Source organism: Silurus meridionalis, chromosome 14, assembly GCF_014805685.1.
Source record: "Silurus meridionalis isolate SWU-2019-XX chromosome 14, ASM1480568v1, whole genome shotgun sequence".
Classification (NCBI taxonomy): Eukaryota; Metazoa; Chordata; class Actinopteri; order Siluriformes; family Siluridae; genus Silurus; species Silurus meridionalis.
In genome coordinates, this window is record NC_060897.1 from 4,487,437 (window position 1) to 4,559,525 (window position 72,089).

Here is a 72,089-nt window from a genome sequence, read left to right on the forward strand (position 1 = left end):
GAATCTAAAGAAACCTCAAGGGCGAAAATCTATATTGGATAGCCGTGATCTTCAGGCCCCGATGTGTTTAAAACAGTCATGGTTCTGTACCAAGGATCACTGCATTGGCTCATTAACACTTCCATATATCTTTGTTTGTTTAAACAGTTTACCGTTTTATCCACAAATGAAAGTTAAATCTTAAAGAAGAAGGCAAGAATGAAAATGATCCAGAAACAATCATTTACAAAGGCAAATTGGAAAACTGATATATATATATATATATATATATATATATATATATATATATATATATATATATATATACAGTACAGACCAAAAGTTTGGACACACCTTCTCATTCAAAGAGTTTTCTTTATTTTCATGACTATGAACATTGTAGAGTCACACTGAAGGTATCAAGGGCTATTTGACCAAGAAGGAGAGTGATGGGGTGCTGCACCAGATGACCTGGCCTCCACAGTCACCGGACCTGAACCCAATCGAGATGGTTTAGGGGTGAGCTGGACCACAGAGTGAAGGCAAAAGGGCCAACAAGTGCTAAGCATCTGTCGGGGAACTCCTTTAAGACTGTTGGAAGACCATTTCAGGTGACTACCTCTTGAAGCTCATCAAGAGAACGCCAAGAGTGTGCAAAGCAGTAATCAAAGCAAAAGGTGGCTACTTTGAAGAACCTAGAATATGACATTTTTCAGTTGTTTCACACTTTTTTGTTATGTATATAATTCCATATATAATTCCACATGTGTTAATTCATAGTTTTGATGCCTTCAGTGTGAATCTACAATTTTCATAGTCATGAAAATAAAGAAAACTCTTTGAATGAGAAGGTGTGTCCAAACTTTTGGTCTGTACTGTATATAAATAAAGTTTATATATATATATATATATATATATATATATATATATATATATATATATATATATATATATATATATATATATATACACACACACACACACACACACACACACACACACACACACACACACACACACACACACACACACACACACACACACACACATATATACATATACACGTATATTACTCCACACCATTAGGGGGCGGTGTGGTTTTCCGTGAAACATTAAAGAAGTAGAAGGAACGTACGCGAACGTAAGACGTAGATTACGCCTGTTTCCGTTGACGTGTTTCTGTCGGTTCTGCATTTCGTTTTGTGACTGAAACGAAAGGAAACAAGAGGAAGTTTCCTTCCTTTAAATTTATCGTTTATTCTCAGTTATTATTTATTTTTTTATTCTCACGGATCGAGTTTGGGTCAGAAAATGGAGACTCTTTACCACCAAACTAACAAGTGAGTGCACGCGCACTTTCCGGTTCCGACAGGAGCGCGCTCATAAACACTTATTTATTTATTTTATTTATTTGTGTATTTTAATGTGTCACAATAATGACTATCTTTCTTGTTTTAATAAAAAAATAAGAAGAAATGTACCAGTAACATACTGTACAGTGTTGTGTGTTATGACAGTACAGTATAAGTTATTAGTTGTTATTATTATGATTATTTTGTTTGATAATTATTAGATTGGGAATTAGTATTGTTATTATTATTGTGTTATTATTCAATGGAGATTCAATTTTGTATCAGGTTTGGCGTAAACATCATTCATATCATGTAAAAATCAGTTTCAGTGTGTTAGGATCTGATTATCCGTATAGCAGACATTTTATTGTGACGTGTCACTGTGTGTCAGTTTCACATGATGAATCATCGATGAGTCGAGTTTGTTTCCCTCCCCATCATTAATTATATGATTTCATTACTTCAACCTGTTGTTATCCTGTGACCAGCTGTGAATGAATGATCAGTCATGATCTTTAACTTTCCTTCTGTCTTTCATTATCAGACAAATCCAGGAGATCCAGTCCAATATGGGGCGACTGGAGACAACCGAGCGACAGTCTGTTCACCGTGAGTGATTGTTCACCCTCATTCCTTTTTCTCTCAAGATCACATTGTAGGAACTGATGAAAACTAACCTTAGGACTTTGTACGGGACATTTTATTCAAATCATCTGTCCAATAATGATTTTTTTTGGTTAAACGATAAATATATTATTAGTGCGAAGACAAAGACGATACAGGACAGTGCAAAGACAAAGACAATACAGGACAGTGCAAAGACAAAGACAATAGAGGACAGTGCAAAGACAAAGACAATAGAGGACAGTGCAAAGACAATAGAGGACAGTGCAAAGACAATAGAGGACAGTGCAAAGACAATAGAGGACAGTGCAAAGGCAAAGACAATACAGGACAGTGCAAAGACGAGGACAACGCAGGACAGTGCAAAGACGAGGACAACGCAGGACAGTGCAAAGACGAGGACAACGCAGGACAGTGCAAAGAGAACGCAGGACAGTGCAAGACAATGCAGGACAGTGCAAGACAATGCAGGACAGTGCAAAGAGAACGCAGGACAAGACAACACAGAACAGTGATGATGATCTCAGCTGTCCTCACTATCCTTTGTAGGGACTTGCGATCCGAGACGGTGCAGTTCCCAAACCAGGCAGTGATGCAGATCCTGTTATATTATTCTGTTTTCTGTTTAAATTAAACTGAGGTGGCGTGTTGAGGTGGGGCTGACCCGAGAGCAGCGAGTCAGTCTGGTGCCCGAGCAGGAAGGACAGGGAGGAGTGGGTGAATAAAGGGCTTGGGATAAGTGGTGTCCAAAGTTTGGGTTTGATACACATCTCTGGGTCTCAGAAAAGCGTCTCAGCCAAGCAGTCGCCCGCATGGGTGCCGATGACATCACGCGATTGTGTGTACGAGTGTGAAGAGTGTCTCAGTGGGTGTGGAGCTGGACAGTTTTAGTGTTTGTGTGCATCATTAAGCCAACCCCCCCAACGTTTCGATAATGTTTCCCACCAGCTCCAGAGCCTCTCCCAGGAAACGGCAAACATCCTGGATCTCAATCAGCCTTGGGTTCACAGAGAAAGGAGGAACGGTTAATGATATCTCGGCCAGTAGCTCTGGGCCTAATGTGTTTTTAGATAGGCAAACCATAGAGAAGTGTTTAGTATGTGAGGGAAAAGGGACATTTGTTTAAATAGATCTCACATTCGTAACAATATGACCTGAAAACTTTTACCTATAGAATCTTGGAATGGACATGAAGAACCTGAGATCACACTTCCTGTTTATCTGGGGCAAGTGCATGAGTTACTAACCAACAGTTAACCATCCAGCCTGCTTAGAAATTTAGGAGCACACGGTGCCTGCCCCGGTCTGGAGCATGTTATGACGTGTGTGTGTCTGTGTGTGTTTTCCAGTGGTTGAAAATGAACTGCAGGCCAGAATTGAGCACGTCTTCACTCATCTGGAACGTCTCGAGATCTTGGCTGGGAAAGAACCACCGAACCGCCGTCAGAACGCCAAACTGTGAGTTTTTCCGACCTCTCTGACAAATTTAGGAGACTCGGAAGTGAGCACCGGGATGAGGCAGCAGTCTCAAGCCAGGCCGCTCATCTTCCCCTAATGAGAAAATGAACACTCCTCATCCTAGTGTGTGCTGGCGTTTAATTCATTTCAAGGATGTTTAAAACAGCACCTGCTTTTGTATGGCGTGTAGCATGTGTAATGCTATTATATTAAGTTATATTGAATAAATTGAGTAGTTTATTAGATTAGCACAAATTAAATTGATTAAATAAAATGATTAATGCTCTCTCCCTTAATCTCAGCTTACTTTAACAAATGTTTGTATTTAAGAAACACAGACAATGGTTATTTATTTATTCAATTTATATATAAATGAATTCCTTCCATCCATTTATTTACTCATCGAAACATAAACTCATTTCGCACATGCGCAGTACAAATCGATACGCCACAGCGGTCTCAGATCAGAAGTGGGCGGGGCTTATACAGTCTATATAAGAAGTTGCGCTACGTTAACAGAATCGGTAACAGAATTCCCGATCGGATGTTTGGAAAAAATATTCCATCAATTGCATGATGTACAAAAAAATCTAAGCAGCACGGCTGATATTATGGCAGCGTGTATAGCTCATAGCTAATGTTTGCGATGACTGTTGACAATCCGTCCTGTCATACGGAACGAGTCATTCTGTTTTTGCTGTCGGTCCGCCCGCAGGCGCGTGGAGCAGCTGAAGTACGACATGCAGCATTTACAGTCAGCCCTGAGAAACTTTCAACAGAGACGATACACACGTGAGGCTCAGGAGAGGGAAAGGGACGAGCTGATGAGTCGCACGTTCACCACCAACGTCGGTACACACACCACACACACACTCACACACCGTATTTTAGACATTAGCGTCCTAATTTCTGTTCACCGTTTCTTTTTGTGTAGGACATGGACACGTCCATCCCCATAGACGACACTCTTCAGTTTAATTCTAACCTGCAGAGTGCACACAGGGGCATGGACGACCTTCTCGGCTCCGGAGCGAGCATTCTCAACGGCCTCCGCGACCAGAGAAGCACGCTGAAGGTGAATTTGAAACCCTGCCAAGCATTTTTTTATTATTATTATTCCCAAAGTTTTCTCATTGTATGGGATCTACAGGTTCTCTTGGTCGCTTTGGAGCATTTCTCGAATCGTCCTGAATATTCGCAAACAGAATATAAACAGAACCACATATTGGGTTGCACTTTTCTCAAAATCCTCAGTTCATCTCTCAGGTTTTCATGTCAATGAACATCTCATTGCCACCAGAATAACAGGTTCTTCTGTCACTGTTCACGTTATCAGTATGACGGCACAGGATTCACACTTTTACTGTACTTGAGTGAGATGTTGAGGTTTTCGTTGGGAGCAGAGGAGGGACATGGGGTATATCAGTAGGAGAATGCTGAGAATGGAACCACCAGGAAGGAGAAAAAGAGGAAGATGAAGAAGGAGGTTTATGTATGAGGTGAGGGAAGACATTCAGGTAGTTGGTTTGAAAGAGGCAGAAGTAGAGGACAGAGGGGTATGGAGACGGATGATCCGCTGTGGCGCCCCCTAATGGCCGAAAGAAGAAGACTGTACTGTACTAGTGTTCGTATGTTTCCTGGTTGTTGATCCGATGCCGTTCACTCGCCTTCATTAGTGACATTCCAGATTCATCTGCACAATTCATCAAGACAGATTTATTAAAAAATGAAAAGCAGTATCATTTGATATCAACATGACGTCAATAACTGATAACGTAGGATACAGCAGCCAATTCGACACAATTATTAAAATAATGTACAAAAAGCATTGGTGATTAATTGTTTTTCTCGATTCGCTTTTATGATGTGCGCTACGCCGTGGAGGTTCATATCGGCAGTTTTGAGAATTTCATTTCCGAGAAAAGCTCCAAAGCAACCAGGAAAAACTGTAGTCTTGATGGTCGACCCAAGAACACGCGCTTAACCAAAACGTTCTCTCTCGCCGCGGATGACAGGGTACCCATAAGAAGATGCTCGACGTGGCCAACATGTTGGGGTTGTCCAACACGGTGATGCGTCTGATCGAGAAACGAGCCACTCAGGATAAATTCATCATGGTAGGAGGAATGCTAATCACCTGCGTCGTCATGTTCCTGGTTTTTAAATACCTGAGCTGAATTTTTCTTGCCTCAAATGGACTAATAACTGGAAAGAAAAAAGCCTGAATGTAGAATGGATCTTCGGATCCTTTGGTCTCAGAACAGACTAATTTTTTTTTTCCATGGGATTAAATCCACAAGATGATCTTTGAGATTCTGGTCTCTATGAAGGTTTTCTACTACATCCAGATCTGGTGACTAGGAAGACCACAGAACTTATTATGATTGAGATATCTTGGGTGCATTATTTTCCTGGAATTAAAGGCCATCGAAGGACCAGGACATTGGTGGCCATGAAGGAATGCAGCAATACTCATTCCACACCATTATACCATCACTGGCCTGGATGGTTGGCACCAGAATTCTGAATGTGCCTCAGCAGAAAATTGAGATTGATCAGATCAACACTCTTCAACTGTCCAGTTTTGGTGAACTCGTGCCAATGGGAGCCTCCTAGCATTTTGTTTTTTTTGTCTTCTGCTGCACAATCATTCCGATTTTTTTCCTCTATACTGATAGAACATCATAATCTCTCAACGATCTAATAAATAACTGCATGAACGAGTAGTTGTTCTTCAGAAATGGTTTACTATATGTATAAAATCTGTCCACTTACTCAATGCTGCCCCCTTGTGGTGTCTTGCACAATCACTCATGTCCAGAAATTCTTTAATCTTCTGCTCTGATATAAAAGATTGAAATAATAATCGGAGATTCCTGGTTTCTAGCAAAATATAAAATGAAAATCCATAAGATTTTATTCACAGCTGCAGTTCTAATAGTAGGAGAACAAGATGGACACCAGACCTCGATGCACCCGAGAGATCAGAACATATTTGGAGTTAGAAAGGTAAAGAATTTTCTTTTTTCTGGGTAATTAGCTTCCTCTTATGCGTACCTTCATGTCAAACCACCAAACACGTGACACTGCAGTTACTTTCTCCTTTTTCCAAGTTCAATCCTCTGAGTTTACAGTAATAGCAAACACCCTCCTTTATCACCAAAGCTAACGCACTCTTAGAAGGTATTTTCTTTGCTTGCTTACTTTGCCATGAAAAGTGCAACCAGTGCCACCTAGTGGCTCAATCCAGTACTGCTAGTTCATTGTTTCTGAAAGAAATTACCTCCATCACAAATTTTTAATACGCCTTAAATATACAGACCAACTAGACTAATTCCTTATGGTTTCTTGAGGACGTAAGAGAAGATCTTCATACAAACATTGCGTTGTTTACAACAGTAGACGCCTTTTCCGATGTGAATGCAATGATTCAGAGATCATTGAATATCTGGAGGAAAGTGTGTGTCGGGGGGGATTCCAGAAAGCATACCTGAGTAAGTTTAAGGGTAAGTAAGCAGATATTCTCAGCTTTTGGTTCCAAGAACTCCCATGGTATGTAAGTATCTATAGCAACTTATGCTCAGTTTGAGGACTAGTTTTTTTCAGAGAGGTGACAGAGCACATTTCAAGATGATCCAGTGGATGTGGAAGCACAGATGGTTTGGAAATTTAGGGCAGTTTGTACAGTTTGCCTTGGATTTAAACGGTTCCTACACACTTTTGTGCAGTTCCCTGACTATAAACCTCTAAGAGTCATATAGAGTGGCAGGTTTGTCCTTTCTATGAGAGACTTTAGGATTGTAGTCTCCTAGCACTTCTTAATCTATTCATATATTCATACTGTATACAGCCACAAATGTTTATAATTATATTACTTTCAATTTCAAGGTTCCCAAATGTGTTCGGGGGCATGGATGGAACCCACATTGCTATTAAAGCTTCTTCTGTCAGTGAAGGAGACGATGTTCATAGGAAGTCAATCCATACCATCAATGTGCCGGTAACAATAAAATACTGGGTGGTAAATCTTTTGGTGTTTAAACCATTCAATTACCCGTCATTACTGGTCCTCACTAAATAGGTAATAGGTGCTGCCACCCACCTCATCACTCATATTGATACAAGCCAGATGGCCATGCACATGATGGCAGAATGTTTAAAACGATTTGCCAAAAAAAGCACTTTAAATAATATCAGTTAACAGTCAAGGGCTGTTTATTATTTCTTTATTTGCTGGAATGATAAAAGACATTTGTATTTATTGCTTTTTATTTAACAACAAATGACATTAATGTTCACATACTGTTTCCCACCTTAAGCTGGTGTTCCAGCCATTCAATTCCAAGTTCTCCATTTGAAGCTGTATAAAGTCCATCTCCATGTCACTTTTTCTAATATGTCTTTGAAGATGGACCTTAAGACAGCAGTCCACTAGAAAGACAAAATATAATTCTATATACAATCATAAATCTAATGTTTAAATGAGAAAGGACGCCTTCAGGGCGGAGGTACATGGACCCTCATCTACATATACATCCCCAGCCATATTCTGTAATCAATTTCTGTCACAGCAGAAGTGTGGACTCTTCATTCTAATGTGCAAATAAGTACAAGGATTCTTTGTCTACCAAACAAAAACGAAAAAAAGGACCACAACTACTTCTACAGTATAAAGAAATTTACGGAGCCCAAAAAGTAAACGCTTGTCCATTTTTGCAACATCGCCAAACTATTTTTGCATCACAATGAAAAGGGAACGTGATGAATATATCTAGTTTTATAAAATTTTTGTAGATGCAGCAATATTTTTGATTTTGTGGTTACAATGGGATTCTTCGTAAACCACCATTAAAATAATTGTCTTCGGGAACTTGTACCTCGTGCACTGGCATCAACTCTGGGTTACCAAGAGGAGGTAAAGCCTCACTCATAACAGGTGTTTTGGAACCGGTATACCCAGATTAAGCAAGTTTGGGGTTAATCAATCGAGAATGCAGGGTATATGTGACATTAAATTATTCATGCTTTCTGGAATATGAGACGTACGGTACAGGATTTACTCCTACAGTAAAGAGATCAAGAAACAGACTGGCTTGGAGCTTTTTTTTTTTTTTTTACTGGCTTGGTTTGACTCCACTTGTCTCCTTCAAAGAATCATATGATCATATTGACTAGTGCGTTAGTTCTCAGTGTGGGGCACTCCCCTCTAGTGGGGAAAAAGGGCATGACAGGTGGATCACAATGAACGGGATTTATCAATTTCATGCTCTTATGTTCTCTATTAAAAATAAAGTTCATACACTCAAAGAAACCACAATTAGATTATCAACCAAACAATTTCTACTTTTAAACTTGATGCTATTTGATGTTATTGACTTGACATTTCAATAAATGTGACTTTAAAAAAAAAAAAGTTTCATTACCATTTTTGCTGAGAAACACGAAGAAACTTTGAGAGGAGCCACTCAAAAGGGAAATGCATCATCATTAGGGTGATACTCTTCCACAGACAATACTAGAATGCCAAATGGTACGGTATAGAAATACAGTACAGTTTACGATTGACCTTCAGTCCTTTCCATGCAGGAAAATTTCTTTTGGATGACAGAAGCATGTTCTGATGGACAACAGGATGAGGTCCTCGAGCCATCAGTACATTGCAAATCTTTACAAAAACATACCAGTTGGAGGACCTGATATTCAAAACCACACACATTTGTAGGTGAACATAACTTTTAAATGGAAAACCGGTATGAACACATTTCATACAAAACATACTGGAAATAAAACCCACAGAAACAGGTCTCAAACTGCTTTATTTTCCATCACATCAATAAAGAATAAAAAAGTGAATATATTTGCTTCCACTTACGCAATGTATAACGTAACATCGCCCCAAACCCCAAAACGAATCCCTGTGCATCAGACCTGCCCCATGACCACACCAGTTACAGCAGGTTTTTTCAGCTCTATTGTACCAACCCTGATCAAATCTTTTCCTGCCCTCTGTTTATTTTTCTTTGTCCATTCATTCTTTTTTTTGTACTAATTTTAAACAGTTACAAAGTTGTCTTATTTTACAATACTTTATGATATCTATTTACAAAGAATTAATTACACAAGGAAAAGCTCAGAAAAAAAACAAACAAAAAAAAAAAACAAACCTGGAAAATAATTTAAAATCAAATAAAAAATAAAATTATTGCAGAGTACTACAATCATACAGTTCTTACATGATGCGAAAGCAGCATCTCGATGTCCATTTTTCAGTGCAACTTAGGTCCATCAGAGCATAAGGGGACACCCAAGACAGTGTAACAGAACGAACGTCAACATCTTCCGACATCGAGGTTTTGTTAAGCGCCTCAGTTGTGTTCGGTTTTCTTCATTTTCCTCATGGATTTTTTTTTTTTGTATTTCATTTATTTTAAATCTTTTTAATCACAAACCTTTTACAGTTGCATTAGGTATGAAATATGGCTTTTAATCCCTCTCATAATTCCTGTTCTGGTTTTGGTGCTTCACTTGGAGGAGAAAATCTGTTTAACAATAAATCCTGATTATATGCCTGCAACTTGACTGTCCACAGTAAGTCTCTTTGGCTGCAGGGTTGAAAATAAGACCATGAAGAATATTTTTTTTAATTCTATAAATCAAAAAAAAAAATCCAGTGGTGGGTTTTATAGCTGCAAAAATCTCAATTTGTAAGAAATCCTCAAATTCATAATCGTCGGGAAAACTATCGGGTATTTCAGAGCATGTGTCACGTTTTTTTCTAAATCGTAGGTTGTTTTTTTATTTTTATTTATTTATTTATTTTTTTACTGTTGATTGTCCAACGAATATTATATTTGAGAGGTTACCACTGATGGAAAGACGGCTAATAAAAAGAAGCAAGGCTACCAAATAAAGGTAGGTAATCTCAGGAACCATGATTAGGAGGGTGCTGAAGGTCTTGCCCTGAAAAAATGGGGTGAAGGAGAGGGTGGAGCTGCAGAGCTGCTGCTGCAGCTGCAGCTGATGGCCGTGGTGCGAAAAGAGTGGGATAAAGGGCATGGGGGACATGATGTAAAGCTAATGGGGCATGGTGGAGTGCAGATGCTGGGATTATGTGGATTGGCTGGCCAGGGAGAAAGGCAGAATGGTGGGCTGAAATCAGACCAGTGGGCCCTATTGAGTGGCTTAAAGTATGACCTAATGTGTGGCCCAAAGGTGACAAAGAAATAGGGGTGAGGTGGTGTTGGGGTATATGGTGCACTTGGGCAAGCTGGGCGTGAGCATGGTGAGCATGGTGTGGATTATGATGGTGGAGTCCCATCGCTGTGGCAGCTGCATGATGCTGCAGGATGGCGTGTTGCACCGTTGTAATAGACGTGGCTGAACTCGCAGACACAGCAGGCTGCTGAATGTGGATCGGTTGCAGAGCAGCAGGCGGTGGAGGAGGTGCAGGCATAAGGCTGGCGGCAGCAGCCAGGTTAGCTGCTGCTGCAGCGGCCGCGGCCGACGGGAAAGTTTTCACCTGTTTCGCTAGAAGCTGCTGCTGGATGTGTTGCTGGGCAGCTTGTTGAAGCTTACTGTATTTCTCCATCTCCTCTGGGGTAAATGTGATCGGCTGGCTCTCCAGCGGTGCCAAGCCGTCCTCTTCGGCTTCCATGCCCATATCCTCCTCCTCCATAGTGGGGACCGTGTAGCCTGGATAGGCATGCATGGCTGTTTGCTGGCCCATGTCAGGTCCCAGAATACACCCGTCCATCATTGGGTTGTTGGGGTCTTGGCCAGGCTCAACTTGGTATGCAGGCATCACTTCAGCTGATTCCTGCCCGAAAATTGACCGTTGATCATGAAGTACTTGGGGTTCTGAGACTTGGTCTCTGGTCTCATCGGAGACCACGGTATTTGAGATCGTCTCCTCCACCTGTTGTTGCTGCTGTTGCTGGACCGGTGGAGGAGGGGGTGGGGGTGGAGGTGGAAACTCGCGGATTGGCTCGACAAGGATCACCTCGTTACTTGTATCGGAGCCCTTTCCAAGTCCTGACTTTTCCCCATCGTCCGTTCGCATTACAGAAAGTAATGGAGGTTTCTTCCCTGCTTGCAGTTTACCGAATAGGGGCAACATGTTTTTGGTTCCAAGAACAGGGGGGAGCTTGGGCCCAAAGTAGCCCTGTGGGGGGTCCTTAATTTTGTTGCCTGGTTTGGTTCCTGACTCTTCGCCGCCCTTGCGAGACTGTACTTTTTCGAGAAGCTGTCGCGCAGTGAGTGTGTTCCGATGCTCTGAAGCACCTCCTCCTCCGCCGCTTCCTTTAGTTGCTTGAGTCGAATGGCTGGTTTGTGGCTGTGCACGGGATGAGGAAGACCTCAGAGACTGCGACTGGTAGATGCGAGAGCGGTTAAAGTTGCGCCGCCGCGAAGAGCTGTCAGCTCGTCGGTTGTGACTGTGTCGGTGCGGTGAGCCTTTAGTGGAGCTGGACGAGCGACTGGCAGAGCTCCGACTCCGGCTGTAGCTGCCGCGTCTGTACGAGCGAGCGCTGCTGCTCCTGCTGCTCCGACTGTAACTGCGGCTGCTGCTGCGATGATGTCGTCTGTGGTGCTTCCTGCGACTGTGCGAGCGTGACCGAGAACGAGAGTCTTCCTCTGAGGACGAGGAGGAGTAATGCCGTCTATGTGACCGCCCACCCCCTCTCCTGTCGTATTCAGAGTCTGAAGACCGTCTTTTTGTCCTGCGGTGATGTTCTCCATTGCTGTAGTCACTGTAGCTATCAGAGTAGCTGTGGCTGCGGCGACTGTAAGCGCTGCTTCCTGCCGAGGAACGTTCCGAACTGCTTGAATACGACCAACTGCGAGACGCTTGACCTCTGTTGCGCCGATGATTACGATCTCCTCTGTGAGTGGAACGGCTTCGTGAGCGACCCGACTGTCCGGAGTCCTCGCTGTGGTGCCGATGTTCACGTGGAGGGGTAGCGTGACGGTGAGGACGGCGTGAGCGCTGAGACGCAGAGCCTCCTTCTTCGTCGCTTTCACTTGTTGGGGGGCGACCACCCGCAGTGCTCTTCTGGGCAGAAGCAGAGCAGGACGCACCTGATGTGCTCGGGTCAGGTTTGGGACGTTTTGTAGCACTGTGCTCTTCTAAAGAGTTGGACTTTGCTGTGCTGCCCTCTTGAGGACCTGCCCTTTGCGACAGTTCTTTATGGGGCCGTTTTCTTTTTCCTCCATCTGAAGTCAAATTTCCTCCTGTAGGCTGTGCAGAGGAATTGGTTCCACCTTTTTCATCTGTGTCTTTCTGGTCTTTATTTTCTCCTGCTTTCACGTCGTCCTCTGCCCGTGCTTTGTTTTTCTTCCGTTTGTGTTTCTTTTTCTTTTTGCTCTTCTCCCCTGGTGTCTCAGTCTCCATCTCACCCTCTACTTTCTCTTTAGCCTTTTGTTTGGCTTTCTTGCTTGACTTCTTGTGTTTCTTCTTTTTTTTCTTTTTCTTAGACCCTCCTACTGCATCTTCAGAGTTTTCTAGCTTCTTGTCTTTGCTCTCATGATCTGTCGTCCTTTCTTTCAAGGAAGAATCGTCTTTTTTGTCAGCGTTGACACCCGGTGGTGCTGCGATAGTTTCTCTACTTGTGGCTACAGTGGAAATGCTATCTTCTGGCTTAGATGCCTCTCCACCATCAGCATTAGCTGGTTTACCAGCTTTGTTTGCCTTACCACCTCTGTTGCCTTTATTCCTGGACAGCTTAAAATCAAAATACAGAGGGTTGCAACTGTAGGACAGTGAAGGCTGAGCCTTAGTGAATTCCAGGAGTTCAGAAGGCCATTGTAATGTAGTGCTCTCGTCTTTACTCAGAACAAGAAAAAAAGGGTCTGTTGGCATGCGAGGGCCAGTGTCTTGAGATTCAGATAACACTTGCTTAGCCTCAACTAATTGGGAACCAGTGCTCGAGGAATCCGCATTGCTCGCTGGGGTGTTATCAGATACCACTTCAGTATCTACTTTGGGCAACGAAGTCAAATTTGTATCTGGCTCTTTTACAGGCTCACTCACAGAGTCCTCTGATTTGCAATCGCTGTTTTTAGACTCTTTCTGTTCGACCTCTGCTTCCGATTGTCCTGCTTCCTGCTCTTCCTCCCCATCCTCTTCTTCCTCTCGACTACTGCACTGGTCAGAGGATTTCATGAAGAGCAAAAACTGGAAATGAGGCTTTACCCGACAGTGCGCAGGAGGCATATAGTGATAATATTCCGGCTCCTGCCCAGAGTAACCTTCCTCTTTCTTCATCATCATATTTAACTTGTTAAGAGTGGACGCCAGAGTCCCTCCATCGTCAGACTGGGGCTGTTCATCTGCTCCACCCGTGCCACCAGATCCACTCTGTGGGCTGTCGGTGCTGGATGCTGTACCTCCTTCCTCCCCTGTTGTTTTCTCAACTGCTTCTTCCTGGCACTCTTCTCCTTCTATTGCTTCCTCTCCATGGTCTGCAAACACAGCTGCAGCTGTCTCTAGTTTGACAGGTGCCTTTTTAGCAAAGGAGAAGGACACGCTGACTTTGGGAGCGTTGGATCCAACGCTTGGTGTCGGCGAAGACGTGTTCTTGCGAAGGGAGAAACTGATGGTTGGTCCCGGTTTTGGGGAGCTTTGACCAAAACCGCCAGAGTTTCCCTTATCCTCTCCTGAAGATTCCTCTGTCGCACTATCTAGGGTCATAGGAACACCATCGATGCTTGAGAAGCCACCTTCTTCTCCGTCAACTGCCACTGTGGTTTGCTTGAACATTGGTCCGCTACCAGGAACGCTGCAGAAAAAGGATGGCAAAAACATTCCGGAATGAGACTAAAATCAATCATTAATAAACCAGTTATTATTGAAAAATTCACTTTATCTGTATACAGGAGGCTGAATTGAATTCCAAAAATGTTGTACATCATCTTATAGTCAGAAGAGACAGCGGTGGCCATTGCGCTCACCATTCCTGCTGCTTCCTCTGCTCCGCCAGCTCGTGTAAACGTCGCAGCATCTTCTCCTGCTTTTTTCCAACTTTGCGGGAACGCGAAGACACGTTCCTGGCAAATTCCCTCTGCTTCAGCTCTTTAAGCCTCTGAGAGGAGGAAACAAAAACCCCACAAGGAACAGAAAAACAGATTAGACGAATGCAATCTCACATCACACCTGAAAATGTGAATAATCGGAGGGGGAAAAAAGTCAAGAAATTACACTGTGTCATTGTCAGATCGAGAAATTCTAAATTAAACCATTCTAACTCTGTGACTGCCTGGATACAAGTTGGCCATAAAAATCATCCTGAAGAGCGAATAGCATTTTTATCCTACCTGTTTGTGTGCATGGTCATAAGAGTTGATGTGATTGTCAAACTCCTGGTGTTTCTGATACTGCTTATCACATAGTTCACAGTAAAAATTCGCTCTCAGGTCTTCCAACGCCTTGGCAATGGCTTTCTCTTTCTCGGCGTAATCCTGTAAAAAAAAAAAAAAAAAAAAAACAAAGCTAGCTCAGGAAGACCTAAATGGAAATATTTAGGTAGATAGAGAATGATGTAATTTCCCCCTCCCCCTATAGAGGGAGTTAATAGCACAAGCTAAGTTGTCTAGCCACTTAAGTGTCACCTTGTATTTTTGCCGCAACTCCTCTGTGTCCTCTTTCTCCACCTCCAATGCTCGCCGCTTCTCTGTTGCGTCTTCAGCGTAGTCCAGCTGTCACCAAGATACAAAGAGGTCAAGGAGGTTACACAAACACGGGGGAGGAGATGTTGAGGAAAAATGGAAAAAGAAAAAAGGAAAGCTGTTCACAAAGTCAAAGTCGATGCGCAAATTCCCCTCACCTCCATTTCCATGCGTCCCATCCCCATGACATCATATTTGACGATGATGGGTACAGGGTCGGTGCGTCCTGCGAGTTGAGGAAGGAGAAATACATAGGGAGAGAGAAAGGAAAGAGAGAGGGCATATGTTAGATTCCGAACAGGGCCTTAAACAAAGCGAGAGTGGGACAGCCTGCTTAGAGCACAGGGTGCTGGGTTAGAAAGACTGCCTTCAAGTGCAAGAGATCAGAAAGCTACAGTGAACCAAATGCTAGCCATTCTCACAGCTTTATGTGCGGCGTTCTGCGTTCAATATTGCCGCCGTGTGAATTGCACTGTCTGGGACAGGATACTATCGTATGCACCGTTTCACACTTAACGGAGTGTGACTTTAGAAATAGCCCCAGCAAATGAAAGGAGATTTTAAAAGCACACCACGGCTAAAGCTATGAGCGGGATGGAGGGGGAGACGAGAGCGAGGAGGAACGAGGCCGATATTGACTGGATTAGATTTGTCGCAGTGTCCCTACAGTGTCCTCGGCTTTGAGGGTGATCAATCTCGCCCATGCGTACTTCCACTGCACTCATTTGTATGAGTCCAGGGATCGTCTAAATGGCAGCGTAGCAACCCTGCGATGTGACTTACAGACCGCCGAAACTCCAAACTGGATTAATGTGGAGTTCCACCATGGGAACAATTGTAAGCATCTATCGTGGAGGGTGGGGAATAAATAAAAATAAACATCACACGCTGGAAGATTTCTAATGTGGGATGTGGTCCCCCCACATCCCACATTAGAAATCTTCCAGCATGTGATGTTTATTTTGCAATGATCAATTTTCCAAGTGTAATATGAGTTTATATTGACTGGATTATCTCCTATTTTAAAATCTTCAAACTGTGGGCAGTTTTCTTTTTTTCTTTTCTTTTTTCTTAAACAGCTCACTAAAGGCATCTTCAGATGCCTTCAGTGGTGCCGAGAAAAGTTGATCCGCATTCCCGTTTCTGTGAATGCCAAGCTCATGTGTATTAGAACACAAGCTGTGAAAAGAGCTAGGTCAAATAATAATTAACTTCAGAAAAAAAAAAAAGAGGAACAAAACCAGGATGAATCAAAAGGAAAAAAAAAAAAAAAAAAAAGACAATCAAAACTACTCGGAAAACTGACACATAATTGCTTAATCCACTCATAACCAGCCAAACAAAGCGGAATACATAGATATAGACAGAGGGAAAAAAAGAGAGAGAGAGATAGAAAGAATGAATGATACAAGCACTGAGCTACAGCAGCAGAGTGATGTCACAGGCCAGACGCTGCCATGGTGACAGTGCAGGATTTTGGAGGTGTACTTACCTGAGAGAGTGGGAATGGGTTAGGGGTGGACAGATAAACAGATAGATAGACACACAAACAGGGAAGGGGGTGGATTCACATAAGACAGAAAGGCAAAAGAAACAGAAGTCATACTAAACTGCTGCTGCGAAAAGGCTGGCACCACGGCACATTCAATTAGAGACTCAAATCATTTATGTGGTTTGGTTTCAGTTTTTTTTTTTTTAGGTCGTTAAAATGGTTTTACACGCTGGGTCGGTTTGCACCCGTGGGCTGAATCTCATTCAAGAAATAATACGCACCAAATAAATGAACTGTAGGTTAAAGTCCAAGATGACAGAGTTTATGATGTTCAGCTGTGAAGTAAAATGTAATTCTGTATCAGAAACTGTTACTGTTCCTGTTATGATAAACAAATAAACATCATGTACTCAGTCAGTAGGCACAAAGGTTTTGACTATACAGAGTGAACCGTAACACTTAGTACCTCCCTCTGCACCCCAATTAAGTAATAGAGACTCAAATATAATTGGTGTAGTGCATAGTTTATTCCCAGGTCTTTTCCCGGAGAAAATCTAGAGCTTCAACCCAGTGGTACAATTCTTTGTATAATAAACAAAACTAAGAACGTAAAGTAAATCAGGGTCTATCCAGACTCCAGCCCTCCAATCACACATTGTTTACAGAAAATTGGAAAAGTCCGGAGCATTAATTGCATATTATCCAGTCAGGAGAAAAATAAAAAAATTCAACTCTTAATTTATTTTTTTTATTATAAAAGTAGGATGGAGTCTCAAATCGGGCCAAAACTGAATGATGTAAACAGGAGAACAGTAGCATCATCTAGAAGAACGCACGCAAATTGGAGAAAGACGTTTTATCGCACGAACAACCAAAAAGAGAGAGGGGAAAAAAAACTGAAAACAAAACGAGAAATGCTCAGGAAGAGTGATGTCAATTTCTCTGATACACAAGCAGCAGAATGACGACTAATACAAAGAGGTAGAAAGAGTTGAAGCTTATTTATAAAAAAAATTAATAAAAAATAAAAAAAACTTGTGCTCTGATGACAGAAAATGTAAATGAAAGAATACGGGAGGGTTAAAATAAAATTAAGGGAAACAAAATTATCAAAGGATTAAATAAAAAAATTAAAAAAATTAACCAATTTCAATCAGGGGAAAAATAACATTTACCACTAAGTTTACCATCAGCACAACATGGCCAGGATCATAATGCTGCAAAAAAGAAACACCAATTGGTTAAGCAGGAAGATTGAAGAACACAGAGAGGGGGGTCAGGGGGTCAAATGGGGAACTGTTAAGGCTTGGGGGTTTAAGGAGTTCAGGAGCAGAGGCTTTGATGCAGCCCTTCCACTATGGAGGCTTTGGGTATGATTACACGAAAGAACTCTCACCATCCTCTGACTTCCTGTTCATCCTTCTCCATTCTGTATCTCCCACTAACTAACACTGTCCTGTTGATGATACATGTTAAATAATAGGGATGCACTGATACTGTGTGCCAGACTGTGTGTTCAGTACAGACACCAAAATATATACTCTACCTAGTAATAATCAAAGTTAGTTGATATGAGCTACAGAGCTTATTGTGTTTCAGTCCCAAAGTCAAACACATTTGGATTATTCCATCAATAGTTTGGAGATAAATATACATGATTCGATTTATTTTTTATGACAATTTTTAGGTTGTTGCGATATTTTACTTCATTTATTGTGTTCTTTACGCTGCGGCCCGGGTTCGATCCCGGGTCAGGGAACCAACCCCAGCCACTCTTAGTGCCGGTCCCAAGCCCGGATAAATGAGGAGGGTTGCGATAGGAAGGGCATCCAGCGTAAAAAAAAAATCAAACATGCGGATCATGAATACGGATGATCCGCTGTGGCGCCCCCTAAAGGGAGAAGCCGAAAAACTTTTTTACAATCTTTTTTTATTGGGTTCTTTACTTTCCGATTTCACATTTACTATAAAAAAAAAAAAAATTACCTCACAAAAGAATTTATATCAAATATGAAAATAATAATTATGAAAAATAAGATTATTTTTTAACATTGAAAATCAGTTCAAATCAAATTGATCACAATCCCGCTACCGAATGCTGTAGCGTAAAATCAAACTTTCCAGTTTTAACTGTTGTTTCAATGCATCACAATCGGTCATTGTTGTAAGCAGTTATTAAGATCATACATATTTTAATTCCCCTGGCGCTGTGTGGGTAGACGTCTACGGTTGGCCGAAATTTCCTCTGCATGAGACATTTTATCGAGTTACTTAAAAAAAATTAAAATAAATAAAGTTTTATATATATATATATATATATATATATATATATATATATATATATATATATATATACACACACACACACACACACACACACATATATACATATATATACACACATATACATATATATATATATGCGCTTTCCCCCCCTCATTTTTTCTTTGATCTGAATGCTATTGTTGATTAATCATTAAAACAAAACAAAAAGTAGCATCATTTGAGCTTTACCTGATACCGATAGGAGTATTAGTGCATCCCTATTAATTATTTAAAGCAACTTTCATTCTCAAAAAATGATCAAAAAAGACCAAATAAGCACAGTAGCAGCCCCCCTTTCCCCCCCTCAACCATCATGCGGGTCATCGTTTATGTGACTAAGAAAGACTATTTTATTGTGTGTGTGTTGCATTAATGCAGTAGTCATACTGTAGAATAACAGCTGGTATAATGGTATAACGCATTTGCATTCAAAGCAGCACAATGAGTTTTACCCCATTTTATTATTATGATAAAAAAAAAAAAAAATCGGCAGCCTGGGAGAAAATGACCAGCATGCTTCCAGCAGAGGGGAGACCAATTAGCAGGCAAACACAAATCTAAATATACAAGCAGGATGGTGAAGGTTTTTTTTTCTTTTACCCTGCCAAGCCGAACATCTGAACCCCCCCGACCCCCTCACCAGTGACACTCACGCACTCACACTCGCACTCACAATCCACGTGGAAATACCACACCCACGTTACCACGTGTACGGTCACTTCACAAAAGTGGACGCAAGCAAAACTGACAGAGCGGCTGAAAGGCGGAGGAAGGGAGGAGGGCGGGGAAATGGGCGGAGATTCGGGCTCATTCTGCAAGCTATTCAAAGAAAAGAAATATTTATATATATTTATACCATGGGAGAGATAAAAGCAGAGATAAGTTCAAAGCCAATCAGAGGACCCAAATCTCATGTTCACAGCCAATCAAGAAACACCGAGAGATGACAAAAAAGTGATCTATTGAGGGTAAGCGAAATCAACAAGACCGTCATTGACTTACAGTGAGCTACACAATCACTGATTGTTTGTTTGTTTGTTTGTTTGGAATCTGGTGTGAGTTTGGAATTGTAGCGCTGGCATTCTGGGCAGAGAAAAGTTTAGTGATTGTAAGCTTACAGGAGGGAACTAAGAGAGGTCGTTAAGCTACACTGTAAAGGGACGTCTTCATTTTGTGCAAAAACATCCACACACACACACACACACACACATATATACAGATATATATATATATATATATATATATATATATATATATATATATATATATATATATATATATATATATATATAAATATACACACAGACACACAAAAAAAGGGCAGGGGAGGTTCCTACAAACCTTACCTACAAAACAAAACAAGAGCAAAAAAGAAAGAAGAGTAAAATAACAGTCAATACAATGGAAACTCAAAGCATCGGGAAGACAATTCATTACAGTGACAGGAGAGCAGTAGAGATCGTGTATATTGAGGTAAAAAATGTTCTCCACATTGAAGGAAAAGATAAATAAATAAATAAATAAATAAAAAATCCGGTTTCCACGTAACAGCATAATAAATCTCTCGCTGCTCGTTCAATACCGACGCGGATTTCTTTTTGGTCGACCTCGACGACAAGCCTCGACGACAAGCGTCATCATTCCTGTTTATCGATTTGTAGTTACATTCAACGCAACGTCAGCAAAACGCGTCGTCACTCGCGTTGACGGCTTTTAAACGTTCGTTCCCTCTCCAGGTTCTGATTTCGGTCACGTAAAAAGCTTGTCTTGTTAAACCGACAGTGGAGACTCCGATCATAAATCCCAAATAAATGACTCCTCACAGAGAAGAAACCTTTTCTGATATGCACACAGAAGAAATTAAACTAAGCAATGCTGAAGTGTAGTAGTCAGGTACTGATGTAGGTGATGTGAGGAGGCCTGGGGGTGGTGCAGTCAGCGTTCACATTCATCCCAAATGTATTCAACAGGGTTGAGGGTCAGAGCTCAGCTGCAGGAGATCTTCCACACCAACACAAAAGCATATCTTCAAGCATCGTCATGCTGGAACAAGTTTGGGAAGTTTTCAAAACTTCACCGTTTGCAACAGCTGGCCAACAGGGGGTGTATTTGTGCTCCTGTGTAACACAAGCCCCCATGCATTCGTCATATTGAGCCCGGATTACGAGGTTAATCCACACGCTAGTCTCGCAAAAGCAGCAGCACGCGAACAACCGTCTATACCGTGCATGAGGAAATGAGCTCGTTTCTAAATCTGGGCTGAAAGGGTCTGGCTAAATATTTAGCACCTAATTTGCTATAAAAACACTTTTAGATAATTGAACCCGATCGATCGTAAAATAAATAAAAAAATTTGATCGGCAAAACCGCTCACTTTTACAGTTTTGTGCAAAAGCACTCGAATACAACTGACAACAACACTGATTTGGAACAAAGGCAAACTTGCTTCTCGAGTATCTCTGTGTTTTCACTTAAAGAAAGCACTGACTCTGGGGTATTACCTTTAAACTAAGCGAGACCAGTCTTGACTGAAATGGAGTGTTCTTTTGGAGAAAGATTTATCGCAGGCATGTTGATACGAAGGTCGTAGATTTCGTCAGATGTTTACGATTAGCATAAGGAGTAATAAACTTGAGCCGACGGGGGTTTGCGCGAGTCTCTGGTTGTTTGAATCTGCTGAACGCTGATCAGTTGCTGAATAGACTCTCTGTCTGCCAGCTATGACATCAGCATCATCCAGACATGCGAGGGCATGAAAGTACGAGAGCACCATTTCGAGCTCTGGGCTTTCCACATGCAAAATTTGCTTGAATCTGAAGGAGTAGGACACAAATCTAAGCAAATCTTTGAGGAGGGAAAAAAACAAAACAAAAAACTCCCAACCACCTACCGAGCCAAAACACATGAGCGCATCTCATGCTTGTACATACGATCCGAATTTTATTTGGGAAATGAGAAATAATCACGAATCGGTTTAACGCTGTGTGTACATGCAAATGAACGAGTTCAGAAGAAAATGGTTGCTTGGGGAAAGAAAGAAAAGAAATAAAAACCCTTGATCTGAAGAAGGTGCTGGCAGAATGTGAAACCTCGACTATATTAAATCATGTGCACTATTGATTGCATTTAAGCTGTAAAACGATTCCTCCAATCACTGGAGAGAACTCTGTCTAACAATCAGCTCTGGAGGACAGATGAAGCAGAGGAGGCCTCGTTCAAACACCAACACCTTCAAACTTCAGGCCCACAACATGGATACCAGAAATGTCGAATGTATGCGAGAAATAAAGTCGGAATTGCGAGAGAAAAAAAGTCTTTGGTGAACCTTTATGTTTCCAAAGTTGGGGATAATTGAACTAAAACAAAGAAAACACAGTACGGTGTGTGTATATTTATTTATTTTATTGTTTTAGTATTGTGTTGTATATATTTATTTGTATTTACATTTGGATGTAACATGGCAATGAAATGCACTAAATGGGTTTAGTTTTTAGAGATATTCCTTTTAGCAATTTCAGCAACAAAAAAATAAACTAGCCGATTAATCGTTAAAATAATCGGCAGAGCGGTCGATTAATCGATTGAAAAACGTTGTTGTTTAATGTAGCAACAGGGTTCTGAAGGAACGTTGTCTCATTTCGCTGTGTACTGCGTCAGCTATCTATGGTTGAAATGACAATAAAAGCTTCTTGAGTCAATCGGTAGAAACAGCCTAATCAACTGATTAATCGGTCGAGAAAAACAATGCCATGCGGTGTCTGTTCACGACTTCAACACAAACATCTGGCCAAAGCATTTTTACATCTCAGATCTCATTCCTTCCTAATCGGGAAATACCAGCTGCATCACTTCCATGGCATTCGATCACAGCTGATAACACCACTCTACACTTTACATTTCTAGCCAGTTTGGAAAAAAATGTGCCACTACTCCGCCTGGCAACGCAAAAACACTTAACAAAAAAAAAAAAAAAAGAAACACTGGTATATTATCTGCGTTGAAGTCTGATGATTATGCGCAGCCGGTGCCATCGCTCCCTCGCTTCTCAAAGCAGCTGCTTGTTCTTTGACACAAGGACGGGTTGTGTGTGTGAGGGGGAAAACTTATTTTCGGTGTCCCTCCCATTAGCATACACACACACACACACACACACACACACACACACACACACACACACACACACACACAAACACACACGCCTTGCGACCGGTAAACAGCTCTATGCTAACAAAGGATGCCTTACATACAACCTTCAATAACAACAACAAAAAAGACAGAAATGTGGGGAAGGGGAGAAAAAAAAAAAAAAAAAAAAAAAAAAGAGGACAAGGAACAGGAAAGAACTGAGAAACGATGCAATTTTGGAATGGACCTGAAATTCCTGCGTTATCTGTGCAGCGTGTGTGTGATAACATCTTTCTTTGCTATCTGACTAGAGAGCGGAGATCTTTGTTGTGCGTTTCAGTCCTTTCATACATCACAATCGTTTTCTGCTTCGGTTTGATCGGTGCTGTAGGTCAGAAACGGCATCTGAGATATTTTTTTTTCCTCCTTCACCCCACCGCAGTTTCTGTTTCACAGAAGACTCGCTCTAAGAGAAGATCTGATGTTTCCTGGTCCTGCGGCATCCGGCGAGCGTATAAATACATAAACTAAACCGGCTACTCGAATGACGACGTCGCAGAAACGTAGCATGAGATCGAAAAAAAAAAAAACGTGTAGGAAACGGAAATAAAACATATTTGAATTGTAACACTAGAAGAAACAAGGGTCATTTGTGTACACGTGTGCGAGTGTGTGTTTTTGTTGCGGTTCCTTACCCTGCATCGTTTTGCCGAGGCCTTGTCCCAGCTTCCAGCCATGTTTCTGAAGTAGCCGATGGCCAATGTTATCCTAACGGGAGGAAAGAAAAAGGGAAGAAAAACCAAAAATATTCCAATAATAAGAAGAGCTTTTTTTTCACACCTTCGCACTCATACACACTTGACGCAAGCGCACGTGGCAGCAAGACTTTTATATAAAAAAAAAATTAAATTAAATAAATTAAATTAAATCTTTACTCTCCTCTTTAGCGTATTCTTCTAACTCTTAAAACTCAGAACTCCTTGTCAGAAAAAAAAAAAAGGAAGAGAACAAAAGGAAGACGGGGAAAAGTGGAACAAGGGATGAGAGGGTGAGTAAAGGACAAAGTCACAGGTTTCTCTGCTGGGAAAAGTACCCTAAAATGTAAAACCCCCAAAGTGCTCACTTTAAAGCCTAAAACCTAATCTACACAGTAAATGAGGCATTTTTTATTCACCAAAAAACAGTGGACAAACAGCCAGCACACAAAACTGTAAGAAAAAAAGTAAAAGAAAAAACAAATCTGAGTCTACTGATTCACCTTCAGTCTCAGAATGAAAGGGGGTTTAAAATGAGCGGTTATATATGTGCATGGCATGTACATACATATATAAACCGCTTGGAGAGAGAGAGAGAGAGAAAGGAAAGAGATTAATACACAAACAACTAAAAGCAACCAAAAAAAAAAAAAAAAAAAAAAAAAGCAATACAACATCTTGCATGAAATAAAATAAAAAAATTCCACAAGCGTTCTGTGAGTTCACCATGACAACAGAACCACCACGAAACATACAGTATGCAGCCAACGAGAGAGTGAGACAGACAGACACAGAGAGAGACAGTAAGCAAGAAAAATGGAAGAGAGAGAGAGAGAGAGAGAGAGAGAGAGAGAGAGAGAGAGAGAGAGAGAAAGACTGAGGCCTCAGGTTACCATTAGGAGGCCCGATGTACGTGCACGTGTGTGCGCGTGGGAGGAAGGAAAACAAAACAATAAAACAAAAGAGAGAGAGTGAGAGAGAGAGAAAGAAAGAGTGTCGGGATAAGATACCGTTCTAACACTTCAAAAGATTTATGCAACACTATTGCATTACTTTAAAGTACATCAAAGTAAAAAAAAAAAAAAAAGATTGGTGCTAATCATTCCAAGCAGACTGAATGGGAGGAGGGGAGGACGACAAAACAAAACACTGTAAACAAACAAAAAAATAATCATGAGAAACGTGGAAAGGGGGAGGAGGAGGAAGGTGATTACAAAAAAAAAAAAAAAACCCAAAACCCATAAAACAGCATGCGGCTTTTTGTTAAAACCATTTTAACAAAAAAACAAAAAGGAGACGGCGGTGTTAGTAGTACGGAGTGTGTGCTGAGCAGGGAGGAAAAGGTGACCGTGAATGGCGTTAAGAGATGAGAGCAGGCACGGCAAAGCGACGCACAAGCTTCTCTATACTGAGGAGAAAGGATACAGGCGAGGAGAAGGGGACGAGGTTTAGACCGGAGCAGGCTGAATCATTAATGGGAGGGGGTAGGGGGGGGTTAAGGGTTTCAGGGTCTCACAGCCAAAAAGTGTGAACAATGAACAATAGTTAGTGCGTGATGATTGGGTGGACGTGGTCACGGGCTCAAAACACGGGTCTTCGTCAGCACCTTTTTGCATGATTGATATTTCAAATATATTATATTGCAATCATACTTCGTTTCAGATTTCAGAAATAGGATTTGTCCTGGTAATCTGTGTCCTACGTGCTCTTTATAGCTAAGGCCTTAACACCCCCCCCGCAAGCCAAACGTCTTAAATCTCCCGCTGAATAAATGCCCATCTCAAAAAAAGGAACGTGAGAAGAGCACGGCAGATTTCCTGTTATAGATTTGTGCTTAGCAGGGTTCATTGCTTTTTTTTTTTTTAATCAGAAATTTTGCGATGTGGAGACGTCGTTGGACGTACTCGCTGATGGCTTGACGTGTTTTCCGTCGAGACCGAATCTTCCTGCGTTTTTGATCGATGGCCGAAGGAAAGATAAGCCTTGTGGCGTTTTTCTTTCTTTCCCCCTTTCGTTTATCAGCTGCGCACATGTGCTTGCAGCAAGCCCAGCCCAAATGGCCTGCAATGCAGTGGTTCTGCAGTGCGCACGCACACACACACAGCGCAGTTTTATAGGACAGGAACAGCATTTGAATGGGGGAGAGAACAGAGATGACCTCGTATTACCTACCCTACGTTCAAGCCAATCAAAAAAAAAAGGCTGATATAAATTTCCAAACAGCCAATCAGAGTCATCTATACCAGGCTCGGCGAAGGGAGCCGGGGGGCGCTGACGAGCAGATGTTTTGCGACGTGACCAGGACAAGCGAGGCGGGTTTTTTTTGGGGCGGATGAACAGACGAATGTGCTAAAATAAAACAGACAGATGAGAAGCAACAACGCCAAAGAGTCCAACAGCAGTGCAAGTGGAGTGAAAACATGTCCATACGAACCTGGCTTTTAAACCCTGGCCTGTCAAAAGAACAGTCAAACGTCACACAAAACGGAAGAAAAAAACGGCCAGACTCTACATCTCTCTACTATTCACACTGACTCTTAAGATTTTATATAAGCTAATGCAAACGTTTTCTCTTTTCACACTACATGACGACAGTGGCCGTGTCAGGCGTACACAAGCCGATTGTCGGTCTGTAGTTGTAAAGACAAAAAGAAAAGAAATGATTATATTGTCCAAACAGGTATAAATTGGGTACACTCCCACAAGGATAGAGTGTTTGGTGAAAGAGAGAGGGAGGTGTGCAATGTGCTGCTAATAACCCAGTGAGAGAAGTGTGCGAGAGGAAGTGAGGAAAATGAAGGGGGTTAGGAGATTAAACAAACATGGGGGTCTAGAAGAGTCAGAGAGTCAGAGAGAGAGTCAGAGAGAGAGAGAGAGAGAGAGAGAGAGAGAGAGAGAGATAAGACTTTAATATGACGCTGTGTGTTGATGTATGAATCCACCTGCTGGAGGTCGACTCGGTAGATTCTACGCACCCATTCCAACGTGTAATAAACAGCATGTGGTGTCGGTGACTAGCCTCTAGAGGCCGCTCTTGTAATAACCAACCCGGAAAAACTATCGGTATATAAATTTTTTCCATAAACGATCGATCCAGCAATCGACTATCGGTACCGATTAATCGTTGATATCCAAGGGGTTACCATGAAGATGTGTGTTCTGGTGTATTATTATTTTAATAGTAAAAGCTCATGATACCTACTAAAAATACACTAACAGTAGTTATCTTTTATTTATTTATCTGAACAGTGCACCTCAACAGTGAAGGAACTGTAATGAATGGACATTCGGTACCACCCAGTTCAGGATGAGTCTGGTTTTTGTAAATAATGAGCACTGTCCAAACGATTAGAAGTCAAAATCCCTTCTCGCATTTTTGAGAGATTGTCTGGAGTTCCCCTGTGCACTATTTATTAAAGCTTAATGTCCCAAACTGGCGCACACACACACACACACACACACACCATGACGGAGAGAGCAGTTCCGGCACCAGTGTGTAGTTTCCAGAGCAGATGGAAAATTACTTCCGACCTTTCCTCTACAGAACATTCTTGGATTCAGCTTTCAAACTCCACGAGTATGTGTTAACGTGAGTGTGTGTGTGCTTTGATGAGGACTCCGTGACACTTAGAATACCAGATTACCATTTAAAAAAAATTTCATTACATCTGTAAATCATCTCGTGTTCGTTGGGATCAATGGGAGTTTCCAGAAGGACACACTCGAAACGGAAGATTCAGGAAATGTGTCTGTTTTTGTGCGTGTTGCACATAAGAGGCCTCACTGCTTAAAAACAAGACCTGTTTCTGATGTTCCTCACGTTCCCGAAACAAGTCGCAATAAAAAAACAAAACTAAAAAAAAAAAGTAAGTGGTGTGTGGTGTTTTAGGAGAAAGAAAGAAAGATAGATCCCGGAGGATCAGACCAATTTGCGTGTGTTAAAGCTCTAACATTAAAGCTGCCCAGTGCACATCTCCCACACTTTTTGAGGTTATTGGTGACAAACATGAAAGAGAGAGGGTTATATAATTGAAGATGAGATACAAGTATGACTGCTACCAAGGTAACACATGCAAAAGAAAAAAAAAAAAGTTAGAAAGAGAAAAATCAGAGATAAAAGACAGATTTGAATTAAAAATAAATCCGATTTGAAAACCACAGATCTCTAACTGCCTACGGATCACACACAATGTGCGGCATAGGAGGGGCGCAGAAAAGCAAGAGTAGGACACACACACACACACACACACACACACACACACACACACACACACACACACACACACACACTCGTGGGGGTAAAAGTCACTGTCGCAGCAGTGAAAAATAGCGCTGGCGCTGCCTGCTGTGGGTTCCAGGTTCCAGAGCAGGACGCTGAAGGGCAAATCCGTGTTCGGTGTGTGAATCTGCCGATGGACTGATATACCCGTGCTCAAAACTAATCCTTATTAGGTATGGCTTTAGGACACGGTAGCCATCATCACACCAGGCACTGCAGAGTCTCTGCATCGCTCAGTGCGTATGTGTGTGTGTGTGTGTGTGTGCTGTCTACGTCCCTCTGTAGACAATAGCGCAGGAGAATGAAGTTCTTCCTTCAGGCAGCTGCCAGGCCACGTCTCGGTTCTCCAGCTCTCTCTGCAATCCGATCGGAACTAAAAATAAGTCTATAAATTTGCTTCTTTTTTTTTTGTTTTGTTTTATTGGCACCAGAATTTAAATCTAAAATAAGCATTCGGTGTAACTTTCTGGGTGAGTTCTAGCACTGGAACGTGAACATACGATTGAAGCCAATAAATGGCTAATTTAATTCTGGTTAAAAAAATTATAAGAAAAAGAGTTCGGAGGCTGAACATACACTAAATGGACAAAAGTTTGTGGACTATAAGATCTGTGGGGGTTTTTTCAGTGCCTCATTCCGCATTGAAGTCCCCATTCACCGTTATAAAAACCTCCATACTTCTGAGGAGATGTCCGGCCAGATCTTGTGGAGAGTTGCGCTCCTTCAGACACAAAGTAATGTTAGGTACTGATGCAGGTGAGGTGAGGAAGCCTAGGGGTTCAATAGAATTGACTCGTGAAGGAATCCATTGACGTGCTGGAAAAAGGTTGGGTCTCCTAGTTCCAGTGAAATTTCATGGATCCAAACAGAGTCTATAGAATTGTGTGCCTCCAAATTTGTGATTAAAAGTTTGGGGAAGAACTACAACTTTTTTGTAGTTGGAAAAATCTGGTGTACCATTACTTTTGTGCATATAGTGTATTATATAAAATAAAGAAAAAAAAAAGACGAGAGCGGAGAGAGCTAAATAGAGACGAGGGGGCGGTCCGGCATACTGAACTCTGAATGAAAGACAAGAAGGGTAATTTAAAAAAAAAAAAACTAAAAAAGATTAAGAAAAAAAAAAAGCTGCCTGCGATATTGTTTACATGCCTAGTCAGCGAATAATGCAGTCCCAGTTGCACAAGCACCATGCCAGCACATAATGACAGAGGGTACTGTACACCGAATCACTGTGTTGGAGAGACAGAGATAGAACATGTGAGAGAGACAGAAGAGGTGTGTGCAAGGAATAGAGACAGAAAGAGAGTAAATGATTGAGAGAGAGAGAGAGAGATTGAGAGAGAGAGAGAGAGAGAGAGAGAGAGAGAGAGAGAGAAGATAAGAGTGAGATAAGCGTTACAAGGAGCCCCTAAAAAGACAGGAGTAGGAGAGCAGAGCGTGCAGATACAAACCGGGTCAGAGCTGCTTAGCTAATTGGGGCCAATTCGCTGCAGGAGAGAAATGTCGAACACCCCAAGTTGTGTACAATACTGTAAATATCTGAAATTACTGTCCTACACAGACACTAACACAAAAAAACAAAACACATACACAGATCACTGGAGTGCAATCTCACACAAACACACACACACACACACAAACACACACACAGTCAGTCAGCCATTTTACATACACACATTCAGGAACACACTCAGACTCTTATACTCTCTTTGTGGAGTGGAGAACACACTAAACATACAGCGCAAACAAAAAATCTTTAATGGTCATCTACTAAGTAGATGGAGAAGCTCCAAATCAGTCTAAGCAGCACTAGAGAGCTGTGAAGAAAGATCTTGGCAGGTCCTTACACGGCAGCTGGAAGAATTTCATTCCCGACACTCCGTGGCCCAGGTTGCTCGATCGACAAATTAGCATGCTCCTGCGTAAAACGCTGCTTTTGTAGCGCCAACAATTTGAGTAATCGATGCGACATTGCAACCAACAAAACGTTTTTCTGTGGGATAAGCCAAGGTGTACAATATCTAATCAGAAAGTGTCGGGAAAAAGGGAACCTTGTAGCAAAATGTGTCATGTTGAAGCGTGGTGGTGGAGGCTCATCCATAGCTCTGAGCTAGTCATAGCTCAGGGGTTCAGACGTTGGACTTCTGATAAGCAGGTCGTGAGCTCATATCCCAGCACTGCCTAACCGCCCACGTCATTGACCTCAAGTTAACGGCTTAGTGGTGTAAATGAGATAACTGGGAGTCGCCTTTTGGAAAAGGGCATCAGATAAACAGTTGTAAATTGTTTTAATAATAAAAGTGGAATAAAAAAGGCCAAATAAGGAGGTACTTGGCTGCAAGAAACTTACCCTATAAAGTGCTGTATTATGAGCTAAATGTGCTGGAAACATTTCCATTTTTTTATTGCATTAGAATTTTGCTGGTTGTCAAGTCGCATTAACGGTGGAAAAGGATGCGATTAGTTTTACATAAAACTTTAATGCAAAAACTTGTTTTTTTTCCAAACAAACAAAAAAGTGTATTGTTTTTAGTGTACTAATTAACAAGTCGAACGTTGGCCTGATTGATGTAGGGTGTGAACCTTCTACAGCGCCACTGGTTTGGCTTTATATTAGTCAAGTCTACTAATGTGATACTACTGTAATTTTGTTTTCTTAACACTTTAAATGAGTTGGTGCATGTAGTTGATATTAGCATTCGAACATTGGTTAAATAGAGATAGTGTGCCGTCCACTCCACGCTTTTAAAATTCGATAAAAACACGTGTCACAATGACATGGACAGGGTTGTAAGCATGATCTCACACACACACACACACACACACACACACACACACACTTCCACAAATACACACAGCACTTATATCTGTGATCAAAGTAAAATGGTGTGCGGGTTGATCACAGTGATTGGTACAATCCAACAGTAGCTCTTCTCTCCTCCACCATGCGACTATGGTGACGACACTGATGGAAGGGAGAAAGAGCTGAGAGGGACTTTATGGGGGTTTTGGAAAGACATTTTACATGTAAAAAGGGAATTTTAGGTGGGGTAGGGTGGTGGGTTTACGATCAATCAAATTGGGTATGGCACTAAAAAGGGGCGGGGGTGACAACAGAGGAGGTGTGGCTATGTACGCTTGACTGCACCAATCATCCACTCGTACACACAATCAGTCGTGGATCTAATCCAATGGTATGAGGTGAGAGGCGTGACCTTACCGGTTCTATGGGCTTGTCCAGGGAGGCCTGTTCCAACTCCAACTGGCCCTCGTCATACCGGTCAAAGTGATTTCCACCCTGCGGTCACAAAATGTCCAGTCAATTGAACAAAATAATTTAAAAAAATAATAAATAAATAAATAAATAATAATAATAATAATAAGCATGCATGCACGCTTGAGACTTTACCCGAGATGGAAAACGATGCAGCTATAAGTACTGAGCTAAAACCTGTGCAAGTATTCCAGATCGGCAAAACAAGGAAAAACTGGCCTGCAAATGTAAATTCTTATGCTCCGTTCTTTCGCCAAGAAGGCCGGTGGGGCGAGACACACAACCCGGATAATCGAGTCAGAATAATGAGAGCAATTTCAGAAGGTAAATCTCTGATATATCGAGAGACTAAAACACGAGCGAGTCATAAATTAATTCAAAATAGGGTTGCAAATTTACAGGAATGTTCAAGACCATTTTCCATGAAAATTGATTGGGAATTTATTGTAGTTAACTTAAATGTAGTTTAAAGAATAAAAAAGGGGGGAAAAAAACATGCATTCCTCTATTACATAACACCTGAATCCTGCACACAAAATAATGTAAAAAATAAATAAATAAATACATTTATTTAGCCTCCCTACCTCCCTCCCTCCCACACCTCTTTAGGCGTCTGCGCTGTGGGCAGCAAACCTCAATGACGTTCCAATGACAAATCAGTCATAAAAAACCCTGCCCTCGTCTCATCTACATGCGAAACGACCCACACTCCTACACAAGAGTCAAAACCATGAGAATAGGGATCAATTCAACCTGCTCCCATTTCTTTACTATCTGAATTATGCTGCCGAGGGCCACAATTTAATGAGGTTTAACACGCCGACACGGATACAGACCCTGAAGCAAGGTTTAGGCTCGGTGCGGCGGTCCGCCCGACACAGACCCTCATCCGAGTGCGCAGTCTTTCGTTACGTCACCAGGTCGATTCTAAATTAGAAATCTGCCTACCGACAGCCCTTATAAATAAACACAGGGTAGAGATTAAACTCTGTGTCTGAAGCATGAAAGATATTGAACAATGTCTTACAATCCGTGTCCATTTCCTTCCCTAACCAAGGTCACGCTTCTTAAACACTACAGGCGTCAGTCTGAGATATAACACTGGCTAAATACGGCTACCTGCGTGCGTGTCACTACAGCGGCGTATGTTTACTAACCAGTACAAAAGTACACGGAACAGAGTCTCAACACGGAGCACAGTAAGACGTGCGCAAAAAACAAACTCGCATAATCCAGCCACGACCTTTCGTTTCAAACGAGACGGAAATGAGGGGAAAAGAAAAACACGTTCGTTTTTTCGGATTTGGCAGGAGGCCTGTGTGGGCTTTGATTTAATAACAGCCATTAGGAGTGCGGCGGATGAGACTTTCGCAAGTGTGTATCGCGGCATAGAAATCGAAATTCGTCATCAAAGCTCCCGCGATATCTGAGCCCTGCGGGTCGCTGCAGAGGACGACAGCGAGTTTAGATGTTTGCGCCTCGCTAGGTGACTTCAAAGCGCTGCTGCGCTGCTCGGGAGTCTTCAGAGGCGTGTTTGTGGAGAAACAAACGCAGCTTTCAGCATTTACCTCAAAAGTGCTCTCATCGGCGAAATATACTTTTATATAACGTTCGGCTTGCATGAATATATTTTACGTTTATTGCACTTCAGTGAGTGGTTTCTAAAAACTGATATTACGAGTTGATTTGAATGTGTTACTCTATACAGTAATAAGTTTGACACCTAAAATTGCCTTAAAAGGCATCTCGACAGATGTGCAGAACTCTTTGGAAGCTTTAAATAAATACACATCCAAAAGGTGTTTAGTAAGCTTGAGGAGTTTGCTCTTAAGCAGGTTTCTTATGATCTTCCAGTCCATCAAAACCAACAAAATGTTCATGTGTACAGAAGAATTGTGCATTGTGATGCTGGGACATGTCTCCTAGTTCAAGTGAAGAGGAAATTTCATGCTAGCACATATTTTTGGGGGAAGAATAAATACCAATAAATGCCAACTAATCATCACGGCTATCGTTCTCTAATGTTCTCCCTTGTCCGTGCTGTCAAACAGACAAAGGCGTGAAATGTCTACACAAAAAAAACATGACCTAGACAGGAATTCAACAGGCATCTCCGCTGCAGGTCAACACGAAGCTCTATGTGCATTACACAGCACCATTCTCACACCCAATATCACAATACAACGTTAAAAAAAAGAGTCTTTGAAGAAAAGCTGTTAGGATCTAATTTTAAGGGTGTAGCTGCTCACAGTTCCACAAAAGCACTGATACGCAACCTGTGTGTTTGTTTACGGTTTAGCGTTTATATCTTGGTGAAATGTTCATGCAATAGCCAAATTATCCAACATTGGTGCATGTCTGGCCACACCCCTTTCTTTTCCTTCCTTCAAACAAGTTTGATAGTAGATGTCTGAAAAAGGCCAAGAAGAGGCAGAGTTCCAAATCAACAGAAACCCTATACAAGTTGGGAGCCACGTCTGCACTGACCGCCTGGAGGAATATTTAAAAGATTAGCAAGATTAGCAAGTATCGGAGACACTTCAGAAAAGCCAGTCTATTAAGCCGGGAAGTGTCCGAAACACTCGGAGATCCTCGCAAATATACTCGCATTTAAAAGCGCAGTGGCACATCCCACCTGAAAAAACTTCCAAGAGAAAATTGGAATATTGTTTCTTTATCTTCAGAAAAAGGAGAAAAAACAAAGAATCATCAGTAGGTCAATCGGTGCACTGGGAATGTATTTATTTATACGTATGGTAACAAAACAAAGCGAATGTCAGAGGAAGTTCATTTCACCCAACTCTCTAGAAAGCTGTACTGTCATTGTGTTACGATCTGTTATGGGGAGACAAGGAAAAACAAGGAAGAGAGAGAGAGAGAGAGAGAGAGAGAGAGAGAGAGAGAGAGAGAGAGAGAGAGAGAGACAGTAGATCTGATCTCACACCAACCGGGCAGGCTGTCAACATGGCCGCCATGGAACGACGCCTGCGAAATGCCGCAGCTGTGCCGATCTCCTGACCAAAATCCATCGCTACTGAATATGGAGACGGGGAAATAAAGATCATCCAAATTAGAAAATGTAATCTGGGCGAAAGGTGAGCCAGTAAATTCCGAGCCGACCGCCCAAAAGCAACCCATTAGTGCGACCTGAACACACGATGCGCCACCAAGGTTTTTATAAGGGCCTCATATAAATAACAAAATATGAATTGCAAATATACAAAAAAAAATGCATGCAAGCACACAGACACAACCCTCAGAGGTGAGAGACAAGTGGACCAGGGGGGGATTCTGGCTACCAGTTCTTGGTGGATATTAAAATTCAGGTAGCAGGGATACAGTAATTTTCTTTGCGCCATGTCAACTTCTTCGGTTAGGTTCATGGGGAAATCTTTGTTTTGTTATACGAGTCGATAAAAACTTTTTAAATTAGATGTTTAAAATGAGTTCTCTCGCAAATCTTTAGGGTTCATTTGCTTAAAAACCTTTTCAAGAGTGTCAACAGCATAAAACAATTTTCTCTAAGGGCTATAAGTGTAACATCTCATCAAACCCCCTAAATTGACATTGGGACTTGATGGGTTTTGGAATTTTCGGGGGATTTGTTTGTTAGTTTTAAGTGTCCTATTTGGCATCATGTGTAAAGTGTGTGTAGTTTATTTAGGCACTGATCCCATTCCAGTTGGCAATTCTTTTTGCTGTACGAGCTATTTCATTAGTTCTGAAGATAGAGCTTTTTTTTCGGCAGCATTGTCTGCTTGGTCGTTTCCACAGATTCCTAAGTGTCCAGAAGACAATCCTAAAATGTTTAGATTTTAAGTACGATACTTTAGTTAAAAATCCTCACAAACGTTGGGTGGTCAGTTTTTCGGGAAGTCTTGATTTTGAGTCGGTTATTATTATGAAATCCTGTTGTGGAAAAATCTAAAATTGAATGGGAGAAGCAAGGGGTGTTTGCTTCTGCAGTGAAAATGGAAAAAAAAAAGCTGAAATAATAATAATAATAATAAAATAAAACAGCATTGTAAGTACTTGGTAGCAAGAGGCGCAATCTCCAGGATGAACATGTAAACGTGGGCTTATGCAACGTGTGTTCAGTCCAAATCATTTTAGAATCTACCCAACATTAAAGTGCAACATACAGTTTTTGAACATGCTAATACCACCCATTTGCTGTTATTATAACCTCCGCTCTTTTGTCAATCGATTTTGGAGTGTGCTTGTGGAGATTCAAACCATGTAAGCCAGATCTTCTAGGAGCTGACTGACAAGTTTGCGAGTTTTAGTTAAAAAAATCGCCTCCAAAAACGTCCTATACGACTGTGTGCCTCCAACTTTGGGATAACTGTTTGGCTAAGAACTATATATGGCTGGAAAAGTCTGGCATCCCAAAACTTTTGTCCATATAAAGTAGTTTAGATGATTAGATTAGACTCTACTTTGTCATTGTGCAAACAACATGTACAGAGCCAATGAAATGCAGTTAGCATCTGAACAGAAGTGCACAAGTAGCAAAATAATATGTTAAATGGAGGCAAACTTGAAGAGACACTGAGCCTAGAGGTGTTCAAGTGCCACCATCTTGATCTTTTTATGCATTGATAAATGCAGTGATTTTTCCTTTAAAAGTGTAAAGCAAACATTGATAAGCCCATAATATATTTAACTCATTTATATTACGTTTCTTCAAACTAAAAAAGATTTGAGATAAAAAAATACAATAAAATTCACAACAATCATAAAATCAACAGACAGATAACATGATCTCTACTCCAATTCTGACTTTCTAACTACCTACCTCTCTGTATATACAAAAAAGTAATGACTTCACCGCTAACATAAAACCAAGGAGTCTATTTATGGTTGTTACAGAAAAATAGCATCTGTTTCCTCTATTAGAGAGACATAGGGTTGAGAAGAAAAAAAAAAATACAGCAACTGCAGTTGGCCGACCAAACACGTTTCACGATGAACCGAGATGAACATTTGTTCGGCGTGAAAGACCATCTGTCTGCAGATAACAAGTATCTTGTTGAGGCGTCTCTGAGGTAAGTGGCTAAAAAGCTGAATATACAAACCATGTGGCCCTGGTTAACATGCAACGTACACCGCAAAACAGCACCCAAACGAGGAAGAAAAAAAAAAACTTACAGAATATCTAGCCATTCTTCACTCTGCATCATGTACAAGGTGGCATCTGACATGAGGCAAATGTTTCAGCTTTAATTCAGACTGAAGTGGAGCTTTTTAAAATCGATGTATGTATAACGAGCTGAAGAGCATTCATTCGATTCAAACAAAAACACACACACGCGCGTTGGAGAAGCACCAAGACCGAAACACAAGAGATTTTCAGCATTATAAGCACGAACCTGCAATCTGCTATGCAAAAGTACCACAAGAGAGGCTTTGTGCTTTGTAAAGCTGAGCGAGATGCATTCAGAATATAAAACAGCGCCACGCTTTCAATTCTACAACTTCCACCATTACCAACAGGTCTGATCAATTGTTACGTCCCAAATATAGCAATTTCTTTTTATTAATGACATTCCTGCACACAATTATTGGTCACAAACCAATGGTTTTCGAACAATCGATCACTGATCACCACTGTTTACAACGAACAATTATAATTCACCAGCATTCCAAACCACCAATCACAAAACAACACTGTTCCAAATGACCAATCACTTCTTCTTCTTCCGGCTGCTCTCATTAGGGTTCGCCACAGCCGATCATCAATTACTGACCAATCACTAACCACCGGTACTCCGAATGATCAATCACCAGTATTTCAAATGATCCATTACTAATCACTGTTGACACTTTTCCATTATTCCAAATGATTCATAACTTGGTTTATTCAGGGACCAATCACTAATCTCCATTTTTTCAAATGGCCAATCACTAATCACCATTAATCTAAATTATTAAATCACTAATTAACACTTACCAATGATCTATGACTAATCTCCATTATTCAAATTGACCAATCACTAATCACCAGTATTCCAAATGGCAAATCACTGATACATCCGAGTGGCCAATCACTAATGTCTATTATTCTAAACAACCAATTACCAGTATTCCAAATTATCCATTACTAATCACTGTTCACACTTTTCCATTATTCCAAATAATTCATCACTGGTTTGTCCCAGTGACCAATCACTAATCTCCATTATTCTAAATTATTAATCACTAATTAACACTTTTACTAATGGCCTATGACTAATCTCCATTATTCAAATTGACCAAAGGTTTGTCCCTATGACCAATCACTAATCACCAGTATTCCAAATGACCAAACATCATTGTGCCCAACAATGAATCAATAACTACTACCGTTTCAAACAACTCACCACTGACCACCATGTATTCCAAACACTAATCAGTATTATTCCCAACAACCGGTATTATTCCCAACAACCCGTCAGCACATATTTCAACAATCACTAACCACCATTATACATAATTCATAAGCAAGTTATTCCATCTGTAACTGTCTCCTTTGCACAAATTCGTTTACACTGCATTCTTTATAGAAAAGGCAGTCATTTAAAATTAATCAATTGCTCGTTCGTGGTGTTGTGAGCGAACAGGACACACTTCGAACAAGCTACAGCCTATTAGTGTCTAATCCTACTACTCCATTTCTAGGAACCTTCTTCAGGCAACAACAAATCCGATGCAATGAATATGCGAGGATGCAAGTAATATGCAAATGAGTTTTGTGACATCAATCTGTGAGTTCTAGGCCAGAAGATGCATTCGTACTTTCGTACTTTTCTTTTAAAGCACTATATAGTGTGTGTGTGTGTGTGTGTGTGTGTGTGTGTGTGTGAGTCATGTGTGTGTGTATCTCTCAAGAACCTGCAGCCTGTCATTCTTCCCCTCCCCTCATGCTAGTCAAACACATCCAGCTAGCATGATTACCTGCAAACTCATGGTTTAAATCTTCCAGTTGTATTATTTTATTCGGGTTTTTTTTTGTTTTCATTCAAATAAATCCCAGATTTCTGATGCTTTGAGATAAAGCTAGTTTTCCTACAAATCATATAAAATGCGACAACAAAAGGGAGAATCCATAGACGGATTAGCAAAACCTTATAAACTAGCCTAACCAACAAACAATAACAATTATTGGATTTTGTTTTTGGGAAATATTCTAATAAAAATATGCAAATGTGAAAAAAATGTAATTCTGGAATTAATATATTATATTTGATCTTACACTCTTATTCGCTGTTTATTATATATAATAAATAACACATTTCAGACTACTTTTATAATAAACAACGGTTATTAAAACAGACGAACTTCTTAACGACAATTTGAAATGCTAATAAAAGGTTTTCCTCGACTTCTTTATGAATAATGCAGTATTTATGTGAAACATCAGCTCTAAAGTGTTAGCTACGAAGCTCTTTCTCTACTGCTAGTACATCGTATGCTAACATGCTAACGGCTAGCTCTCTGAAGCTAAGCGATCCTCAAATCTCTTCAGAAATTACCTGAAATAGTTCATAATTGCTGCAAAACAACCACCGCGCAACATTTATGCCTTTTATTCCCAATCGTCGTCTTATTTTTACCTGGAAATCACGTTCCTCGTTGAACCTTGAAAATCTGTCAGCCATTTTGTCTTCCCTTCCGCTCTCTCTCTCTCTCTCTCTCTCTCTCTAACGAGTCTCTCCTTCCTCTCAGAGTCTGCGCGCAGGCAACGCCCACAACAGGAAAACAGACCAATGGCAGAACGAGTCAGATTGATTGATGGGTGAATTGTCCAATAAGATTCTACAGACGGAATGCCTTTCAATAACAACGCATTTCTGTCTAGGAAATGGACGTGCAAATTATATATATATTATTTTTATTTTTAAAAATATCTCTAATTTTAAATACTTTCATTCGATAGTTAAATTAAATCATGAATCGTTTATTTTTTTTATTTTATTTGGGCAATACTTCGATAAATGTCCACCGCAACTGGTACTGTACAGTTAAAAACCCACAGATGGATCGCGACATCTAGCGGTGGATTTGGGCATTTGCTTTCTTTTATTTTGTTTTCTTGGCTATATGTGTGTGTGTGTGTGTGTGTGTGTGTGTGTGTGTGTGTGTGTATAGTTATATTTATATATACATTTATACCCTATATTGTAAAATATTGGGTCCTGCTATATGTGGTTCTTCCAAACCTTTACACAAATCTGGAGGCACTCAATTGTACAGGATGTATTTTGATGCGCTATAATAAAGATTTCCATTCACTTGAATTTAAAAACCCAAAACTGTTCCAACATGGCAATGCTTCTGTGCACAAAGTGAGCTCCTTGAATATCTGGTTTACATGCTTTGGAGAGGAAGATCTTGAGTGGCCTGCTAAAGAGCTCTGATCTCATCCCTACTGAACACCTTTGGGATGAATTGGAATGCTGACTTCACCCCAGGTCTCCTCACCTACATCAGTACCTGCCTTTAGTAATATCCTTGTGGCTGATGAACACAAATATCCATAAGCACACTCCAAAATCTAGTGGAACATGTTCCCGGAAAAGTGGAGGGAATTATAAGGGCAAATTGGGACTAGATGTGGAATCCAATGCTCAAAAATCACATGCCATATTAATGACCAGGTGACCCAATACTTTTGTCAATATAGTGCATGTCAATATAGTAACCATGTGTTGGTTTGAAAGAAGCAGATGTAGAGGACAGGGGGGTATAGAGACAGATGATCCGCTGTGGCGACCCCTAATTTGAGCAGCTGAAAGAAGAAGAAAAAGAAGAGAATATGAAGAAGTGTGTGTGTATGCATGTTTGTATGTATATATGTAAATATAAACCATATTAGTATGTTATTTATACATTTAATAAAAAATATATATTAAAGTACAAAAACACAAAAGTCGCTCAGAAGTTTTGTTATTCTGTTTTCTGATTTGTTAGAAATGTTTTAGTTGGTTTTGCACTTTGGGCCACCGTACAGTAGTTAAAAAAAATAATGGTTCCAACTATATACAGTTGTACATCTTCGCTAAGATGGCGACATCTAGTGGTTCATTTGGGCATTTACAGGCTTACATCTTTGTTTAATATATCTTTTTCTTCTTTCGGCTTCTCCCATTAGGGGTCGCCACAGCAGATTATCCGTCTCCATACCCCTGTCCTCTACATCTGCCTCTTTTAAACCAACTACCTGCATGTCTTCCTTCACCACATCTATAAACCTCCTTTTTGGCCATTGGTGGTTCCATCCTCAGCATTCTTCTACCGATTTACCCCATGTCCCTCCTCTGCACATGTCCAAACCATCTCAATCGCACCTCCCTCACTTTGTCTCCAAAACGTCCAACATCCGCTGTCCCTCTATTAGACTAATTTCTAATCCTGTCCATCGTCGTCACTCCCAACGTAAACCTCAACATCTTCAGCTCTGCTACCTCCAGCTCCACCTCCTGTCTTTTACTCAATGCCACTGTCTCTAAACCATACAACATCTCAGGTCTCACCACAGTCCTATAAACTTTCCCTTTCACTCTCACAGATACTCTTCTATCACAAATCACTCCTATCACTCTTCTCCACCCACTCCACCCTGCCTGCACTCTTCACTTATAATAATAATTCACTACTAAATAAAAGTTTCTGTAGCTCAGTGGTTCCCAAAGTGTGAGACACTCCCATCTAGTGGTGAATAAAGGCATGACTGGTTGAGTGCAACGAACGATTTATATTTTTATATATAATTATATTAAATTAAATAATTACATATTAATTTTTTGTTCTTCATTTGTAGTTATACTTTATTAAAAATACAGTAAAAAAAAAAAACAATTCATACACTCAAAACAAGCACAAATAAACGTTTAGATCATTTATTCAAGTAATTCAACTACACTTTTATTTTCTCTGTTTTTGAACTTGAGGCTATTTGATGTTATTGATTTAAAACTTGATATTTGAATAAATTAGACATTTTTAAACTTGAAGTATGTCATTGCCATTTTTGGAATGTGATGGGGGACATTTGTGGCTTGAAAATGCACCATCTCACTCACTTTGAAAGAAGAGAATGAGAGAAAAAAATCTAAGAACCACTGCTCTAGCTTAATTAAATTTGTTTTTGTAAAGTGCATTTAGCAGTGAACATTGTCTATTTTTTGTAATTCAAAAAATGTAACTATTGTTTGCTAATGCACCTCGTATATTGTATATGTATATTGCACCTTGTATCATATTTTTTGGCCTACAACACTGAGCTGGTTTCTGCACCTGTACCTGTACTTTGCGCTCCTGTAATATAATATTGTATATTGTACAAACATATGCGTGTGTGTGTGTGTGTGTGTGTGTGTGTGTGTGTGTGTGTGTGTGTATTTATTTATTTAAATACATTGCTATTTGCCCTTCTGGTGATGAACTGCATTTCATTAGCCCTCTACTTATAATCAGGCCTTAACAATACATTTGAATAAAGTCTCTCTCTCTCTCTCTCTCTCTACTTGTGTAGTGGTCCGTCCATGATATCCTAAATGTATGTCTCTTTGCAGGATCTTTCACAGTATTCTGATTCTTTGATAGAATACAGCTGTAATGTTTTATCATCCTGTTTTCCAGGGAAACCCAAAAGGGATCGTGGTTTTCTTTTGGTTCTTATTTCTCTTTTTCTTTCTCAAGTCATCATTGTAGCTTCTGGCTCACTTACTGGAGATCTAAATCTACATCTGAATAATAACCTGGAGCTCAGACATACTGTTGAAACCAACATACACAAAAAATTTCAAAATGAGATGTTTCAGTTTGCATGTGTGTGTACACAGCGGTGTGTAGATGATATTATCTTCATGCTCACTGTGTAGGACAACATTAATTTACTTTAGTTTTGTTGAGTGTTTAAAAGAAGATGGAGCTGTAACTCTTCAATACACCATTGACAACGAGCAATAAACCCTAATGGATAATTACAGTATAAATACTGAATTTACACTTCTTTAAATAATTCCATTCGTTTAATCTGTTAACAGGGATGGATGAAAAGTTCCGCTTTCAGAAATGGTGCAATTGCAAAATATGTATGAACTCTTAAGTTGTCATGAAATATATTTTTGTCCTTTATACAGACTGTGTCATAAGTAACACAATTGTGAAACGAAGCTTAAGGTGACCTTATAAAAAAGAGAATGCAGATCTGATGGATCAGTTGTTGAGTAATTACAGTAATAAGTAATTAAATAATTAGATTGACTACTGAAACAGCACTGGAATCACTGAATGCCTTAATTATAGCTAGAATATTTCATTACTCAATATGGCATGTTTTTTAGATTCATGTTGGGAAATATCATCATAATATAATAAACTGGAAAAAATTAACTGGAATAATAAACTACTTTGATTAGTTAAAGTATTTGATTATTTTCCAATATGGTTCAATCTTACATATATAGCACTGTTAACAATGGATTCTTCACAAAGCAGCTTTACAGGAATCAGCGAGAAAAAACTCCCTGAGACGACATGAGGAAGAATCATTTGAGGAACAAGATGCATAAGGGAAATCATCCTTTTCTTCAGTGTGATTATGAGTCATTCCTCATGTACAACTGCATGCCATAAACAGTAGGATGTTTGTTGAAAGGATCCTTCGTATGAGCACCAGAGTCCATTATTCCATTCGAGTTTGTAGATTCTAACTGAAGTCATTTAGTTATTAGTGAATGAGACTTGAGCATAGTGAATTATGCAGGTCTGATAGCAATATTTTATACTTATACAACAACAGTTTGATTTTAGTGTATACATGAATAAATGTTTTGGACCATTTAAAAAAAAAAGAGAAAGTTTCTGTTATCATGCACATTATAGCAGCTATAAATACACATTCCCCAACCAGCCTTTCTTTTTTTCTCTGTACTGAAGTTTCATAAAAACTTTAAACATAAAAGCTGTATGGTTTGCCTTGCAACTACTGACAGAGCTACTTCTTGACCAATCAGATTTAAGAATTCAGCAGCACTGTGGAGAATCTCTGATGTTAAAGTGCAGAGTGTTAGTCAAGTCAGGTACTGATGTGGGTAAGGTGAGGAGACCTGGGGTGCAACCAGCATTCACACATACCCCAAAGGTATTCAATAGGGTTGAGGTCAGAACTCTTTCCCCAAGCCACGCAACCCACACAATCTTCCATTCCAACTCCAATCTTCACGAAGCTGGCTTTGTGTACTGATGCACTGTCAAGCGGGAACAGTTGATCTGAAGGAAAAATGTAATCCCACCACAAACAAAGGCACTGTATACAATTTTGTAGTAACAGTTTGGAGAAGAACTGGCTGAAAAAGTCAGGTGTCCCAATAATTTTGCCATATAGTGTATATTGCACAGTAACTAATTAAAAACTATTAGAAAATATTTTATTATTTATGATTATTTTTGTTTTAAAAACTGTAATGAGCCTAAAATTCAGCTGTTTTTACTTCCTGTTTTTTTTAATGGTTTTGCTATGAGGTTTGTGTTCAGGAAGTACAAATAAATTTTAGTTGGTTTCAGATAATGTGTTCAGTCAGTCTTTTGAAGATTTTCAAAGTGAAATTCAGGGATCCCTGGGGTCCACAAAGCATAGCCAGGGGTCCGTGATGTTTTAATTTAGTGACAGCTTTGGAATCACAATCCAATGTTATCAAATATGTTATATTTACTGTTGAGTTTAGATTATTATTGACTGGTTCATTTATTTGACTGATATCATTCTAAGATTTTAATAATACAACTCCAATTCCAAATAATTAGCATACTGTGTAAAATGTAACTGAAAACAATAGAACATAGAAAACATATTAAAACAGGTTTCCAAAATGTTAGAATGCAGCCATGTTTACCACTGCGTAGCATCACATCTTCTGTCTGTATACATATGGGAACTGAGAAGACTAGTTGCTGAGGTTTTGGGAAAAAACTGTCGTCCCATAATGTGTCTGATACAGGATTTGAGCTGGTCAACTGTTCTGGGTATTCTTTGTTGTATTTTTCATTTCATGATGTGCCCAAAGTTTTCAAATGATGAAAGGTCTAAACTGCACACAGGCCAGTTCAGCATCCAGACTCTTCTAATACAATGTGATGCTATTAGCATTGTTAGCTTTGTCTTGCTCAAATATGCAAGGCCTTCCCTGTAAAAGATGTTTACTGGATGGAAGCATTTGTTGCTTCTAAGTACATGTTAAATGAGCTTTGGCCCAGATAGGTTGGTGGTGTTTCTGGATCATGTTCACACGTGCCTTCTTCTTTGGAGAAGATTATCTGCATTTGTGTATGAGTTGGCAAACTGTGTTCACAGAGACAATGATTTCTTGAGGTGTTATTAAGCCCATGCAGTGATTTCCATTTCAGAATCATTACTGTTTTAAATGCAGTGCCACCTGAGAGCCCGAAGATCACAGATATCCAAATTGTTTGCCTTTGTCCCTTGTGCATATAGATTTCTCCATACTGCAATTCAATGTTGAGGAACATTAATCTGAAATTGTTACGCAATTTGTAGCCACAGTCTTTCACAGATTGGTGAAGCTCTGCTCATCTTTACTTCTAAGAGACTTTGCCTCTCTAAGATACACTATTTATACCCAATCATCTCACTGACTTGTTGTTTATTGACCTCATTAGTTGCAAAATGCGTCTTCAAATGTTTCTGAATTTTTCAATAACACAATAACTTTTTCTAGACTTTTTCCAGAAGGTGCATTTCCTCAGTTTAAACACTTAATAAGATTTCTATGTTTTATTAAGAATAAAATATGCCTTTATGAGATTTGCAAATCATTTCATTTTGTTTTTTATTTATGCGGTGAACCAACTTTTTTGGTTTTAAACAAAAATCTTGATGGCTCCAATCCATTTCCAAAATATTATTGCAAACACAGGTATTATTCGTGAAAAATAAATCTTTACTAATGGGAATAGTTGATTTTATATTATACTTATATTTTTGTTTTTTTGAATTGTGTTTGACAACCATATGTGCCGATACCACATATTTCATATGTGATATAATACGTGATTCCTACTTACTTCCCTCTTTCCATTACCATTAAGAGTGAAGGATAGACTTCCTCTTATCTGGGCATTGGTTTTTCTCCAGAACTCTCTTTATATATTCTTTAACCCACTGAAACATTACCTTCTGTTCTCATTTTTCCACAGAGTGATGAGGTTTAACTCAATACCGCAGTGACATCTCCTTTTGCTCAATATCTTCATAATTTCTGGATTCTCTTCATTCCTCCGCTTTCACTGTTTCAAAATTTCTACCTCCTAAATTTGTGTTTTTGCTGTTTGAAATGTCTGAATGATAGTAAAGGCCCCAGAGAGTTAACAGGTGACTTTGACAACAAGAACCTTTTGCATGAGAAGTAAATGTCACCTAATAAACAAACTGTGCCGCACCAAACCCACTAGGAGTTCCCCCGGTGCCTACCTAGAAAACAATAAACAAAAGCAAGACAATTAATTGACTGAAGTGTTTTGAGGGATCACCTGAAAGATATGAATGCTTCCTTTTACAATTTTTTTTTAATTGCATATCAAATGAATTTCAGAATTCAGGAAAATCTACACTGCATGAACACAAAAAGTTGGGAACCACTGACCATATGATTTATATGTGCCTTATAAACTGTGCATTCCACATGTAGTCGCTCTAATAATAACCTCTGTTGGATTTTGGAGTGTGTTTGTGGAGATTTGTGCTCATTAAGTCAAGTAGGTGAGGTGAGAAGGTGCAATTAGTGTTCCATTTCATCCCAAAGGTGTTCACTAGGTTTGAGAGCACTAGAGCAAGCTATTATAGATCCTTTTCTCCTAACTAAGTTAAAGTGAAGGAAAATGTAATGCAACCGCATCAAAAGACATCCTATAAAATCGTGTGCTTCCAATTTCGTGGTAACAGAAGGAAAGAACCACTGAAGACTTAAAAACTGTCCTAATACAGTACTTCTATCTGTTTTGTGTATTAGAGGCCAGCAGGGGGCGCCAAACATATCTCATAAAACCGTACGTTCTGGTTCAAGCCCCTACCATGTACTAAAAAAATGTCCATCACCAGCTATGAGATTATGTTAATTTATTGTGTGCATTTGCAGAAACGTGGCATGTTTGTAATTCTAACTTCTGTATTGCTCACTCTATTGTTTTGTATATTATTCTGCTTTTATCATCTGTACAGGAAACAGAAAATGCACCAACATGGGAAATACCAAAGCACAGTATTCAAATTGTGCATATTAAACCAGCAAATTCAACTTTCTAAGCAACACATGACCCTAAAGGTGAAGAAAAGTAAGACAGGTGCTTTATATTCGTAACATGTGCTATACGGCAGGGCGAAATCCTTTATTTACATATTCCAGCAATGCTAGGAAGCTGGGATCACAACGCAGGGTCAGGCATGATACAGCACCTCTGGAGCACAGAGGATTAAGAGCCATGCTCAAGGGCTCCAAGAATGGCAGCTTGGCGATACCGGAGCTTGAAACCCGACCTTCCGATCAGTAATTTAGAGCCAAAACCACTGAGCAACCACTAGTAATCACCATTTACTTAATAATGAATTGCTGAGTTTACATTTTTTTAGGTTAAAGTTCTTTTATTTTATTTATTTACATTTGTCTTTTTTTTTACTTTGGTTGCAGGTTTCTCACATTACCCACAATGCTGTTCGACTACTCGCTGATAGCCGTGCCAGTGGGAATAATGCTGCAGTCACCAACTTGGAATTTCTGACCTCCAACTTGGCAAAAGCAAAGAAAATGTTCCCTCGGCTGAGAAATAAATCTCCCGATTTTAAGTTTCAATAGGTTAAGCTTGATATGTACTGACAAAGAACCAAAAGGAAAAGAATTAGCATGCCCTACTAAAATCGTCATCCATAAATATTCAATTCACTGTTCTGAATTTGTTGCTAACAAATTATGAACATGAAGGCTGATGATGGGGGGGTGATGCAGAAGCACTTTAGGGCTGTCCAGCTTTCTCACCTCTTTCACACATATACACTCTTCTCAAATCTTCCAAAGCTTCAGGCTAATCTACGAGATGACACTTGTTATATTGTTATAGATATTTGATCATTTTTCTTATATTAAAACTACTCTTTTGTGCTAGCAATGTTGCAAACTAGTCAACTGCGCTAGCAATGCTGCATTCAGGTTACCTCTGAAGTAACTCTATGCATTCATGGATATCTTATATATGCAAGTCATTTATATGGAATTATGTAGTAAACACAATAGTGTTAAACAACACATATATATTAAATTGTCCAAAGTAGCTACATTTACCTTTGTACACTTATGGCATTCTCTCACCATATTCACGTGGCTACCTGAAATGGTTTTCAATTCAAGGGTTATTTTATGACATTTGCCTTCTTAATGTGCTTTAGACCATTGTTTGTCTTGTGCTGAACTGAATTATTCAGTTGCCATCAAATGATAATGAAACAGGCTCTCTTGGGGTCGTCAGAGGAAAGGAAGATCAAGAGCTACCTCTGCTGCAAAGAAGATTTATGATAATTATGAGCCTCAGAAACTGAGGCATACATAAATGCTTCTCAGACATATTTCATTGGCAGACAGACACATTCACTGTTCAGAGGAGACTGCATGAGTCAGGCCTTCATGGCTGAATTGTTGCAAATAACCATTACTTACAAGATATATAATTTCAGGAAACATTAAGAATGGACATTAGATAAGTGTAAAACTGTCCTCTGATGAGTTTAAATTGGAGATGTTTGGTTCTAACTGCTGTGTCTTTGTTAGATATACAGAGGGTAAACATACAGTTCCTGAATGTGTGGTTTCCACTGCAAAGCATGGAGGAGGAGGTGTGATGGTGTGGAAGTGCTTTGCTGGTGCAGTTGTTGGTGACACACACTTAACTGACATGGCTACCACAGCTTTTTGCAGTGACATGCCATCCCATTTAGCAGGACCGTAATTTCTTTTCCAACAGGACAATGACCCCCAAAACACCTATAGGTTATGTAAGAGCTATTTGTCCAAGAAGGAGAATGATGGAGTGCTGAGTCTGATGACCTGGCCTCCACAATCACCCGATCTCAATCCATTTGAGATGGTTTAAGAGTGAAGGAAAAGCTGCCAACAAGTACTTGACACCTCTCTGAACTCCATTTAAATTGGTGGAAAATCAATCCAGGTGACTACTTCACGGATCTGATAAGAGCATTGGCAAGAGTAAGTTTGAGTATGGCAATGAGTTGTTTACTACATAATTCCATACATGTTCTGTCATAGTTTGGATGACTTCACTATTAACAACAATATTGAAAATAAAAATACAACCCTAAAGAAGAATGTCCAAACTTTTGACTGGTAGCGCACATTACACCGCAACAAAATTCTTCCTTTGCATATAACAACTTGTTAAAGAGGGTTAAGGGGTTTGTTTAAGGACCAAACTCAAGGACCGCCAACCTTCTGAGTCTTAGCAATCCAGAGCCTTAATCACTGAGCTATCATTTCTCGTTTATAGAGCTAATGGTTGAGGAGACCACGTTGAGTTGCTGAGTGGGAGTTCCGATTTACAGCAAACTCTTTTGTTTTTGAAAGGGACAGAAATTCAGAAATATTTCATAGAAATCACATCAACTATAAATCAGTACCAGACTCACAAAGAACATCTCTGCCATTTCAGTCTAAACATGCTTAATGTGTGGGTGGACTTTTCCTCCACTACACTTCAGGCTTATAATGAATTCTAAATGAAAATGTAGATTTTTTTGCCCTGGTTTCAACCTTCCATGTGAATATGAACACACTTGAGTTGTGGTGATGATTCTTCTGTATAAGCAACTTTTTGAATCTCTATTCGACCTCCTCTTCTTCTTCTCCCCGCCATAAGCTTCCTGCTGAACACATCTGGCAGAGAGAAGAGCAGAAACCGCCCCACACCACCGCACCACCATTTTATTCACTATTTACACCAACAGGTACGTTCATAACACCGTTATTAATCCGAATAGCTTCGGTGTGTATCATATAAACCAGTTTCAAGACGTTTTCTCGGTAACTGGCTTTACTACGCGTATATTTAGAAGCGTTTTGAGTTGCTCTGAAATGGCGGAGGAACAAGCGGAAGTGCGAGCGTTCACACGACGTTACTTTGTAGTTACAACTCGATACAAACTTGTTACAGCTTTTGTTTGGTCGCACGTTTAAAACTTCATTTAGAAAATCTACCATTTCGCGATTATTTGAATGTATTCGGATATAGTTATATAATTACACTGTTGTACCAGGAAGTCAGACGTGAACACACACCTCTTCTATGGTTCTCACTAATGTCTGTATATAAGGTTTTATACATGTATTTTTTTATTTTGTATTTGTTTAAGTCAAATAGCATTTTAGAAATAGGTTTAGGGTATACTCCTGGGAAATACTACTGCTTTTAATTCATAAAGATGTCGTTTTCTAGACATTTTACTGGCTAAATAACCATTAATGCGTGGATAATAAGAAGTTAATGCATTCTTATGTGTCTTGTCAACACACTGTGTATATGTATTAGGCTATACTTTTTTAATAGAATCATTATATATATAGAGAAAAGTCGAATATAAATATAGGGATAGAGAGAGAGAGAGAGAGAGAGGTGTATATATTTGATAAAATAACCATATTTAAGTGTTTAGATTTTGCATAATCACCATATATTGAGAGTCGAGTGTTTCTATTTCATATAATCAATATATATAGTCAAGTGTTTATATTTTATATAATCAATATATAGAAAGTCGTGTTTATATTTTGTATAATCATTATATATATCGTCAAGTGTTTATATTTGATATAGTCATTATATATTAAGTTGAAGTGTTTATATTTTGTATAATCATCATATATATCGTCAAGTGTTTATATTTGATATAGTCATCATATATTAAGTATCAAGTGTTTATATTTTGTATAATCACCATATATATATATATATATATATATATATATATATATATATATATATATATAAAGAGTCAAGTGTTTATATTTGATATAGTCATCATATATAAAGAGTCAAGTGTTTATATTTTGTATAATCATCATATATAAAGAGTCAAGTGTTTATATTTGATGTAATCACTATATTATAGAGAGTCGAGTGTTTATATTTTGTATAATCATCATATATAAAGAGTTGAGTGTATACATGCAGCTCTGCACACTTAATTTATGCACTCTTACTCTGGTAAAGGTGCATAAATTACAATACAATTACAATAGTATTTAAATAGTTGACACAAAATATATTATGGATTATTTGCAAGAGTAAGCATTAATAAATGGCAATACATTGTTTATTACTTATTACTATTTTGTTGCTTGGATAATGCTGTGTGGATCATTTCACAGGAGTAGTTCATTACACTGGGATAGTGTCATTTTCTGTCAGTTTTCACCTGATATGTTTGTTGCAAACGAAAAATCTAGTATCATGTATCCATGCATTTGGAAGTTTGATTACATTTTTATTATATATCATATATCGATTCATTTGTAGATTATGACATTATGACTGGGCTCAATACCATTACTGTGCAAGGGTCTAACAAGATTTATGTTTATGTTTACAGAAATTTATCTGGGAATTGATTGATATATGGATTTTCCAAAATTGCTCCAAATCTTAAAAACAATAAATGGCCAAACTAAAACACTGCCACTTTTTAGATTTAGGGATCAAACAGGAATGTGTACACATTTGCATTTACTACATTAAATATATACATGTATATGAACTCAAAGTTGTACTTTGCACAGCCTATTGATTATGTTGTTGAGCCGCCACATGGAACAGGATTTCCCGTGTACTGTAAAGTTGGAGTTTGCTTGAGTTCTTAACAAATAGATCCAAACAAATTCCAAAATTCCATTATTGACCTGCAGAAGGCGAGAATGTGAATTAAAGACACACGTTTCAAGGCCAGTATTGCACGTACGCCATATTCCACGCAAAGTTCGTGCCTGTGATGCCAAATCCCCTTCTTGCCTTGTGCGTTTCCATGTTGTGCATACGCAGGGCTACGCAGGATACGCAGTTTAGAGAGTAAGAGCGCACTTTCTTCTGCCAAGTTTGTTTTTAGCGGGTGTGCGTCAGTAAAATAGGTCCGTGGGGAAACACAGTAAAAGTTAAAAGGACTAAATAAAATTGTTTGCCTCGAAGCTTTTTTGTATTCGACCCTAATCATGTAGTGTTTTTAAGTCCTAAATTTCATGCTAAGTGAGTAGGATTATGATGGCCGAGCTTGAGTTTAAAGTTTATACATAATAAGTAAGTCAGCAACAGGGTGCTGTGATGTGGCCTTATGTTACTGCAGAGTAATGATTACAGAAAGTGGAGTTGCTGATTCCTTCCCAAAGTATTTGAAAAAAAAAAACACAGTTTTGTACCTCTAACACGGAAGTGGTTTATTTTTTTAATTGAGGACAATGCGTTTCTATATATTATTTTGTGTATATAGGTTTCACTTAATGTTATGGAACATTCACTAGTCAATTTCCTGTTAGTACTTATGTTGTAGCAGCACAAGCCCCTCTTTTCCTTCACTCAATCTTGAAATTATTAAGACAAACCAAATATATATATATTTTTTTTTCACAATGGAAATTCAGCTTGATTCGACTTGTGCAGATTGTTATGAATTGTGTTACATCCCTCCGTGTCCTAACATGCCATTACATTCGATGCTGGTGAATGAATAGGAAATATGAATGGAAGTGTACATAGTGACAGGCATAGTTCATAGTTCGCATAGCAAACTGGATATAGCTTTGTAACCATCTTATGTTTCTAGCTGCTCGGCGCAAACAGGTGTTGTTGTGTATGCCGTGTTTAGAGGTTGCCACAGCAGCTGGAAAATATCCGTGCTGAGAGGTTCAGCATCAAGTGTCTAGCGGAAACATTCCTCGGGTGTAAATCCTTTTTCTTTGCGAACGTGTGCAAGTTAGAGTTAAAGTATGTGAAGTTTACTGTGGGATATTTAGCAAACCGCAGTGAATCCTTTCAGTCTGAAACTGATCACACATCTTTATAATAATGGGGATTTATCCGAAGTGTAGCTTCGTTTGAAAGACGTTTGATGAGCACAAGTGAGTAATTAGTTTTGTAAGTGGTTATACACTGGACACCAGACAACAGGTATGTCATTAAAAAAAAAAAAGAATTGTATTAATGGCATATAAAAAGAATACTCAACACTTAATAAAGAACATAATGCTGATCATAGTGTGATTTAGTCTGAAAGTAAAAAAAAACTTATTAATAAGGATTCGGTTTCGAAATTGAACTTATGAGATGTTTCAGTGCAGTGTTGCTGAATATACGTTATAAAATGCCTATTTTTAGGTGCCCCAGGAGAGGTGAATACGATTTAAAGACTTAATGGTGGACTCATTCACTCTGCAGGGGTAATCTGTGTGGGTGGTAGCTAAATGTAGAGGATTTTTCTAAGTCTTCAGTCTCCCAGAGGGTATTGGGGAGTTGGGCTGTAGGGGGCTATAGAGAGGTCGCCGTGGTGCAGGTTGGGGCTGGTTTGGGGGTTTAGGTTCCTCTCGGCCCCAGATACAAAGCTCAGAGTGGGTCTTACTCAGGCCTTAAGCATCCTGTACATCTGCGGGGGCGTACATGAGTCATAGCCCTGTGTGTGTGTGTGTGTGTGTGTGTGTGTGTGTGTGTTTTTTCTCATTCTGCCTGCTTTTGCATTTTGGTGTGTTCTTTTTTAATAGCGTTTGAATGAGTGCCCAAGCCATTGCACATTCTTGTCAGTGCCATTATCTTCTCCCTGAATGTATCCATGTGAAAGGCTCTGATTGAACCCATTATTATATCAGTCAAGAACTTCTCATTGCTCATTGTCCGGTCCCAGTTTCTTTTTGATACACCCACCATCCTCCCCCAGATTATTCTACACAATCCTGAGTGTAAACTTTCCTTTCTTCCTCTCCTCCCACTCCTGCACACTCCTCCTGTCCGGACACCAGGGCAGAGCAAACATCCTTTTTCCATTAGCAGGAACTCTGCAATCCTCCTTTCTCATGCATTCCCACATATCAAACACATTTTTTTCATTTATAGTCATAGGACAGGGTCTAAACACAAGTGTTTTTATTTCACTTCAGATCGTTCCAATGCATCGCCGAACTCGCGTAGCCGATTGGACGACGCTGTGGCGTAAAGGATAACAGGAACTAGCTTGTTCTCTAAACCTTTAAACGGAACAATGAACAGATTTTCACAGATAGCTGAAATGTGTTCAGAACGATTTCCATTTCAAACGACATTCACCTCAAAACGAATCACTAACCGAATTGTGTTTGTTTTAGTGTTGGGTACATGTTGCAGTTTGTTCACAATTGAATGATGTTGCATGCAAAGTATCAGGAAGCTAACCGAACGTATATATAAGGTTTTTCCTTGTTCAGATTTCAAAGGAACTCTTGCAATATACTACCTGAATTTTAAGAAACATAGACCCGAGTGTGTGATTTTTGTTAGACACAACTGATTAGAAACTCGTTCCTGATTTTTGGCATCATTTTGAAGAACATTAATAATTATTTCGTCTTTCTATCACAGAAACAGGCTTTTATTACCTGTCCATTGGGTCATATATATTTACACAAAAAGTAATCGAACTGAAGTGACTTTAAGGGTTTTCGTAAACATAGTCACAGCTTAAAGACAGTGCGAAACGGACAAGACGTGGTCCTCTGTAGGTGGCGCCACAAGATTTCTTTGCAGGTCTTGTCAAGGAGAACAAACTAACAATTGCACATTTGTGTTGTGTCACGAAACAAGTGGCGACGGTTTAGTTAGCATTCATTCAACACTGTTTGGAATCTGGTGCATGTTTTAGTCACGCCCGTTACTGAGCATGAGAACGTTCATGCCTAGTGGTCAGGGTGGTTTGTAGTTTCAGACCATGAAGACATAAACCCTATCATTAGAGCAGAAAGCTGTAAGAGTGTGTGATTTCCTCCATGTTCAGCTCCCACCCAGTTGCTCACCACACTTTTCCCGGTGCTGTCACCAGAAGTATCCTTACTTCCTTTTTCTGTGCTGCGAACTTTATTTGCTTGTACTGAAAATTGCGAAATTTCAGTTATACCCCGAAACATAGGGAACCTTTTATCGTCTTTACTGTACTGCCTTTGGATTTTAGGGCCAGCATTCAGTAAACTGACATCTCATCTCAGAGTGAGGCAATCACTCTTTCTCTCACTTCCCCAAATGCCCTCCAGAGTTTCAGAAAAAAATAAGGATATGACATATGACTTTGTTTGACTCTCCCGAGACTTCTCATAAGGTATAGATACACATAATTCACTTTAATTCTTAAGCTCTGTAAAATAGAATAAACTCAATAGCAGCAACTATAAACTCTGGAAAATATTCACATTTTAATTCGATGCAGTTGAAGTTCAGTGGCTTGATGCTGTCATGTTAAAGCCAACGCCCATAGTAATTATGTTTTCCAAAAAGTAATTCTTTTTCTTTTCTTTTTTTTTTTTTAATACCAAAACCGAAACAGGAGTGTCATCTCAAACTTGTGGTCTAACGCCTATGAATTAATAAATCATCATGACTGTAAACCAATAAAAAAAAAAAAAGAAGAAGAAGAAGAAGCATGCACCACGGCTAGTCTTGTTTCTCTGAGGTTCTTAATCTGTAAATCATGTCATGTAGATTGGGATGTTATTAGTGAAAAGATCAAAATAGTTAAAAAGACACGTCATTGACACTTTAAAAAATGTTCCCTTTAAAGGCCATGATGAAAACCATTTCATTAACTCACTATCCTTTTTATAATTGAGCTAGTAATGTGCATTTAGCTACACACACACACACACACACACACACACACACACACACACAGATATTTGTGTGTCTGACTTGGATTTGTCTGGCAGAGGATTTGAGGAAGCGGAATTAATGATTTTTTGTCTGACGCCGACTCTCAGGAGGGTGGAGCATCACAGTAACTTCTACCAAATCAACAATTGTTGGTTGTTGTTTTTTTGTTTGTTTGGTTGTTTTTTTGCCTGCTCAGTTCAGATCTGTTTCTCCAGATTGTAAATGCAGTGAATTAAATTACTATATTATACCCACTTAATGGATGGAGCATGGAACCGAGTTCCTCTGTCGATTTGAAGTTGTAGGCGAAAAAGGGTGTCGGAGATTAAAACTTAGATGTTGAATAAAAGACAGACTGAAGAGAGAGAGAGAGAGAGAGAGAGAGAGAGAGAGAGAGACTTTTTCGAAAGGTCACACTGTAGTCTTGTTAAGAGGAAAGAGAGGAGAGAGTCAGAGAGAGGAGGGGTGAGAAAAGAGAAGCCGGATGGATTTCTTGTAAATCAGCATACCGAAAAAAAAAAAAGAAAGAGAGAAAGAAAGCATACCGAACGTCCAATGAAATTGATGCTGGCAGAACGCCAGCATCAAAGATATACAGAGAGAGGGGAAGCGAGCGAGAGCGGGAGAAAAAGAGAGGGAGGAGCTGAACGAATAGGACGTTTGTATGCGAGTACGCAAAACACACACACAGGCACGGAGGTAGAAATCATGCACAGAGTCCCTCATGAGCCTGGAACGAATAGGGAAGCGAGGAACCAGGAGGAATGAACGATTCTGTGCATCCGCAGAGCTGGTATGATTTTTTTCAATTCTTTTCATTCATACTTGTTTTTTGACACACGTTTCGAACTCGTGTGCGAATTTATGTCATACCGTGCATTGTAAGTCATCTCGAACTTGCATCTGTTTGTGCTGTTCGTCGTTATCTCAAGTGCGATTATAACGCGTAATAATACAGTTGAAATGTGTGTGTGTGTGTGTGTGTGTGTGTGTGTGTGTGTGTGTGTGTGAGAGAGAGAGAGTTTAAGCATGTGCCTGTACACAAGAGCTTGTGTTGTTTTGAACTTGACACTATCAGGAAGTTGGGGAGGTAAAATGGCATTTTGCTTGATCTACTTTGAAAACAGAGGGATTCTGTTCTTAGAGGAATGAGTTCAATATCGTATCTGTTGTGTTTAATCTGTTATCATATTTGCTCTGAAACATACAGTTTTGCAACGCTGGCTTTCCTGTATGCAGGGGATGCTTTACTATGTTGTTGTTGTTGGAGTACACGGACCATGACGGTCACTTGATAGTCTCAGCATGAAAAACAGAAGTGCTCGCCATGCTTTGTGCTTGTGATTCCGATCAAAGGGTAAAGACTTGGCTGGCAGAGGCTTGCAGTTGCGGTGAGACGTTTTCTATATCGATACAAGGATATGTCGTGATCACCCACACCTTCTCCATATTAGTGTACCGCCCAGATCTGCCACACCCACTTTCAAAGAGGCACATGACCCGACGTGCACCCATTTTTTATAGCTATCGCATAATAGCGTTTGTACAGCAGTGTCAGTATGAAAAAGGCATGGCTGCTGGGCATCTTATTGCACTTCGCATCAGGACAGTGAATACTTAGGCATGCGCTATCAATTCAGTAATCAGCGAAGAGGCAAAGGTGAGATTTGTTCTGTCAGTGTTGACCCCATGGTGTTAACCACTGCTTTTGAAGAGAGTTCAAAATTGAGAAGTCGGCTCTCAGGGTTCACGAGGCTCACACGGGGTTCGTGTCGGTCTGCTTTCTTTTAAATCGAGAGAGAAGAGGAAAGAGAGAGGGAGAAAGTGATTGAAAGAAGTCAAGTGAGGACACACTGATGCAACATGCTGTAACCATTGTAATGTTCTCACACACACACACTCACACACACACACACACTCACCTCTCGCACTTGCATTCAGCTGGCCGTCTGAAAAACACTGTTGATTAATAATAACTTGGTAAAAACATTATTTTTGATTCTCAGGAGTTTTGGAAAGCTGTGAAATAAAAAACGATGGAAGTTTTTCTTCTTTTCTGCAAGACAGTTGTAGTAAATATGACCCTCGGAACACCCTGTTGTTCCTTTTTGTTTATCATAAATGATATATCCTTCAAAGTGTTGCCATTGCTATGCAAGCTTTTTGATCAATATAAAGTGCAATGGTTTTAAAACTTCTTCTGTAAGCAGTTTAAGATGTCCAAACAGAAACGAAAAGCTGGGTCCTGAATGGCTCAACAGAAAAATCTCTGTACGTCTGCCAGTGCTAGGAGATCACACTTTCCGCTCAGGAGCCAAGTGAGCAGAATTGGCCGCTTCCTCTGGGTGAAAGTGACGGCAAACTATCTTTGTTGTCAAGCACATTGGCAGTAGGTGAATGTGGGCATCTCTGAGATCAGGTATTCAGAAGAGGGTAAATAGCACTTTCTTTGGTGCGTTATGCCCTGCCCCTGTAAAGCTGGTTTCACGAGTGTCTTAGAGGAAACACGTGCTTGCCCTAGACTCTCTGGTTGGTAGTTGTCTCGTGCTTAGGAAGAGGTAGTGGGTGGCATTTGGCAAGGCCACAATTTGGGGAGAAAATGGGGAAGAGAGAACAGTATAATGAAATAAATGTTGGGAAAACCAACTGCCATTAAAGATGTATGATCAGAAAATGTATCATGTCTACAGTTTCTGCAGAAAATAAATGGCTTTAAATTTAAAATGCAAAAAAAAAATCGAACAATTGTAATGAATTCGAACAAATATATTTTCGAAATTTTATCAAAATGGTCCAATCAGAGGTTTTGCTGTGAAGTTTACGCGAATCGTATAATGCGAAAGCTCAGAAACGTGCATTGTGGCATAATTTTACTGATATTGAGACTTCATTTGCATTTATGTATTTATTAATGTTGATCAAAAGAGAATAAGGCCTTTGAATAGAAGGTTCTTATGGGCAGTTCTTATAGATTATGAAACTCACTTAGCTTTAATGATTGTTTAAGCGGATTTGGTACACTGGTACATTTTGAGAAATCTTCTCCAGCTTCTTTAGCTCTTAAGGCCGAGCTATAAACCGGCCTCTCTGGCTTTGACTCTACCTCATCCAGGCAGTCACTTCCTCATCAACTTCACTGTCTTCCTTTGAGGCCTCTGCTTCAATAGAGATAAACGCTCGAGAACTGCGATCGGGTTTCCTCCTCACCAGATGGCATAAACGTCTTTGTGAGGCCCTGAAAGAACAGACTAGCGTTTGTCCTTGTGAGCCCGAGCACTGTCGGAGGTACAAAGTTCACAAGAGATTAGCGAATCCACTGGCTGCTGAAATCTACAAGTTTTTATTACTGTCTCATGTCATGAAAGAAAATACTTGGCAGCGCAAGTCACTGTGACGGAAAGCAGTTAAAGAAGGCCAGGTGTGAAAGTTGATCTCTGGTGTCTTTTTTGTTCCCTTCTTCCAGCGTCTGAAAGATGGCACAGAGGTACTTTAACTCCACCCTGCCCTTCTCCATGTCCATAAACCAACCTAAAGTCAAGGTCCAAGGCTGCCTCGCTTCCAACCTCGAGCCTATCTTGTCTCTCAGCTCTGGGAAGGACGATAAACAGCCCGACTTTAAAAACTACATTTCGAAAGTCATCTCTTATGGAACTGCCAAACATATAGACACGGTACCACTGGGCACGGAGAAGCCTTCCATCATCGCCCAGGCAGAATGTAAGTGCTGAATCCATCTATTAAAAATGATTGAACTAAACACAAATTAAACACAATGACTGACCTTTAGTCAACATTATCGTCTTCCTACAGGTGAATCTCAGGACTCGCAGGAATTCTGTCCCAACAGCAGGTAATGATTTGACCTATCACACCATTAAACCAAACCCGTAGTGGTCGTTTTACTACTTGGCTCTTTAATTTTTTTTTCTGACGTCAAAATTTGTGCAGCAACTACAGGGCAACACTTCCCATACCCAAAGGCTCGATCTGTCAGCGGCAGCCGAGGAAAAAACGACGGAAGAGGCAGCGACGGAGGGTCTCACAGAAAGAGGGCCAACAGAGGGATGGAGGGAATGACAGAGTGGGAGAAAGAGGAACTACTAGAGTACCACAGCAGGACAGTGGAGAGGTAAAATGGGCTTTATTTAGGTAGATATATATACAGATATATAATGGGATATCCAGAGTTATACAAGGATCATAAGAACCAACAGACAGACCAGGATTTAAGCAAATAAGAGTACCATGGATTTAATTGTCATGGTAACAGGGTGCCATGGACAGGATCCGTTGACCATGTAAGGAAAGTGGACAAACATGTAGACAAAATGAGCCAGTTGCGGCATGTATACATTACGGAAAGTGAACAGGGATTGAATTTGGGTGGACACGACCTTCTATAATTGTTCTATATCTAGTGATGCTTTTGGTGCAAATAAAGGACTGATGTCAACAGGAAGTTGAATATGAGTCAGTGAGCCACCAGTTAGTATGTCCAGTATAGAATGATAATAAATACATGTCTAAACATGAACTGCTTTGAACACTGGGACTCTGTGTGTTTTTTTTCCACTAGCCTGGACACTGTAGCTACATCAGCAGCAACAGCAGCAGTGCAGTTAGCAGAGAAAGTCTGTCTGTGCAGGAGACAGCGGAGCCATGCTTCTCTTACTCAGGCCTTATAAACCATCCGCTGTCTTGCACATCCTGGGTGATGTTTTTCCTTCTACACTTGACCAAGCGTCGTATGGCCACGAGGGCGGGCGCTCGCTGGAAACCGACTCACCAATCAACAGCGAAACCAAATGCAGCCTGGCACTAGTAGGCCTCAGGAAAAACGTCTCCCAGGCCGAGCTCTCCTTCGCCCCACCGTTCGCCAAACAGATGGTCCAAGACGTGGACGAGGAAGAGGAAGAAGAAGAAGACGAAGAGAACGGAGTGGAAGAGAGCGACATAAACGAAGGCATCCTCTGTAAAGAGGTGGGTTTGAGTACTTGAGTAATATGTGTGTGACATTCGATGCATCATAGTGAAAAAGGACAGCCGGCATGAAGCGGTTAATACGAACGCAACCTGACACAACTACACACATGACTGCACGGATAAGCAGTTGGCGAATCGAAGCCCCGAAAAAGAGTGAGTCACATACAGTAGTCATACTACTACATACGAGAGAGAGTGAAACATACATCGATAAAAACATCAGGCACGGACGCTTGCATGTTTGTTACGCGGTTTCCTGTTTTTCAGCACTGTGAGGTTTCGTGTTTATCTCACTAGCCTAGTTCTGCTTACGGGAGTTTCCTCACACGCACGCCACCAAACACACGAAACATTTATAGATCGCGATTGGCCCTTTGTGACTGCAAGCACCCTTTCAACGCCGGTCGATTATGCGATGGGGTATACATTTAGATGCGCCGCTTCCTGCTTTTTAATACATTATAAAAAAGTTACGTTGACAAAAAAAGTACGCTGGTGTTAAAAAAAAATGAATACGAAATAAAACGAAATGAAAAGTGAAGCGAACCGAGAGCAAACCTGAATTGCAATAAAACACAGGTGTGAATAATTTGTGGGTTTTGGCAAACACAGCTTGCAGGAAGTGTGTGAACGCTCACGTCGAGGATGTCTCACAGTGGGTATTCAGGAATTCCTCTAGAGATTGGACCAGATATAACAAAGGAATAATGAATAATATAACAAATGAAATAAACGAGTAAATAAATACATCTTGTTACTCGTTTAGTCCATCAACGTCTCTATAAACCGGACCTCTTCCAACATATGTCTCCGTTCCTGTAGGAACTAAAGCCCCGGGACTACGAGTATCGCGAAGGAAGGGATTACGAGCTTTGCGATTATATAAAGCAAGGCACATTCGGAGTCGTCTACAGCATCAGGGATAAATCCAGCGGCTTTGTGTGTGCTGCCAAAAAGGTACATATAAATACTGTATCCGAAACGTATATGTCTGTAAGTTCATCTTTGTGTATCCTTATCACGTTCTCGCTTTGGTGTTTGTTAGGTGCCGTTGGAACGGTTCAGAAGTGAGGAGGTGGGCTCGTGGAGTGCCCTCCAGTTTCCTCATGTGGTGGAATTTTTCGGATTTGTCCGAGAGGGTCGATCCGTCATCCTGTTTATGGATCTCAAAACCGGTAGGAATTAAGGCAAAACTCCTGCCCTTAAGGTGTTGGGTTCTTATTGAGTCATGCATTAATTGAGTCTCACACACAGGAAATCATCATTAAGTTTTATTAATTGCGTTAGATGAGGTTTGCAGATGAGATTTTTGTTCTCTTGACTCTTTAATATTCCTCCATAAACACTCATACATTTGATCACCTGCACTCTCCAAAATCCAATAATCCAGTGTTTAATCTACTTCCAAACTCCTCTTTTTCCCTTTTCTCTCTCTCTGTTCCTCCTCCATCTTCAGACTCTCTGGGGCAGTTGCTGTCACAAAGGGGTCGCCTGCCCGAGGATCTCTCCCTGCACTACATGCATCAGGTCCTGGGGGCGCTAGAGCACCTACACAAGAGGCACGTCATACACTTTGATGTCAAAGGTACGACCCACAGTAGTCGTAAAAACGGTCCTGCGATTGAAATACGACAATTTTTTTTCTCTACATATGTTTTAGCAGCTGACGCTCGAGTTTCCTTCCGTAAATTCCAATTACAAGTTACCAAAATACAAATAAGCCTTCACCACGCGAGCATCAGTCGCACGAGCTGAATGAGTCGTCACTCCAGAAATGATACCGTATTCAAACAAGAGCATTAAAATAGCAGCTGTTATTAGAAAACTAGTCAACAGCTTCTGACCAATAAGAATCCGAGCGAATCGACAAAGATGCGGTTTCGGTTTGAATGTCGCCTCAGATTACGCTATTATTGTCGGGTTTTGGAACATTTGAGAGTGTGAAACAGCTAATTTCTCTTCAAGATATCAGCGCTCCATGTCTGTAGCTGAAATGAGTCACAGGTTCATAAACAGATCATACCGAAAAAGGTGTGTTACGCCGGACACTGGGAAAGCAGTCTCGGATGCTGAGATGCGAGAAAACTCCAGCTCGCTCAGTAACGTCCCTTCGCCGGCTCGTTTGATGTCGATCAGGATTTCAGGCCAGCGATGATTTCTTTCAAAATGCCGAAACGTTGCGGTGATACTAAGAATGCTGAATAGAAAGTCATTTGAAAGTCATTTGATCAAAGTGCTCAAATTGATCAAAATGCTTGTGTTATAAGATTGTGTTGAAAAGGTGAATGATGCTTTTATAATGTTGCAACACTTTAGTTGTTTTGTTCTGTGGCTGGTTTTTTTTTTTTTTTTTTTTTTTTTGGTTTAATGCCTTTTTAGAAGAATGGGTGGGGCACAGAATGCAGCACCTGTGGTGAGAAAGAGAGCAGTCTGCTCTCTGTGTGTGAGAGAGAGAGAGAGAGAGAGAGAGAGCATGTTTAAGAAAGATAGATAGATTGATAGAGAGAGAAAGAGAGAATGTGTGCGTATGTGACTGAGACTGAAGCTGGGAATTTCCCAGAGTGACTCATGAAAAGTGCAAGAGGAGGGATGTGTGGGGACGGGGGTGGGATTGATATCGACAAGCCCAAAAACGAACATAGAGAGGAGCTGTTTGTAAAAAAAATAATAATAATTTGAATAATAATAAAAAAAAAAATGTATAAGTGTGAACAGATGAATCTATACACAAACATTTCTATGTTCGAGAGAATCTGAGGAGAATTTTTCAGTAAGCCTGCCGTCTGGAGCGCCCCCTGGTGTTCGAACTGCTCCAGTCATTTTGTGTGTGTGTGTGTGTGTGTGTGTGTGTGTGTGTGGGTGTGGGTGTGGGTGTGTGTGTGTGTGTGGGGGTGTGTGGGCCATCAGATTTATCCTGCAGTCCAGTCACGACATGGAAACCGAAAGCGTTTTTTTTTTTTTTTTTTTTTTTTAACACACCTTCCTGGAACAAACCACAGACTGAGCAAACCACCTGATTTCTGGGAAGAGTTTTGTTGACTGACAGCCGGCTTTATTGCCACACTGCAATCCTGCAAAAGTCTTTAATTACCATGAGACATGCTGTTTTCTTATTGGGGCAGTGACTTCCATGCACACACACACACCAAATCAAAGACAGATCTATTGGTGTATGCTTTATATGTATAAGCTAACTTAATCCATAATAATTGTCAAGATCTGAATACTACAATTCCCAGTGTAATCTATCCTTCATTTATAAAAGGAAGAGGAGCTTTTTACATATAAATTACAGCAAAATTCTTTCTTCACATTCCCCAGCAATATTAGGAAGCTGGGGTCAGAGCGCAGATTCAGCCATGATATAGTACCCTGGATCATTAGGGGCCTTACTCAAGGGCCCAAGAGTGACAGATTTGTGATACTGGGGTTTGAACCCCTGACCTTCTGATCAATAAGCCAGAGCCTTAAGCACTGAGCTACCACTTCCCCACTGGAAATGTAAACATATATATCTTCTTCTTCTTCTTCTTCTTTTGGCTGCTCCCATTAGGGGTCGCCACAGCGGATCGTCCATCTCCATACCACCCTGTCTTCTACATCTGCCTCTTTTACACCAACTACCTGCATACCTTCCCTCACCATGAACCTCCTCCTTGGCCTTCCTCTTTTCCTTCTTCCTGGTGGCTCCATCCTCAGCATTCTTCTACCGATATAACTCATGTCCCTCCTCTGTACATGTCCAAACCATCTTAATCATATATGTAAACATATATCTATACACTTTACTGTACAAATAGAGGGGGTAGTGTGGTTAAGGCATTGTAATTTGGACCTCAGAAGGTCATGAGTTCAAATCCCAGCACCACCACTGCTGGGCCCTTAACCCTCAGGTGTAAGTCCCTCTGGATAAGTGTGTCTGCCAAACGGCAAAATGTATAATGATATGAAGAAGGGGATGAGTATAACGGTGAAAAGATTGTTTTTTCATGTTATCTGTATTTTATTTTTTTATAGTGGATAATGTGTTGTTGTCCGAGGATGGGAAAAACACATTCCTTTGTGACTTTGGCGAGTCCGAAAATCTAGACGTGTCTGGATTCAGCCCTTTTCAAGGTAAACCCTTAAATAACAAATAGAACTTAAAAACATCAGATGAAATCCATGTTGAAGCCTGAAAGTGGAGTGATGCTTATGTGTGTGTGTGTGTGTGTGTGTGTGTTTAGCTCTGAAGGGGACGGAGACTCACATGGCTCCCGAGGTGGCACGTGGAGAGAAGCGCTGTGCCAAGGTGGACGTGTGGAGCAGCTGCTGCATGCTCCTGCACATGCTCAGTGGCTGCCAGCCGTGGATGCGCTACTACTCCCGCCCTCTCTACCTCAAAGTAAGTGCTTCATTTGCTCATTTATTCTTGGAAAGATTTGCTGCTACGAACCGATGATAGTCCTTGTGGGTCTCGCTGATTGAATTAACTGTGTGGCTGCAGATAGCCGAAGAGCCGCCGCCCCTGAGAGAGATCCCTCCCGACTGCAGCACTCATACTGCTGACGTCATCAAACGGGGACTTCAGAGAGAGCCGAGCCAAAGAGCCTCAGCGAAGGATCTCCGAGTTCAAACAGCCAAAGCACTTAAACAAAGTAAGCTTTTGCATATACACTCTACACAGCGCTCTGAATTTTATATACGGTACATGGATGTTTTCTTTTTTTTTTAACATATGTACATTTTAAATTATAATCAGAATAGAATATGGACATATATTTATATATTTAACTGCATGTCCCTTATATCAGATTTCTATGTAGTATTAATAAACTACATTGATATTATAATGACCATAGTTATATAATCTCTCCACCTCTGCGTGCTCCTGCAGTGGGAGGTCTTCGGAGCCCAGCAAGGGGAGGAGCCTATGAAAAGCCAATCGAGAAGCCAGAAAGGCAGGCACCCAGCCCCGTCTCCAAAAGCTCTGTGCAGCAGTGGATGGGCCCAGGGCATGAGCGGAGAAAGCGGGCTGGACCCAAGACCAAACCAAAATGCAATACGCAACACGTGGAAAAAGTGGACGATGCGAAGGAGGGGAATGTCAGGGAGGAAGAGATTGTGTTGAGAAAGGACAGTTACCTTGCTCCGACTTCACCGGTTTACTTTCCTTCACCGCCACACGAGTCACACAAACCCACAGAGCAAGAGCTTCGCAAACTCGAGAGAGGTCAGTCCATCTGCCCTAATACCCCACATCTATATTCACTATGCCCGACACCTGGATTATTAATCACAGAACGACTTTTATTCAATAATAACTCATTATTTGTGTATTTTTTCCTCTTATTCCTTACAGAATTTTTTTTGAGCAGTCTGTCTCAGCCACACTCAGCCGAGAAGCAGGAGGAACTTCTTTCCTGTCTGGGTAGTGACTGCCTTTCTAACAGAGAACCCGGTGATAAAAAGGTAAAAAAAACACACACACACACACACACACACACACACACACACACACACACACACACACACAGACACCCTTCTGTGTACCAGTAGTGCAACAGGCCAATGTATGGTATGCGGAAATTTATTTATTTTTTTTTACAGATGAAATTAATCTGAATAAGTGCAAATAACAATAACAGTACCAGTTAGTGTGTGTGTGTGTGTGTGTGTGTGTGTGTGTGTGTGTGTGTGTGTGTGCTATCATGTTTCTGGCTGCTACCAGAAAACTGTAGGAGGCCTCGTTTCTCATGAAATTTCTGAAACGAGTTCATTTCCTGACATACCCATTCTTTTTGGTATCATCTAGTAAATATCATAGTTTTCAGATGTTTGTCTTTACTATGGAGCGCATGATTCTGTGTTTTTCATCACATTGCCTGCCACTAGCCAATAAACAAGTTTTAAGCTCGCACTTCTGCATTCCTTCTCTCGCTGGAAAGTCCACACTTCCTCAAATCGTTTAAACCTTTGTTTTTTTTAATAGTTCTTTCCTTTCTGAATTTTGCATAAAAGGGTACCTACATAAAGGTCAAACTGAAACTATATATATATATATATATTAGGGGTGTAACAGTACACTTTGGTAACCTTATTTCGGTTATTAAGTCACGGTTCCCGCAAAATTTCACGCAAATTTCCGTACAGTTTGGAAGCAGAAATGCAAAACATAAAACGGCTAGTTTTTTAAAATTAATGCAGTTTATTAACATTTGTGAATATAGGTCCCCTGGTGGTCTAGTGGTTAAGATGCAGCGCTCTCACCGCTGCGACCCGGGTTCGATTCCTGGTCGGGGAACCATCCCCAGCCACTCTCAGTGCTGGTCCCAAGCCTGGATAAATTGGGGAGGGTTGCGTTAGGAAGGGCATCCAGCGTAAAACATGTGCCAAATCAAAATGTGCGGAGGATCTGCTGTGGCGACCCCTAACGGGAGAAGCCGAAAGAAAGTACATTAACATTTGTGAATATCAACTGTTTACATTAAAATCATATTTTTTTAATTATAAAATAATATTTAATAAAAGTAACATATATTTAAAAAAAATTATACATTTTTTTTATTATTTTGATTCAATTGAGTAATTAAATAGGTACAAATTAATTTATGAAATGAAATTAAATAAATGTAAAAAAATGTATTAAATAGTTTACAGTTGTTAGACCCCATTTGCATAATACAGATGTGTATATAAAATGCATATATGTGTATAAACAAATTGTATTTCAGGTACAAATTGAGTAGCCACAGTGACACTGCACTAACTCGAGTTAACATTTTTATACCTCTGGCATTGTACAAACAAACAAACTTGTATGTTTTCAAGTTTAATAATACTAATAAAAAACAGTGACACTGCGCTCAAGTGCGAGACGGAAAAACTTGCGCAATTCACTTAACACGTTTGTGTATAATGTGTATGTTTAAATACGTTTTTAATGCTTGGTCTTATGTGTCTTCTTTCCGTCTGTCTCTCCTTTTGTTTCTTTAAGGACTCCGGCCGCTGGTCAGTTGGCACCGGGGACGACCTCAGCTCAGGTGTGTTTTCCTACAACAGCCAATCAGATGGCCAGAGCTTCAGTATGGATTGGCTTGGCCCCGCCCACCAGCCTCCACCTCGCTGCTTTGAAGGTGAGTGATGAAATAGCTAAGCAGGGGCTATATTATGGGTTAAAGAAATGAGTACCGCATTACATCATACGCTTTAGTCATACTCCATGCTGAGATGTTCTACCTGTCCTTGCAGGAGTGGACGTGTGCATCCGGGACTTTAACGGACGATGTCTCCGTATCCGCGAAACCCCCCGTGTAAAAGTGGGTCACATCGCCATAGGAATCAGTGATCAGGTAAGGAGGCAAAACACCTGTACGCGTGAACACGAAACACGTGTGTGTGTGTGTGCGTATGCTGACGTGTCTGTGTTTTGTTCCTTTTTTTCCCCCCGGAAGATCTCAGAGAGCGTGTTCAGCCTTCAAAGTGAGGACGGTTCTCTGGTGGCCCACGATAAACAAGTCAAGGAAGCCGGCCTCTTCTTGCGCTGTGTCCCCGCCCCTGACCCCGCCCACATTTCACGGGACAGAAAAGGATCCGGCCGCAACCTGCCATGGAGCTGGAGGATCAGGGATGGAAAGCTAGAGACCTGGGACTGATATCTTCATCACATTCTCTACTGTCTATATATATATATATATATTTTTCATAATTTCACCTCGCCGATGGTCGTCCATTTTTTTTATTCACCCTGTGTGAACCTTCCAGTGTGGTGTTAAAAATATTTCATTCATCTTTTCCAATTTTGTAGGAATTATGATTTCATTGGTGTATATATATATATATATATATATATATATATATATAAAAAGATTTATGCATGCTATGAATTTAAACTGGAGTCATTTCAATTTGAGTGTATAATAAATTATCTGATGCCCATTATGTATTTTGTCACCACTGTGTATCAACAATAAACCTTTCAATACATAATTTCTCAGCAATCCTTGGTGTTGTAGGTCTCATTATTCGGGAATGGAAACACATCTTTATATGTTTAGTATCTGTATTATTTAATGTGATATAGCAAAATTTTCATCCGACATTCCAGCCAAAAATATTCTTCAGTTATCGAGTTATTATGAAATTGTAAAGATATAGTATATAGTGGCAGGTAACTGGATGAGCTAATTATATTTCGGAGGTACGCAAAATAAATATCTACAGATTTAAAGTTTTTTTTCAAACCCCCAATGACAATTTCATTAATCAGTGTAAGCTACAGTGTAGGCTGATTAGCAGAAAGCCACATGCACCAAATCTGGGAAACTACGTCTGAGTGCTGACTCAACTCAAACCTGACAAACACACACAAAAAAAAAAGAATACACCACATACTTTTATACACACACACATTATATATATATATATATATATATTCATACGTTACGATTCTTTACTGGAAACAAAGTTGAATGTTGAGCTTCCGCCCAAACTTCGACCGTCATTTTGGTTTATTAGGAAATTCTGATAAAGAGATGCACGTGATAAGTTCGTATTTAATAAAACATCCAGTTTTGTTTGTATGGCGCGATTAAGAATGAAAATTGTCCCAAAGTGGCTTTACGGAGATCAAGAGGTTATAAAACTTGAATTTCAATGGCAGACAGTGACAAGGAAAATCTCCCCGAGGTGGTCTGAGGAACCAGACTGCGCCGAATGTACATTCATTACATCTCCATAATTGTTGAGGGGTTCAGTGATGGATGCTTCTGCTCAAAACATCAAGCAAATTGTGGTCTTAAGCCATTGTAGAATGTTGCTATTGATTGCAGTCCAAATGCATCCTAAAAGTTCTTGAGTTTCCTTCATGGATCTTAAGGCTGTTCATGAGGAACCAACTACAGGTTCACAGAGCGGCCTTTAATTCAAAGAAGTAGGGAACTGGGAAGATTTGGGCAGATCCAAAGAGAAGACAAGGACTGGAAACTGGTATCTCAGGAGAATGTGTAGATCAATTGATCGATCGATCGATCGATCGATCGATCGATCGATCGATCGATCGATCGATCGATCGATAGATCGATCGATAGATAGATAGATAGATAGATAGATAGATAGATAGATGGATGGATGGATGGAAGGAAGCAAGGAGAGAGAGAGAGAGAGAGAGAGAGAGAGAGAGAGAGGCAAAAGTTAAAGAATAAAAGATTAAGATGTATCTTTCTGTTAGATAAAATGTAAAAAGTTAGGGATGGGGAAACATTAAAAATTCTCCCTTCTGATCATCTACACATTGGTAATATCATAACCTTAACTGAAACAGGGAAGTCATACATAAATTAAAGTGCAGGGGAAAAAATTTTTTTTTTGCAATTGATAGACATAAAAAAAAAAAAAAGATGTGATTGGATAAGTATTCACACACCCCACACTACCTCAAAATCAGTTGTATCGCCTTTCTATTGACATTGTGCTTTTAAACCCTTATACTGGAATATCTGAGAAACCCAGGGGTCTTTACAAAGAGGGGCCAGATCTAAAGTTCATAGATTTTCATAGATTTGATCTCTTTCCTTCTCAGCTGGCTTTAGCACTTTCACACAATACACCTTCTTAATTGTTTCTTGAAGCCCTTTCCCACAAACTCTTTTTAGATTTGGGGAGGTGATTTTTTTTTTTCTCACTATCACCATAATTATTGTACAGACATTTTAAAGGAAAAGTTTGAAACGTATACCGAGTGCTCTGGAAGACCTGTGAAATCATTCGGGTGTTGTGCATTTCACACCATTTCAGCTGTGTCCTATATGAGTCAATCTACCTCTTAATATCATTATGATGCCACAGCATTATAGAGAAACGCGGTGTAACGGAGCTCTGCATCACAGACAGGAATCTCAATACACCCAATGCACTTAATTCAACAAGTCTCCTTTCACTGTAGCCACAGCTGCACTGCCCGCATACATCATCTCTAGCAGAAACATCGATATTAACCTCATCAAATAACCTCGGGTTTTCTGTGCATTTTTTCCCTGGGCATTGCGCTTTTCCTGGGGATTGTAAATGAAAATCTACAGAAAAGAAAATGAAAAGTATAAATGGTTCACGGAAAAAAAGCGCAACAACAGTTTTGAACCGTTTCGACCGACTTTTTCTCGCGATGTCCAGCTTTGCTTGAAAAGTCCGTCTTGTAAATTGGTGGAGTGTGTGATGACTTATAAAGAAACTGTAATAAATGGACATTCTGTGTCATGGGTTTCCCTTTTCAGTCTGGTTCCTCTCAATGTTTCTTCCTCATGCCATCTCAGGGAGTTTTTCCTTGACATAGTCGCCACAGGCTCAATCATTGGGGATAAATGTATAAGTATAAGGAAAAATTTAAAAGTATAGGGACTAAACATACATTCTCACTTTATACTTTATTGTTTTTGAGACAATGCCCACTGCTAAAAGTACTATACAAATAAAAATAAAATGAATATAGCAAACTAGCTTCCTAACAATAGAGAAGGAGGAGTCAAGTCCTTTGAATTGTTCGTTAAAACGTTGTATTTGTTCTTACCACCGAATCTTAATTGGACATGACGTTGAAACTGCACATTATTCTAAATCTGAAGCTGGTAGCAGTTTAGTGGGTGATTTGAAAATGGTGACGCGTCCTAAAAAAAAAAAAACCCGATCGTCCCGTAACAAATTCCTCCATCCACCATTTGAATTGAAATTCATAAAAACATTTTATTATTACTTATCACAACTTACAAAAAAAGGTAGTTCACAGAGAGAAAAAACAGCTCCGAAAGCATCAATCCAGCAAAGTGTATACAATTATACAAACAGTAGGACAGGACGACAAAATGGTGATTGTATCAAAGTGGATTTAGAATAAAAAGGCCAAGGCACTGTCAACATAAGAAGAAAACGTGTTTTTTTTTAAAAATTGTATCCAAATAACACAAAAACATGAGAAAGTGTATAAAAGTGATTGCATGTGATTGGGTTTCAAATAATAGAAACGGGGGAGGGGAGTACAGTACTAAGACCACTTTGAGAAGACCGGGTCGATGTCTATGTGCAAGTGTGTACTTTCAAACAGGAGACACGCGTACGTCTTTACACCGAGGGAGCTTGCAGCAATTTGGAGGAATATTAGGAGGATCTATTGCTCTTGAATTAATATGCTAATTAGATGAGATGGCAATGTCACGAGGTCAGCGGACGCAGGGGGGACAGAATTAGAGGGCATGGGTTATTTGGAGAGAGCTAATTGTTCTTGCAGGTTAATTAATTCGTAGATTTCCACCAACCCCTACTTCAGAACATTTTCCCGTTTTCCTGCGCCACCATGTAGACGCCAGAAATTGATAACGAATGCAGCCATGACTCGAATAAAAAAAAAACCTGTGTTATTAGATTGTCGTTAACTCCAATTCTCAGGCAAAGCTGCAAACTCCCTTGGCGTCTCTGCATATGACTTCAGCACCAAAAATCGCAACCGTGTCCCCGCACGTGGACGTGCGCAAACTCCGGCCAGGACCGCACACAGATCCGCTCAGTAGTAGCACTACCCGGGTGTCGAAAACGAAAAAAGGAAGGAACGAGAGAAAGAACGAGGGAGACAGAGCATAGCACCTCCTGAACCTAATGCGAACACCGTAAAAGAAAACAAATATAAAACAAAGGACATTGTGAGGTAAAAGAGCGATGGCATGCTTATAAAGCCTTTATAAACCCTTTGCAAGTAATAAGTATGTGCAATTTTTGTGTTCGTTGCGAGAGATGAGCGATTCAAGTAGGCATGCAGATCATTTCCTAGTACAGGAATCGTCTGTCAATTTCTTCGAAAGGCTAATCTAAACGTCTGATCTAC

At 40.1% G+C, this 72,089-nt stretch overlaps 4 protein-coding genes across 11 annotated transcripts in view; 2 read left to right on the forward strand and 2 right to left on the reverse strand.

Moving 5' to 3' along the window:
* The first annotated feature begins 1,105 nt into the window (after positions 1–1,105).
* Positions 1,106–6,136, forward strand: gosr2 (golgi SNAP receptor complex member 2). The gene is made up of 6 exons (XM_046866338.1): positions 1,106–1,319; positions 1,876–1,940; positions 3,305–3,413; positions 4,129–4,261; positions 4,348–4,488; positions 5,429–6,136. The coding sequence occupies exons 1-6, from the start codon at positions 1,291–1,293 to the stop codon at positions 5,588–5,590; spliced, it is 639 nt and encodes a 212-aa protein (XP_046722294.1). The 5' UTR covers positions 1,106–1,290; the 3' UTR covers positions 5,591–6,136.
* Positions 6,137–9,212: 3,076 nt separating this feature from the next.
* On the reverse strand, positions 9,213–39,040 carry gpatch8 (G patch domain containing 8). 8 transcript variants are annotated; one of them, XM_046866334.1, is made up of 10 exons: positions 38,923–38,965; positions 31,274–31,351; positions 26,206–26,224; positions 23,712–23,784; positions 17,742–17,783; positions 15,233–15,300; positions 15,018–15,104; positions 14,724–14,867; positions 14,361–14,491; positions 9,213–14,188 (listed from the first exon to the last, which is right to left on the reverse strand). In XM_046866334.1, the coding sequence occupies exons 6-10, from the start codon at positions 15,257–15,259 to the stop codon at positions 10,336–10,338; spliced, it is 4,242 nt and encodes a 1,413-aa protein (XP_046722290.1). In that variant the 5' UTR covers positions 15,260–15,300; positions 17,742–17,783; positions 23,712–23,784; positions 26,206–26,224; positions 31,274–31,351; positions 38,923–38,965; the 3' UTR covers positions 9,213–10,335. The 8 variants fall into 8 exon arrangements, with proteins under 8 accessions (XP_046722290.1, XP_046722289.1, XP_046722288.1 ...); XM_046866333.1 differs by lacking the exon at positions 17,742–17,783 and adding an exon at positions 29,505–29,617 and having other exon boundaries at positions 38,923–38,941; XM_046866332.1 differs by lacking the exon at positions 17,742–17,783 and adding an exon at positions 29,505–29,540 and having other exon boundaries at positions 38,923–38,940.
* Positions 39,041–55,701: 16,661 nt separating this feature from the next.
* On the forward strand, positions 55,702–68,220 carry map3k14a (mitogen-activated protein kinase kinase kinase 14a). Its single transcript, XM_046866663.1, has 16 exons — positions 55,702–56,051; positions 58,722–58,975; positions 59,069–59,108; positions 59,207–59,387; positions 59,882–60,238; positions 61,064–61,198; positions 61,287–61,416; positions 61,698–61,826; positions 64,259–64,357; positions 64,468–64,625; positions 64,728–64,878; positions 65,118–65,453; positions 65,583–65,692; positions 67,218–67,356; positions 67,472–67,572; positions 67,675–68,220. The coding sequence occupies exons 2-16, from the start codon at positions 58,732–58,734 to the stop codon at positions 67,873–67,875; spliced, it is 2,511 nt and encodes an 836-aa protein (XP_046722619.1). The 5' UTR covers positions 55,702–56,051; positions 58,722–58,731; the 3' UTR covers positions 67,876–68,220.
* A 2,937-nt stretch (positions 68,221–71,157) lies between these two features.
* Positions 71,158–72,089, reverse strand: part of LOC124397010 (apoptosis regulator BAX-like) — an 8,113-nt gene continuing 7,181 nt past the window's right edge. Inside the window, exon 6 of the mRNA XM_046866447.1 lies at positions 71,158–72,089. This exon is cut by the window's right edge and continues 573 nt beyond it. The gene's annotated coding sequence lies outside the window, so the exon portion shown is untranslated.

Excerpts from the sequence above, each read along its gene's own strand:
- gosr2 (XM_046866338.1), top strand. The coding sequence starts at position 1,291 with ATGGAGACTCTTTACCACCAAACTAACAA. Across the intron at positions 3,414-4,128 it reads CGCCGTCAGAACGCCAAACT|GCGCGTGGAGCAGCTGAAGT; the intron begins GTGAGTTTTTCC and ends GTCCGCCCGCAG. Across the intron at positions 4,262-4,347 it reads GTCGCACGTTCACCACCAAC|GACATGGACACGTCCATCCC; the intron begins GTCGGTACACAC and ends CTTTTTGTGTAG.
- gpatch8 (XM_046866329.1), bottom strand. The coding sequence starts at position 38,967 with ATGGCTGACAGATTTTCAAGGTTCAACGAGGAACGTGATTTCCAG. Across the intron at positions 15,301-23,711 it reads CCTCGGCAAAACGATGCAGG|GACGCACCGACCCTGTACCC; the intron begins GTAAGGAACCGC and ends CTCAACTCGCAG. Across the intron at positions 15,105-15,232 it reads TGGGACGCATGGAAATGGAG|CTGGACTACGCTGAAGACGC; the intron begins GTGAGGGGAATT and ends TCTTGGTGACAG.
- map3k14a (XM_046866663.1), top strand. The coding sequence starts at position 58,732 with ATGGCACAGAGGTACTTTAACTCCACCCTGCCCTTCTCCATGTCCATA. Across the intron at positions 58,976-59,068 it reads CATCATCGCCCAGGCAGAAT|GTGAATCTCAGGACTCGCAG; the intron begins GTAAGTGCTGAA and ends GTCTTCCTACAG. Across the intron at positions 59,109-59,206 it reads GAATTCTGTCCCAACAGCAG|CAACTACAGGGCAACACTTC; the intron begins GTAATGATTTGA and ends AAATTTGTGCAG.